The 72,089-nt window shown below is 42.1% G+C and overlaps 1 protein-coding gene and 1 non-coding gene across 4 annotated transcripts; one reads left to right on the forward strand and one right to left on the reverse strand.

Moving 5' to 3' along the window:
- The first annotated feature begins 26,369 nt into the window (after positions 1-26,369).
- LOC133257900 (small nucleolar RNA U13) lies at positions 26,370-26,488 on the forward strand. The gene has a single exon (XR_009739758.1). It is a non-coding gene; the product is annotated as a small nucleolar RNA U13 (small nucleolar RNA).
- Positions 26,489-27,179: 691 nt separating this feature from the next.
- Positions 27,180-41,919, reverse strand: YPEL5 (yippee like 5). 3 transcript variants are annotated; one of them, XM_061432935.1, is made up of 3 exons: positions 41,747-41,919; positions 30,598-30,762; positions 27,180-29,123 (listed from the first exon to the last, which is right to left on the reverse strand). In XM_061432935.1, exons 2-3 carry the CDS (start codon positions 30,736-30,738, stop codon positions 28,899-28,901), a joined length of 366 nt encoding a protein of 121 aa, XP_061288919.1. In that variant the 5' UTR covers positions 30,739-30,762; positions 41,747-41,919; the 3' UTR covers positions 27,180-28,898. The 3 variants fall into 3 exon arrangements, with proteins under 3 accessions (XP_061288919.1, XP_061288921.1, XP_061288920.1); XM_061432937.1 differs by lacking the exon at positions 41,747-41,919 and adding an exon at positions 40,725-41,205; XM_061432936.1 differs by lacking the exon at positions 41,747-41,919 and adding an exon at positions 40,688-40,755.
- Positions 41,920-72,089: the final 30,170 nt, after the last annotated feature.

Raw genomic sequence — 72,089 nt, forward strand, 5'->3', positions numbered from 1 at the left:
ATGCTCATAAAGGAGGCAAAACTGAGGGAAGTCAGTGCAGACAGAGGGAGAGGGAGGCAGAGACAAGACTACATGCAACAGCCACCGGGGGAAAAAAGAGGTGTATTTTTTTACTGAATATCTTTCAATGATGTCCTGTTGTTGTTGTTTTAACAAAAAGCTCTATTTTGATTTTCCGTCCCAGCAGACTGTCATTTGACATTCAAAACTGCATCAGCACCATAAAAATTAATCTGTGGATGCTTGTTAGTAAACAGTTTGGGGGAGCTGTAAAAATATTTTCCACTGGTGAACATTTTTTTGTAAGCTTAGTCTAAATAAGGTAATCCACAAGAATACAACATTTGTGATGTTCTCTTGGTTTTAAATGTCAAGTTAAAAAAATAGTTCTCTTTTGTTAAGCCTCTATATTTACAAAGCACTGTTTTCCTTGTGTTGTTTACAAATGCCTTGTTATGTGATTCTTGTGTCAGCGCTGTGAGTTAAGGATCAGGGCGCTAATGGCCCCCAGTGCCTGCAGTCCTGTGGATGCTTATCCTAGAAAGTGCACTCCAGCTTGGCTTTAGGTTCAAGTTTTGGGACTTAACCTATCTGCCCTTGGTGTCTTAATCTGTGAAATGGGAACAGCTTAATCTCACATATGCTATCATTGGGCACTATGCTAGATGGGTGTGTGTTGGAACCGTGGTGTGATGGCTGTTCAAATGGCAGCTCTCCACTAAGTTCTTTACATTCTCCCCTAAATCCTATGCAGGAGGTATGATTATCTCTGTGAGTGCAAGGAGAGGAAGGGACCTGGGGAGCAGAACATCAAGAGCTGCCCCACTCAAAGCCTGAGTTGCCTCCACTACTCCACACCCTCAGTAACCCTGGCAGGTGCTAATGTCCCCACTTCAGACGTGGGAACTGAGCTGCAGAGGGTGTAAGTGATAGGCTCAGGGGCCCTATCACTTATGCATACAGGGAAAGGGGTCATCTTTAGACTCTGCCAGAGACTAAGAAATGCATGTGAAGCAGACATTGAGAACAGACTTGTGGTTGTCAAGGGGGAGAGGGAAGGATGGATTGGGAGTTTAGGGTTAGCAGATACAAACTATTATATATAGAATGGATAAACAAGGTCCTATTGTAGAACACAGAGAACTATATTTACTATCCTGTCATAAATCACAATGGAAAATAATATGAAAAAGAATGGTATACAAATGTATTTATATATATATGCTATATATACACACACGCATATGTATTCACTATATAGATAACTGAATTAGTTTGCTGTACAATAGAAATTAACATAACATTGTAGATCAAGTAAAAGAAAGTAGCAAGACACAAAAAAGAAATGCATGTGAAATGCTTAGCACAGCTCCAAAATGATAAGGAGGAGGCAGGAAAGGTGGGCGGAGGGGAGTAGGCAACACCCCTCTGCCACAGCTGCCTCCCTCCCTCTGGTTTCACCACCTTTAAGACACAGGCTATCATTGGTGGAGAGGGACACTGTGACATTTCCCCTCCCTCAACTTTGGGTCATGCTTTGTCATCCAGTCCCACGGCCACAGCCCTGGAATGACTGACCCCTTAACCCCCAGCAGGATGTTCTGCCACCATCCAGGCACTTTCGCTTCAGGGTGAAGGTGACACACAGCTCTGCTAAAAATAAGATCATGCTCCTATTTCAGTGGGTGTGCTCCTGCTAAAGAGCACCCCCTGCTGGCCCCTCATCAAACAACACACAGAGAAAGCACATTTCCTGTTCTTTCTTTCTTAAAATATGTATTTATTTGACTGTGCCAGGACTTAGCAAGTGAGATCTTTAATTAAGGCATGCTAACTCTTTGATATGGCATGTGGGATCTAGTTCCCTGACCAGGGGTCAAACCCCAGCCCCCTGCATTGGGAGCGTGGAGTCTTAGCCACTGGACAACCAGGGAAGTCCCTCACCTTTGTGTTTTCAAGCTAACAAGTGAGGAAGGCAGCCAGCATGTTTCTTTTCCTATACCTGGACTCAGCGTTATCCCACCCACTGGCCACTGCTAACAGGAAACACTTTAGTGACTAGAGACAGGAGAACTGGGAGAGGCATTTTTCAATTTGGCAAGAGATGAGCACTGGCTTCTCCCTCTCTCTCTTTTTTCAAATAGACTATATGTTTTAGAGCAGTTTTAGGCTCACGGCAAAATTGAGTGAAAAGTACAGTGAGTTCCCATATCCCCTATGGCCCCCATATGCTCAAAATTCCCCCACATCAGCCTACCTGCCCCCACCCCCAGTGTGATATGTTTGTTACAATCAATGAACCTACATAGACACCTCATGTTCACTCAGAGTCCATAGTTTGCATTAGGGATCACTCTTGATTCTGTATACTCTGTAGGTTTGGAAAAATGTATAATGACATGTAACCATCATTATGATATCACACAGCATTTTCACTGCCTTAAAAGTCCTCTATACTCAGATTATTCAGCCTTCCCTCCCCTCTAACCCCTGGCAACCACTGATCTTTTTACTGTCTTCATCATTTTGCCTTTTCCAGAATGTCATACAGTATGTAGCCTTTCCAGATTGACTTCTTTTACTCAGTAATGGCAATAGGTCTCCTTTATGTCTTCTCCCTCTACTTATAAGGATACCAATCACTTTGGACTTAGGGACCACCCTAATCCTGTATGACCTCACTTTAACTTGATTACATCTGCAAAGATTCTGTTTCCCAATAAGGTCACATTCATAGGTTTCCGAGGTTAAGACTTGAACATACCTTTTGAGGGAACAGAATCCAACCTGTAGCACCATGTTGTCCCCACTGTATCAGCTGAAACGTGACTAAAATGTCAAATGCTTCACTCGGGAGTTATTTGTTCTCAGTTCTGTTTGAAGATTTCACACTACGGCAGAAAGAAGAGTGTTATAGGCGTACTGTAATTTATTCAGCCATTCCCTGGCAAATGGGCTCTATTTGATTTATTGATCACTTGTTCTTGAGGAAAAGTGGCTGAGAATTCTCTGCCCTTACTGACAAATTATGCTGCCCTCATTTCCCACCCTCCCCGTCTCTGCCCCTCAGGTGTCCACACGAACTGGCTGGTACTCGGAGTTCTTACTTCTCCTATTGAATTGGAATCCACGTGGTTCTCAATATGTCATCTTAACAGGATCCAAGGCTTTTAAACATGGAATCCAGACTTTCTGGGTTGTTTCCAGAGGAGATGACTTTTTACTTAATGACATCAACCCCACTAATCCTGTCTGAAATCTAATCAATACATCAGACAACGGAAGAAAATGCTGTTCCATGAATGAAACAGAACAAATTTTCCACAGTGAGATGTGCCTCCTCTTGATCAGGAGCCCTGAAATGTGGGAGGACCAATCTCCAGGGGCCTTAATGAGCTGATGAAGGAGGTGAAGGAGGTGGTCCTTGCCGGGAGGGGCAGGAGAGCCTGTCCTGGGAGCTGGCCCTCCCTCCGAACTAATGTCACTCTGCCTGGGGATGGTTCCTCCCAGTGCCCCTAAGTCTTTAGCTGCATTAAGAGAGCAGCTTCTGAGTTGACTGTTGAAAAAAAATTTTTTTAAATATCCAACAAATTAGAGCTGGTTTTTCTTCTATTTGCAAGGAAAGTAGTCTAGAGAAAGGGTTGCAGACTACAAAAACATCATCTGTTTTTGTAAATAGTTTTTTTTTTTTTTTGGAACACAGGTATATCCATTGTTTACTTCTTTTTATTTATTTATTTATTTATGGCTGTGCTGGGTCTTCGTAGCTTCACACAGGCTTTCTCTAGTTGGGGCAAGCGGTGGCTCCTCTTCACTGCAGTGTGTGGGTAGCTTATTTACAAAAACAAACACCTAACTTAAATAGATCCAGAAAGTGATATATGCCCTTATTAAAGAAAAATTTATGGAACTAAAGAGTACAAAATAACAACCTCTCCTTCAGCCCAAAGGAAACTACCGTTCATAGTGGCTTGTGTTTCCTCCAGAAGTTTTCTACGCAAAAGCATACGCAAATGGAATCAAGCTATACCAACAGTTCTGAGCCTTAGTTTTAGTTAAAAATTTGTAACACACACTAAACTGTTTCCACATGGTCCAGATTCTGAGCAGTGTCCTGATCAAAAAAATATCCCCAACAACCAAAAGTTAATTAAAAATGAACTCCAGTTCATAATTGTATTTTTTGAACCACGTGAAAGATTTGTCTTAGAAAATCCTGCCTTTTTTTTTTCTCTTCTCCTATCACATTCCTAAACTATCCTGAATTTCATTCCTCAAAATTCCATGAAAAACTTCTCCCTCAGTGTGAGTCCTGGTTCCTAGTCTCTTTTTCATGGTCCTTCTTTTCTCTTACAAAGGAAAAGCTCATAGAAACCTCCCTGGCCAGACCAGACTCCTGAGAGCTTCAGAAAGGGGAAGAAACTAAGTCTTCCTTAGAGGGGGGAGGGCCCAGCCTGGTGAGAGGACAGCAACAACCACAGTGAGGCGTCAGGCACTGTGGGTTCCCTGCGTTTCATTCTCATACAAACCCTATGAGCTGGGTGATACTCTCATTCACATTTTACCGCTGAGGAAAACAAAGCTCCTAAAAGCTAAGCAGCCAGCTTAAAGCACTTGTAATTTAAATAGCTAGTGTGTTGCAAAGACTAATAGAGTTTTGCAAAAAGAATGCACTGGTCATAGCAAACACCCTCTTCCAACAACACAAGAGAAGACTCTACACATGGACATCACCAGATGGTCAACACTGAAATCAGATTGATTATATTCTTTGCAGCCAAAGATGGAGAAGCTCTATACGGTCAACAAAAACAAGACCAGGAGCTGACTGTGGCTCAGTCCTTATTGCCAAATTCAGACTGAAATTGAAGAAAGTAGGGAAAACCACTAGACCATTCAGGTATGACCTAAATCAAATCCCTTATGATTATACAGTGGAAGTGAGAAATAGATTTAAGGGACTAGATCTGATAGAGTGCCTGATGAACTATAGTCAGAGGTTTGTGACATTGTACAGGAGACAAGGATAAAGACCATCCCCATGGAAAAGAAATGCAAAAAAGCAAAATGGCTGTCTGGGGAGGCCTTACAAATAGCTGTGAAAAGAAGAGAAGTGAAAAGCAAAGGAGAAAAGGAAAGACATAAGCATCTGAGTGCAGAGTTCCAAAGAATAGCAAGAAGAGATAGGAAAGCCTTCCTCAGCGATCAGTGCAAAGAAATAGAGGAAAACAACAGAATGGGAAAGACTAGAGATCTCTTCAAGAAAATTAGAGATACCAAGGGAACATTTCATGCAAAGATGGGCTCGATAAAGGACAGAAATTGTATGGACCTAACAGAAGCAGAAGATATTAAGAAGAGGTGGCAAGAATACACAGAAGAACTATACAAAAAAGATCTTCATGACCAAGATAATCATGATGGTGTGATCACTCACCTAGAGCCAGATATCCTGGAATGTGAAGTTAAGTGGGCCTTAGGAAGCATCACTACCAGCAAAGCTAGTGGAGCTGATGGAATTCCAGTTGAGCTATTTCAAATCTTAAAAGATGATGCTGTGAAAGTGCTGCACTCAATATGCCAGCAGATTTGGAAAACTCAGCAGTGGCCACAGGACTGGAAAAGGTCAGTGTTCATTCCAATCCCAAAGAAAGACAATGCCAAAGAATGCTCAAACTACCACACAATTGCACTCATCTCGCATGCTAATAAAGTAATGCTCAAAATTCTCCAAGCCAGGCTTCAGCAATATGTGAACTGTGAACTTCCAGATGTTCAAGCTGGTTTTAGAAAAGGCAGAGAAACCAGAGATCAAATTGCCAACATCTGCTGGATCATGGAAAAAGCAAGAGAGTTCCAGAAAAACATATATTTCTGCTTTATTGACTATGCCAAAGCCTTTGACTGTGTGGATCACAATAAACTGTGGAAAATTCTGAAAGAGATGGGAATCTCAGACCACCTGACCTGCCTCTTGAGAAACCTATATGCAGGTCAGGAAGCAACAGTTAGAACTGGACATGGAACAACAGACTGGTTCCAAATACGAAAAGGAGTACGTCAAGGCTGTATATTGTCACCCTGCTTATTTAACTTCTATGCAGAGTACATCATGAGAAACGCTGGGGTGGAAGAAACACAAGCTGGAATCAAGATTGCTGGGAGAAATATCAATAACCTCAGATATGCAGATGACACCACCCTTATGGCAGAAAGTGAAGAGGAACTCAAAAGCCTCTTGATGAAAGTGAAAGTGGAGAGTGAAAAAGTTGGCTTAAAGCTCAACATTCAGAAAACAAAGATCATGGCATCTGGTCCCATCACTTCATGGGAAATAAATGGAGAAACAGTGGAAACAGTGGCAGACTTTATTTTGGGGGGCTCCAAAATCACTGCAGATGGTGACTGCAGCCATGAAATTAAAAGACGCTTACTCCTTGGAAGGAAAGTTATGACCAACCTAGATAGCATATTGAAAAGCAGAGACATTACTTTGCCAACAAAGGTCCGTCCAGTCAAGGCTATGGTTTTTCCTGTGGTCATGTATGGATGTGAGAGTTGGACTGTGAAGAAAGCTGAGTGCTGAAGAATTGATGCTTTTGAACTGTGGTGTTGGAGAAGACTCTTGAGAGTCCCTTGGACTGCAAGGAGATCCAACCAGTCCATTCTGAAGGAGATCAGCCCTGGGATTTCTTTGGAAGGAATGATGTTAAAGCTGAAACTCCAGTACTTTGGCCACCTCATGCGAAGAGTTGATTCATTGGAAAAGACCCTGATGCTGGGAGGGATTGAGGGCATGAGGAGAAGGGGATGACAGAGGATGAGATGGCTGGATGGCATCACTGATTTGATGGATGTGAGTCTGAGTGAATTCTGGGAGTTGGTGATGGACAGGGAGGCCTGTTGTGCTGCGATTCATGGGGTCACAAAGAATCGGACATGACTGAGCGACTGAACTGAACTGAACTGTGTTGCAAAGGCCAGGGGTCAAACCCATAATACTAGAAAGATTCCTGCTCACATGCTAAGAGGTTTGTCCAGTTCCCCTTCCCTTCTGTTGATTCTTTGTGGACTTTCCCAAGGGGATGTCCCATGTCTAGCGATGCCTCCTATTAATGCCCCCTGTTTACAGGCTATAACCTTCCTTTCTTACATCATAACCTTCTTAGGACCATATTTAATTCTTCTCTGGAGATTCTTTGGGTACTGCTGGCTGGAGCTGAGCAAATCTATCTCACCTCCTCCTCACATACTAGGCTGGAGATGGAATGGCACCATCTCCATAGCAAAAGTCTTAATGATACCTTTCAATTCCTACTCCCTACAAGCTTCAATACCTTAGTTACGGTGAGGAAAAGGAGCTGTGGGGAGCAAGCTGCTTTTCAATGCCTATTTGTCCTAATCCGTGTAACTATGGTTTGTTTTTAAATAGATCCACAAATTCCTTGACCCACCTCTTGTCAGAAGATGGAATCTAATCCTCCCTTTAAATACAGGTGAGACTTAGTGACTCAATTCTGACCACAACAAAAATGCGGTATAAGTGATACTATGTGACTTCCAAGGGGAGGACATAAAGAGGATATGGTGTCTGCCTGGCTTTCTTGGGGCCCTTGTTCTTGGATCCCAGATGCCATATTCTGAGGAAGCCCAAGGCACGCGAAGAGGCTTCATGTTGGTTTTCTGGGCAATAGACCAGTAAAGATATCAGCCTCTAGTCAGCCTCAAGAGTCAGCTGCGTGAGTGGATGAGCCTTTCTGTCATCCCAGTCCCAGCTGTGGCTCCTTCCAGCTAAAGCCCCAGAGACAGTGGAGCTGAGGCAAGCTCTCCCCACAGTGCTCATGGAACCCATGAGAGATAATAAATCATTACTGTCTTAAGCTACTAAGTATTGGGCCACAGTGTTAGACAGCAATAGACAAATAATTACAAAGCTACTTCCAAGCTCACGGTGAAATATCTGAAGGTGAATGATGGGAGTACAGTGTTCCCACTTCTTATTCTGCCACATGGAAAGCAAATTCAAGACTTATACTCCATATTTGAGAGCACTGGTCAGGGGAACCTGCTAGTCCACACTCCTTGAGATATGGAATGTCAGGGATTGTCCTCAAAGGGTGGAGTCGTCTCAGACTGGCTCTGATGGAGGCCTGCCTGAACATCTCAGTCCTGCTTCTTGCTGGCTGCTAGAGCGGCTTCTCTTTCTTCCTCAGCTCATGGGCACTCACACTTAATGGCACCTCAGAATAACAATGAGGGCCAAAACACTGTGGTTTACTCATTTTTTGGCTGCATATCATTGCCCTAGGAACTCAGGGAGGACATACGTGAACCCCCATGCCTTGCTCCTTGGGTCCCAGGCAGAAAGCGCATTGCAATTATCTGGGGAGATGTCAACATTCCCCGAGCCCTGGCTGTTAAGTTTTGAATTTGAAGTATCCATCCCAGTTGCTATCTGTCCTGCCATATGGCCATTTCCGAGAAGCAAGGGTGACCCGCCTGCCCAGAAAGGCCCTCCTGCCAACGCTTCTCTGGCTGGGGGCCTTGGAAATGTTCCCACGGGTGGGCGGTGGCGTCTCCCTGCTCTCGTGTCTGTTTATCCTTGTCCTCTTTCTGTAGCATGTTCTAAACCCTTTCTCAAACATTTCCTTTGCTCCCCAGCACTGGGCTCCCTGTGCATCTTCCCAGTGAGAAGAAGTTAGACCCTGTGCTTCCCAGATGTTCAGTCTCCAAGGTAGTGGCTGGTGGGCGAGCAGGTTTCTGGCCTTGAACCGGCCTGACCAGCTGATGCTGATTCCACAAGGGACTCTCAGAGACTTCTTCCATTTAGTGACTCACATAATCGCTCTCCCCTTGGAACAGCCAGTTCTGAACTATGCCGTCTCCCAGAAATTGTAATTCCAGTCTCAGGCTCATCTTTACAATGTCCCTTTGGCTTTTCAATGGTGTTCCAGGAAACTTGTTCATGCCGGGTCCTGTCTTGTTCCCTTTTTGGGAGGCCAGGATGCAAATGCAATTTCGGCTCACATCCAGGGGTCTGATTTTAATTCAAGATGCAGCTGGACTACTTCTTAAATCCAAAATTCTTAACAACAACCCCCACCCACAAGTTGCAACACTCACAAAACCACCCACATGGTACAGTTTTAAAGCCATGTAACCATTAATGAAATACAGTGTATTGTTCTACTCCATTTAGTTTAATGGCTGCATCATGTACCATGGATGTACCATAATTTGTTTAACTAATTCCCTATTGAAGAACATTAAGGTAATTATTATTGTTATTAGACGAGCAGCTGAACCTTGGAAACATACTCTTAAATGCTTTCCCTCTGAGGAAAATGAAGAAGCTGACTGTTTCTTATCAACCCAGCCAAGCCCTTGGAGATTATTATACCCGAGGCTGAGATTCACCGGCAGCCTCAGAGGCTGTTATTGACAGGAGTGGGCCACTCAGGGTGTTGGGGCTGAAAAAGGTTGACAGCCAGCACAGCCTCTGAAGACTAAAATTTCAAATCAAGGAGAGTGAAGGACAGAGTTCTTAAAGATCCACCGATGAAAAAGTCACCAAACTTCCTTGTATTTTCCTCTGATTAGAATCCTCAACACCTTCCTTTACCCAGTTATGCAATATGTCTTCTCGGATATGCTTATGGCTAGATGTCACTTCCTGTTAAATGTTCAGAAAGGACTGCTTGCTGTCAAGGAGAGAAGCGGAGAGATTCATGGTGTGTGCACAGCCACAGCCCTCCTCAGGGCTGAAGATGGGCTCCTTACCTGCAGTGCGCCCTTATGTGTCCTGTAATAGCGCTTTGCAGCCAAGAGCAGCCACATTGAGGAAGACGAGAGGGAAGGCCTGTGAGAGCGCCCCATTCAGGAGAAACACTGCCCTACACTGAGACAGAGAGACCCAATCAGAGTCCAGGCTTGGCAGGGAGACCACAGATAGATGGTGTCAACTACAGGCACTTGCCAAGGGCATCTGCCTCTGCGGGGATTGAATCCTGTGCTGCTGCAGCTGTTGACCTTCAACCCGCCCTGAAGGGCGCTCTGGGTGGAGAATGAGGCACTTGGCGTGCCAGGAAAACTGGTAAACAGGTCTTTAGATAGCTGGGTATTTTCAGGAACTGATTTCATGATCCCAATCCTTGCATCTTCTCATATTGAGAAAAGCACTAAATCCCTTCATGGTGACATCAGCTCCTCATGACTAGCAGAAAACCTTTTGTAAAATAAGCATTTGATTGGGTTGAACTCCCTCTTCACCAAAACCACATATGTTGATCTTCCCTCACTATCTCTTTGGAGCAGACTCTCAGAGCCGTCTGATGTGCTGTCTCCCAGGCTGCGGTCCTTATTTTGCCCCAAATAAAACTTTACTCACAACCTTCTATCGGGCAACTTTTTAAAGTTGACAATGGTATAGAAGCAGGACGGCTGTCAACAAGGAACTGTGGGCTAGATACTCTTCTAAACACTTGACACGTTCCAACAATTGGAATGTCATACCAGCCCTATGAGGCAGGCGCTGTGATCCCCATTCTGCAGTTGAAGAGACCCAAAGCCTAGAAATGTTACATAACCAGCTCAGCGGATGTCCCCACTGGCACAGAGATCTGGGCCCCTGTCTGACTCGTGTTCCTGCCATGACATGCACTGTTTTTTACTGTAGTCGAAGCAGAAGTGGCCACAGTGACAAGACATCAAGAGTAGATAATAAAAGATACAGAGAGAACTTTGTGACTATTGGCGGGAAGTGGGGGGACTAGACTCAGGAACTAAGGGCACCCATGTCTGAGGGGAAAACAGGGTGACCAGGGCACCAGGACAGACATGGGTCCCAAAGGATGAGGAATCCTTGTTCCTGTGCTCCAGGGGTGGGTGGCACACAGCTCTGCAGTTTCTCAAACTCCCTTTCAGATCCAAGTAGGCCTCAAGAAACAGGAGCTGGTCATTGTTCCTTAGTGCTTGAAAGAGCCTAACTGACTTGCTTTATTATGTTAATTGTGCAGATAATCACTATGAGCTAAATGGTTGGAGAGAGAAAAAAAAAAAAAAAAGACTAGGGTAAATAAACCAAGAGCTCCAGGGCCCAGCTGAGCAGCAGATCAAAAGACAAAAGAACACACACTGGTCTTGGGACCTTAAAATCAGACAAAGCTCCCTCTGTAACTGCAGGAGTCTGTGCATCCACACTCCTGCCAATTTACTCTCTGTTGTTTCACAGCCTCAATAGTTTTTCACATCCTCTGTTTATTTCAATGTCACATCAACCCTATGAGGCATGCCAGATCGGTGCTACTACAGATGAAGAAGCGGAGGCCAGGGAGGGTGGGAATTGCCCAGGGGCTTTCCTGGTGGCTCAGATGGTCAAGAATCTGCCTGCAATGCAGGAGACATAAGAGATGTGGTTTCAATCCCTGGGTTGGGAAGATCCTTTGGAGAAGAAAATGGCTACCCACTCCAGTATTCTTGCCTGGAGAATTCCATGGACAAGAAGTCTGGTGGGCTTCAGTCCATGGGGTTGCAAAGAGTCGGACATGACTGAGTGACTAACACACACATGCAATTTGATTGCTGCAGGGCCAGAACTGGAACCCAGGGTTTCCCAGTGGGCCTGGAACCGGGTCACACCAGTTCTTGAGAGATGACTCTATCATCTTTTTCCCAACTCCATGTTGAGCAACATCATGTTGGTAGCTTGAGATCAGTCATGGCAGGAGTATTTATACCATGGAAATCAGGAAGCACTGCAGATCAGGGCCCCTTGACTCCCCTAGCCACCCAGAGGTGGTTAGTGAATGTTTACCAGCACACCACTGAGCTATCCCACTAATTTATCAAGTTATTGCTGAAGAAATTTTTATGACCCTTAAGACCGCAGTGTGGTAGGAAAGGCCTATATTCCCCAAACCTTCAAGTTCTCCCTCCATGGCAACAGAAATCATAAAAACTAATATTTACTTCTGGGCTTGCTAAGTGCCAGGCTCTGTGCTTTATGCATTGTCTAATGTACTCCTCATTACAATCCTTTTCTATAGATGAAGACATTTGAGAACTTAAGTAAATTGTTCAAGGTCATACAGCTAGAAAGTATTCAAATCTAGGTTTGTTGGAACTTCTTAATCATGGTACCACTATCTTAGTTCTTATTATTTCATAAGTAGAACAGATTTTTCTTAGTTCTACAGCACCCCTCCTTCTCCCATGCTGTAAACATATAATGGAATTATAACTAAAATCAATCAAGAGAACTAATTTCTAACACACAGTGAATATTTTAAGGGCTGTCTCAAATCTCAATAAAACTCCATAACCTATTAGACCATTCTAGCCATTTATAACCATGGCCTATAGAGACTGTCAGAATTAATATTCTGCTCTCTTATTATTTTAACCATCAGAGATATTTCACATGATAATTGGCTCTTAGCAGCCATAATCTAATTTAATTTATTTATGAATACCTTGTATTTATATTTCATGGATATTGTTTTAATTATTAAATCACTACATCTTAGAAAGAAATGTAATTTTGTTATAGAGCAAATGTTCTTCCTGTCAACATCTGTAATGCCATTTTAAAAGTGTATGAGGATAAAAAGACTGCCTAGGCTTCAAAGACAAAATGTGTCACACTGTGCTGGAAAAAAGTTTGTTAGAAAATAAACACTATATGTGCAGAACCAATAAGAGTTCTAAAGTAATTATCTTGATGATTAAAGGGAGAAACCCACCTGATAATGCACTTTAACCTGTAGGGTCCAGAATTAATATCTTAATTCAGAGAGATGGGCCAATTTGAATTAGACAACCAAGTCCAAGGGGCAGCATCACTGAATCAACAGAGCAATGATTTGGTGTTGGTAGCAGGGACCTGACTTCAAATCCCTGCTCTTCCATTTCCCACCTGACGTTGGGTGAGTTACTGAGCCCACTCTGAACATTTGTTTCCCTGAGATCAATAATGCCTACCAAACTGAGTTATGGTGAAGATAGAACTGGTTATAGAATTTGCAGGGTCCTGTGCTAAGGGAAAATCCCTTGCTCAAAAGTTATTAAGACTCTTGTGATGGCAACAACAGCAGAGCAGTAAACCAAGTGCAGGGGCCCTGCTAAGAGTGGGGCCCTGGGGACCATGTGGGTCATATGCCCATGAAGAGTGCCGAGGGTAAGGATTGTATTAAATGTGACATGTAAACTGCATCCCACTCGGGTGCCTGAAGATGTCAGCTATTTATCTTTTGGCTCAGTGTGTCGCTTTATTTTTATATACCATGGAAAAGAAATCTAGTAGTCACTCTATTTTTTGAAAGACAGGTGCCAGTCAAGCTCCACAGAATAGGCTTGTAGCTATCTAGCTCTGAAAAGGTTCAAAGGTTCAGGGTGTGGTGGGGCCCAGGAGAGCCATGCTGCACCCCAGGCTGGTTCCCCCACCTCCCCACTCCACCTACCCCCACCCAACCCTCTATCCCCTAACTCCACCTACCCCTAGTCTACCTCCCTTGACCCCTGCCACCTTTTTGGCATTTTTTGGAAGAGGAATAGAGAACATAGGATTCTGTTTCCAAGCAGAGGTCTTGAAACCATAAAGTTAATCTGATTGGGCTTTGTACTACATTGAATTAAACTCCTAATTCTAATGTCACCAAATAGGGTTACTGGGAGACCAGGAAGTAAAGTTCAATAACTGAGTTCCACTGTTCACAGGGAGTCAAGAGAGAACAGAAAATCAATTTCCTGACTGCACAGAAGTTCACGAAGCTGTTCCGATCTGTTGGGAGTAGCTTGTTTCTTTGTAAGGAGGCATGCATTTATGATAGACGGTTCAACTGTTCACATAGAAGGGACCCATATGGTTTTCTAAGCATTTTTCTTCAGGGATCACCTTTAGCAGAGGCTGATGGAGCCTCTGCTGATTGCCTTTGCTCTTAACCTGTTGCTGGTAGGAGTACCCTGATGAAACTAGGGATTGGAAAGGTGAGTGTCCCTGGAGTCAAGGCAGTCATTGATCTGATGTAGATAACTTCAGGAGTTCCTTTTGGGATCATTTTCCTAAAAACATGTGTTCAGCTTCTCCTCAAAGCCTACCACTCTGATTCTCACAGCTCCCCACTTTTTCCCTTGGGCCAGAAGGTGCCACCTCAACTTTTGCATGGCTTCAGGATACTATCCATTTTGCACACTACTGTGCATTTCTACTTGAATAACAACCTAGAATTGCACTGAGCTTCAGTTTCTATAGACCTCATCTAGCTGGTCGGCCCAGGTCTCCACTTCATTCTGTGTGCCTTGAAAGTGGAGATAAAGCCAAGTACTTTATGTACGTAACTGAGGGGGCTATCCGTTGTTTATTTATTCTAGGATCTTCCACTGTACTTGGCACAGTGCCTTAGGTGTAACAGCTGTTTAATCATCTATTGAATGAATATATTCCTATGGCACCATTTCTTTTTATCTATTTAGTTTATCATGCCACCATGACCATAAGCTCTTTGAGGCTTTCATTTATAAAATTATTCACATGAAAAGATGCTCAACATCACTAATTATTAGAGAAATGCAAATAAAAATTATAATGATGTATTATTACCTTATGTCAGTCAGAATGGCCAACATCAGGAAGTCTACAAACAATAAATGCTAGAGAGGGTGTGGAGAAAAGGGAGCCCTCCTACACTATTGGTGAGAATGTAAACTGGTACAGCCACTATGGAGAATAGTGTGGAGATTCCCTAAAAAACTAAAAATAGAATTACCATACGATCCAACAACCCCACTCCTGGGCATATATCCAGAGAAAACCATAATTCAAAAGAGATACATGCACCCCTATGCTTATTGCAGCAGTATGTACAAAGGCCAAGACATGAGAGCAACCTAAATGTCCACTGACTGATGGATGGATAAAGATGTGGTACATATAAACAATGGAGTATTATTCAGCCATAAAAAGAATGAAATAATGCCATTTGCAGCAACATGGATGGACATAGGGATTATTGTACTAAGTGAAGTAAGTTATAGAAAGACAAATATCATATGGTATCACTTATATGTGGAATGTAAAAAATCATACAAATTAACTTTTTACAAAACAGAAACAGATTTACAGACTTAGAAAACAAATTCATGGCTACCAAAGGAGATAGTTGTGATGGAGGGATAAATTAGGAGGTTGGGATTAACATTAACACACTCCTCCTACATGTAAAAGAGATAATGAACAAGGACCTATTGTGTAGCACAGGGAACTCTACTCAATACTCTGTAATAACCTATATGGGACAAGATTCTGAAAGAGAATGGATATAAGTATATGTATAATTGAATTACTTTGTTGTACACCTGAAACTAACACACTGTAAATCAACTATATTCCAATATAAAGTAAACATTTTTAAAAATTTACTGAGTGCCAGCTATGTGACAGGAAAATTCTGAAAAATAAAAGGAATGAACACGATTAACTCTATTAAATATTAAAACATATGCTCTTGCACAATAATACCATGGCATACCTGGAGAGGGAAAGCGACTCACTGGGCAGAGAGTGTGTTCAGTCATCTGATCACAGATCTGTCCAGGGACTGGAGTTTCTCTCACCACTGGGACTGAGATCTAGGAAGGGTGAGGGCCCCAGTGCAACATACAGGCTGGAGATCAGATTTGGGACACTTTGTGACAATACCTACAGAATCAGACTTCTTGTCAACTGTGGGCTTCCCCAGACAAGTTGGAACTTGGTGTCTTAGTCCATTTGGGCTGCTATAATAAGAATATCATAGAGTTTGTAGCTTAAACAATAAACATTTATTTCTCAGAGTTCTGGAACCTGAAAAGTCCAAAATCAAAGAGCCAGCAGAGTTGTTGTCTAAGAGAGAGCCTGCCTCTGGCTCATAGGCGGCTGTCTTCTTGCTGTGTCTTCACAAGTGGGAAGGGGCAAGGGGCAAGGGAGCTCTCCGGGGTCTCCATTATAGGACACTAATCCCATTCATGTGGGCTCCTCTCTCATGACCTGTGTTCATCCGAAAGGCCTCACCTCTTAATACCATCATATTGGGGATTAGGTTTCACATATGAATTTTGTAGGGGTGCAGCCTATAGCACCTGTTAAGTGCAACTTTGCTCTTAGAAGCACCAGGGCATGCTGTGAAAAACATGGCCTTCAGATCAAGCAGGATGATCTCTTCTATTACTTACTATCTGAGCTTCCTGGGGCAAGTCATTTTACTTCTCTGACCTGCACAATGAAGGCACCTAAATCTGTGTGTTTGTTAGCCACTTAGTCGTGTCCGACACTTTATGACCCCATGGACTGTAGCCTGCCAGGCTCCTGTCCATGGGATTCTCCAGGCAAGAATACTGGAGTGGGTTGCCATTCCCTCCTCCAGGGGATCTTCCTGACCCAGGAATCAAACCTGGGTCTTCTGCATTGCAGGCAGATTTTTAACCGTCTGAGCCACTAAGGAAGCCCCTCCATACATGTTGTTAGTGTTTAGTTGGTAAGTCATGTCTGACTCTCTTGTGACACCGTGGATTGTAGCCCACCAGGCTCCTCTGTCTATGGGATTGTCCAGGCAAGAATACTGAAGTGGGTTGCCATTTCCTTCTCCAGGGGTTCTTCCTGACCCAGGGATCGAACCTACGTCTCCCGCTTGGCAGGCGGATTGATTCTTCACCGCGGAGCCATTAGGGAAGCCCTTCTAAACCTAGTAGACACCTAATAAGGAACAGTTATGACAATGTCTTGACAACAAGGTTGATACAAGGATACACTCAAAATGTGGCTAAAGGTTAAAGTACTATCTCTACCTTTCTTTCTTTTAACATTTAAGTATCCACTTGCATTTTCTGCTCTTACCCTTATATGACTTTTTGTTGTTGTTTTATTTTTGTTTATTTATTAGGCTGCACCATGCCGGATCTTATTCCCAGACCAGGGATGGAATTTGTGGTCCTTTCATTGGAAGCATGGAGTCTTAACTACTGGGCCTCCAGGGAAGTCCCCTATCTCTACTTTTTCTAATCAGAACTTCATAAGGCTAAATGATGGCATCGTTTTGGAGCCTAAGAAATGAGTGCCTATTATAGAACCGAACTGTCAAGGGATGAGCTAAGGCAATAATTGATCCCTTTACAACAGTGCTTCTCTACACAATCATACCCATTTATAATAACTATTTTAATGCTTTGTATTGGTCAAGGTTCTCCAGAGAAGCAGAATCAATAGGATATATATAGATATACAAGAGGAGATTTATTATGGGAACTGGCTCATGTGATTATGGAGGTTGATCTGGAGAGTCAGAGCAGCTGGTGGGATAACTCAGTCCAGGTCTGGAGGCCTGAGAACCGGGAGCACTGGTGTCTGGGGACGGGAGTAGATGGATGTCCCAGCTCAAGGAGAGAGAGGAAATTGCCCTTCCTTCACCTGTTTTGTGCTATTCACACCCACAGGGGATTGCATGGTGCCTGTCTGCACTGGTGAGGGTAGATCTTCTTCAAATGCTAATCTCTTCCAGAAACACCCTCACAGACACAACCAGAAACCACCTAACTACCAGCTATCCTAGACATCCCTTAGCCCTGTCAAGTTGACACATAAACGATTATGTGCCTCTTTACAGTGCTGAAATTCATAATTATTAAAACCTATCTATGTGTATAATTTCAAAGAATTCAAAATAATACTCTGCAATAAAAAGGAGAAACAAAAAGCAACATGTAATATTACTTATATGTATGTAGTTCAATGTGTAGATGCTTAAGCACACTACATCAGAGGAAAAAATGCCTTCCTTATATTTTCATCAGCCCCCAGGAGGGTGGCTCTGCCTCCTAGCCAGTTCTAAGGGCAAGTGAAGTAGGTATCAGGGATCAGCCAACTCCTGGTACTTGAATCTTCACCCTCTCACCCCCTCAGATAGATGACTTCCCATCCCCAGCCCCTACCTTGACCCCAGCACTAACAAGGAATGAGGTGAAGCATCCAGGATATGTTCTAGCCCTTTTTACCCTCCCCCACAAAGCTCTGCCTCTCCAGGGCTGGGAAGATATAGCAGAAGATGTGGGAAGACCTTTGATACCCTGGATTTCAGCCTCAGAGGAGAAGAGGGCCGGCAGGGCTCTCTGCTCTTTCTTGAGGACAGAAGAGAGCAGGGAGGTGGGCTTAGCTGTCTCACCCACCTCGCACCTCCCAGAAGGAACTAGGGACCTGCATTCTGACCCCAGCTGTCTCCAGCTTGCTGGGTGACTCTCTTTCGGGTTAGCTGGCTGTGTGGTCCTTGGCCTCCCAGCTCTTCTATGGCTGGGGCAGACCCAGTTGACAGTTCCTTACTCCCTGAGGCTGGGCCTGGGTCTGCAAGTGTGTGATGTGGTGGTTTAGTTGCTAGTATGTGCTGAGGGGTCCCAAAGCCTCCGGCACAAGGACAGTGTCAACTGCCTTCCTGCAGCAGGACTCTCTCACTGGCTGACCATGAGGCCACCACAAGGGTGCTCACTGGCAGGGTGGGGCGCTGGGGTGCACCAGCACAGTAGAGGGAGAGAGGCCTATCACTTAGGGCAGGCTCTCTTTGGTCCTTTCTTCTCAGGAGCAAATGAATCACTTGGATAAGACTACAAACATTTCCCCAAAAGAGGCCTCATGGTCAGAGCAACCCTGATCAGGGTCTTTGTTCAAGTCCAAGAGCCGGAGCTTCTCTGGCCACTGGGGAGCTGTATTAAAGCCTGCCCAGGACTTGCTTTAAAGCTAGGGAGCAGGATTCTGAGCTCTTCTCTGGGGTTCCGAGCTACAGGGGCAGGGGGCCTGCTCTGAACTGATTCTTGGGACTGGCTGTTCCCCAGAGACCACCATCAGCTCCATCCCACAAGCAGGGGCCTGAGATGGCTGGCATGCTTCCTGGGAGGTCTGGCATTTCCTCTGGCCCAACTTTGGTGTGCCCACTGCTTGAGGGGGGCGGAAAAAATGCCCACATAGCCAGATAAGAAGATGGTCTAATGGTGCCCCCTGCTGGTCCTATGGTAGACTGCATGGATTTGCAGCCAGAAACACCAACGTGTTTCTCACTTGGGAGAGCACTGACTTTTTTTTTCTTTAAAGCACTGTATTAGGTAACTATTGCTGCAGAACTAACGAGTGGTTTAAAACAACAATGCTATTTCTATGAGTCAGGAATTTTGTTTGGCTGGGCACTTCCAGCTCTGGGTCTCCCAAGAGGCTGTCATGAGATGTCAGCAAGCAACTCAGGGACTCACTTCTGAGGTGGTACATTCACATGCCTGGCAAGTTAGTGCTGGTTGTTGGCAGGGGGCCTCAGCACCTCTCCATGGGGACCTCTCCACAGCTGCTTGCCTGATCTCACAAGGAGACTGACTTATCCCAGAGCGAGTGATTCAAGAAGCTGAAGAGGAAGCTCAGATGACTTTTATGACTTGGCCCTGGAAGTCAAACACTGCCACGTGCACAATATTCACATGAACTCGCTGTGATTCAGTGTGGGAGTAAACTACATGAGGGTATCAATTCCAGAAGGTGAGGATCCCTGGTGCCATCTTGGAGGCTGGCTACAACAAAAACCCACCATGTGCTAGGGTGTATGCAAATAATACACAACAACCAGAGCATATGCATTGCAATTACTGCATGGACCTTTTAACTTCTTTTAATTTCATGGCTGCACTCACCATCTGCAATGATTTTGGAGCCTCAAAAAACAATCTTTCACTGTTTCCATCGTTTCCCCATCTATTTGCCATGAAGTAATGGAACCAGATGCCATGATCTTCGTTTTCTGAATGTTGAGCTTTAAGCCAACTTTTTCACCCTCCTCTTTCATTTTTATCAAGAGGCTCTTTAGTTCTTCTTCACTTTCTGCCATAAAGGTGGTGCCATCTGCATATCTCAGATTATTGATATTTCTCCCGGCAATCTTGATTCCGCTTGTGCTTCATCCAGCCTGGCATTTCACATGATGTACTCTGTGTATAAGTTAAATAAGCAGGGTGACAATATACAGCCTTGATGTACTCCTTTCCCAATTTGGAACTAGTCCATTGCTGCATGTCCGGTTCTGTTGCTTCTTGACCTGCTTACAGATTTCTCAGGAGGCAGGTCAGGTGGTCTGGTATTCCTATCTCTTTAAGAATTTTCCACAGTTTGTTGTGATCCACACAGTCAAATGCTTTGGCTTTTGAAGTAGATGTTTTTCTGTAACGCTCTTGCTTTTTCTATGATCCAGTGGATGTTGGCAGTTGATCTCTGGTTCCTCTGCCTTGTCTAAATCCAGCTTGAACATCTGGAAGTTCATGATTCATGTACTGTTGAAGTCTGGCTTGGAGAATTTTGAGCATTACTTCGCTAGCATGTGAGATGAGTGCAGTTGTGCAGTAGTTTGAGCATTCTTTGGCATTGCCTTTCTTTGGGATTGGAATTAACACTGACATTTTCCAGTCCTGTGGCCACTGCTGAGTTTTCCAAATTTGCTGGCATGTTGAGTGCAGCACTTTCACAGCATCATCTTTTAAGATTTGAAATAGCTCAACTGGAATTACATCACCTCCACTAGCTTTGTTCATAGTGAGTCTTCCTAAGGCCCACTTGACTTCACATTTCAGGGTATCTGGCTCTAGGTGAGTAATCACACGATCATGGTTATCTGGGTCATGAAGATCTTTTCTGTATAGTTCTGTGTTTTCTTGCCACCTCTTCTTAATATCTTCTGCTTCTGTCAGGTCCATACCATTTTTGTCATTTATTGTGCCCATCTTTGCATAAAATGTTCCCTTGGTTCCTCTAATTTTCTTGAAGAGATCTCTAGTCTTTCCCATTCTATTGTTTTCCTCTATTTCTTTGCATTGATCATTGAAGAAGACTTTATTATCTATTTTTGCATTTCTTTTTCTTGAAAATGGTCTTGATCCCTGCCTCCTGTACAATGTCACGAACCCTCTGTCCATAGTTCTTCAGGCACTCTATCAGATCTAATCCCTTGAATCTATTTATCACTTCCACTGTATAATTGTAAGTGATTTGATTTAGGTCATACCTGAACGATCTAGTGGTTTTCCCTGCTGCTGCTGCTGCTAAGTTGCTTCAGTCGTGTCCAACTCTGTGCGACCCCATAGACGGCAGCCCACCAGGCTCTCCCATCCCTGGGATTCTCCAGGCAAGAACACTGGAGTGGGTTGCCATTTTCTTCTCCAATGCATGGAAGTGAAAAGTGAAAGTGAAGTCACTCAGTCGTGTTGGACTCTTCGCAACCCCATAGATGGCAGCCTATCAGGCTCCTCCATCCATGGGATTTTCCAGGCAAGAGTACTGGAGTGGGTTGCTATTTCCTTCTCCAAGTGGTTTTCCCTACTTTCTTCAATTTAAGTCTGAATTTGGCAATAAGTTCATGATCTGAGCCACAGTACAGCTCTGCATCTTGTTTTTGCTGATTGTATAGAGCTTCTCCATCTTTGGCTGCAAAGAACATAATCAATCTGATTTCTGTATTGACCATCTGGTGATGTCCATGTGTAGAATCTTCTCTTGTGTTGTTGGAAGAGGGTGTTTGCTATGACCAGTGCATTCTTTTTGCAAAACTCTGTTTGCCTTTGCCCTGCTTCATTTTGTACTCCAAGGCCAAACTTGCCTGTTCCTCCAGGTAGCTCTTGACGTCCTACTTTTGCATTCCAGTCCGCTATAATGAAAAGGACATCTTTTTTGGATGTTAGTTCTAGAAGGTCTTATAGATCTTCATAGAACCATTCAACTTCAGCTTCTTCAGCATTACTGGGAACTTGTTAGAAATGCAAATTCTTGGGCCCCATCCCAGACCTGCTGACTCAGAAACTCTTTGCACAATGTCAGAGCTCTGCGTCTTCACATACCCTGCAGTTAGTTCTAATATTAACATGTGCTGAAGTCTGAGAAACACTGATGTATGTTAACTGCATCATCCCTGTGCTTGCTTTTCTGGAAGCCTACATTACTCCTGAAAATAGAACAATCCAACTGGCCACTGAGCTCTGGCCTCTGCTCTTGCCCCACCTTTTGCTCTCATTCTCGTTGGTCATTGCAGATGTGAGGCTCAGGAGGTCAGGTTCTGAAATCAGTATGCCTGAGAGGGAGATCCATGCCAGTTTCATGTGTGTGTGTGTGTATGCCCATTTGTGTGCATGCAGATATTTGACCTCTAGTCAAGCTGTGTGACCTTGACCTGTTAGCAGGTGTTTCCTTACCTGCAAGTGGAGGTGATGATACACCAGTCACAGGTGTAAGCACTTTCCACATATTACCTCACTTTATCCTCAGCACAGCCCTATGGAATCAGTACCATTATTATCCCCTTTTTAGAGACAAAGAAGCCAGGCACAAAAAGGTTAAGAAACTTGCTCAGGGCACACAGTTCTTAAGTGTTAGAACTGGGATTCTAGCACAGGCCCTCTGGCCATGTTCTGGCTCTTAGGCAGTCTGCCTCCCAAGGCTCCTCCTGTGAATAATACACCCGACCTCTAGCTCATTCTGTGGTGCTCTGTTGTGCTGACATGCCTCACCTTAAACGTAACCTGCTACTCACAATGAGCACGTGCCTTAGTCACACCACCTCTCCTGGTCCTAGTTTCCAAATGTTTAAAATGAGAGGATGGACTAGGTGAGGTAAGCAGAAGCTCTGAAGGTACAAAGGATAAGCTGTGTTTGGCCAGCTGCTCTAAGGTGACTTAAACCAAACATCTGTCTGTAAGTGGGGTATGCGCCCACGCTTCACTCCCTTCAGTAGTACCACCGCCTTCAGTAGTCTTATACCCAGCCCACTTATTTTAATGAGCTATCTGGGATCCAGAGGCATCTGAGTTTGAGCTCACTAATCAGATAACGCCTAAATCGGAGTTCCTATGAGTTTACAATTTTTTCACCTTCACCTTTCTTCTACCTCAATCCAATGTAAAGAGTATACCTATGGTTTCTTGTGCAAAGGCTCTGAGCCTTGGTCCTGCCTTTCACTGTGATGGAAGTCCTCTACTTGGCATAGAGGTTGTCAGAGGTAAGCTGGTGTTCCTTCTTTTCTCCATGTGCCCTGAAAATGATGATTCACATTTGCTTCTGGAAGGGAGACAGATGAAGCTTTAGAATGTAAGGTTAATCCAATTTCAGAATCCATTGCACATAGAAGGATGATTTCTGTGATTCACATTTAATATGGGAGGTTTCCTCTTTTCAAACTTAGAACTTAATCAATTGGAAGAACGAAGGCCTTCCAGTTGATTTATTCTGCTTTATGAGCTTGTGTGTCCCTATGTTGAATGCCTTCATTTCCTGCAGCAGAACACATCCTGTACTGATAGAGTGGCTTTGAGGCTTTTTACTGGGCTTTGCAAACATCCTTCATAAGGCTTCTGGCAAGTGGGTGCCAGGTGTTGCTGACTAACAACTAGCATACTGCCTGACACATGTAACAGGCAAATACTGCTGAATATGGAAAAATGAATGAGCAAATACTTTCTAGCAACTGGAGCCTACACTAGTTAAATAACCCATTGAACCTCACTCAGTTTATAGGAATATATTTTATTTTTAGAATACTGCATGGCTTACAGTTCTCACACATGTTCTCTGGAAATTAGTTTCCATATTTTAAAGTTGAAGAAATGAAGCTTCAAGAAGTTAACGAACTTCAAAGTCGCACTGTGACGTTCCTATGACCTCAGGTTATCAACACCAAAATAAAAGCCCTTATAAAGAAAATTGTTGGAAAAAGTTTGAAGTTGTGTAAGCTAAAACTTTAGATACTAAAAGAAACACAGCAGAAAAAAAAATCACTTATCAACACAAAAACAGGAAACAATATTATTTTGTATAGTAATTCATAGTTTCTAGGGTATTTTCTCACAAATAATTTGATTTGACCCTCCCCACAATAATTCAGCTCCACCAAAGTAAAATCTCTTCTTGCTTCAGTTCAGCTGATTATTAACAACAGTAACAAGACTGCTTCCTGTTACTCTTCTCCAAGGCAGGTAAGGCTGGCACCTAAGTACTGAATATCCTGTGTACTCCTGCCACCTACTGGTGCTTTTCTGGTAGCATGGATTTCAGCTGATTTTATATTAACGTTTTTTATTCAGTGGGCCCACTGGACTATTTTACACCTTATTACTCAAGTCCTTAAATATACCCCACCCCACCCCCCATCTTTGAAACTCATTTTCTAAGGAGCCTACTCTGAAACAGGACCTAAGACTTTCTTAGGAAAGGAATGGAAATACTTGTGACTCCTTTTGGCATACTGACAGCTCTCAGAAATGCCTCTGAGCCCCTTACAGTTGGCTTGGAAGCTGGGGAAGGGAGGGGGTTTCGTTAGGGACAGAGAACACTCATGGATTTTCACTAGTGTTTCACACTTTCCTAGTGTTGCCTCCACTTGCCTGGCATTTTCTGGGATGGCTATTAGCTGAGAAGGTGGTGTGTGTCAGTTGACAGCTTACTCCATGGCGCCTCAACAGTTAGTGGAAGAGGAATGAAATTCTGGGGACAGCTGAAGCCAACTTCCTGACTCACGGGCACACCAGTGGGGTTTCTCAAACTGCACCAATCCCTAAAAACCTCTGGTCAATACCTTTTTCAAAGCCGGGCTTTGCTCTGGATACAAGTTTTTAAAATTAGACAAAATTTGTCTTTGCATTTTGCTAGAAATCTGGGGATGAAAGACAACTTGTTCATCTTTAGGGCATATTGCCAGAGTAGGATTGAAACAAGATGATTTGGTATATAAACGATTTCTCACAGTCTTATTAATAGCAGTAGGGAGAGGCTGAGGCAAACACTGGAGAAAGAAAGTTGGATTTGAAAAGTAACTAGTGGAATTTTAGTGAATATTCTTGTAGTACTCTTTTCAAAAGCAATGTTGTCTGACTGGGGTTGGGGGTGGAAGTGGTAGATGAAGGTTTTAAAATTTTTATCATTGAGGTTATACTTAATGAACTTTTTACCTTTTATTCCTTCTGTTCCACGGTAGGAGAAAAATAGCTTTGATGATTTTTGAAAGTGTCTATTGTAGCAGATTATAAAAGATTTCTTATGGTGAAAGATCAAGACAGTAACATTTGATAGATAGATTTCATGCCCTAATTTGCTTAAAGGTTTAGCAGTACATATCAAGACCAGGAAGGAGTTATAAAGCTTTGAAAGCATTCCAGTCATTCATTAATTTAGGGTAAAGGTTGGGAAGTGTTCAGGATTATTGAAAACAAACAAATAGCAGTTATTCCAAACATTTGCATGATACTTTACAGGTTTTTAGGCCATATATTTCACTATTTTCTAACCAGAATCACTTAAGATAGGGCTTGTTTTCATAATCCATACTTGAGAAAACTAAGGTTCAGAGGTTAAGTCACCTACTTCCCAACGTCACACAGCTGATAAATCACAGCAGTGATGGCCGGTCCTTAAAGTCCAGTGATCTTTCTAGAAACTCTTTCCCAAAGACTTTTCCTCTTCTTATACATCAGTTTATCTGACTATTGTACTTAACCATTTTAAAAAGCCACTATTTTCAAAAAGCAGGTGGAAACTGTAATAATCTGTTTTTTCTTCGTCATACTTCTAAGTCTGTGGGCCCCCTGTGATAAACACCTACTTTTACCAGGTGGTAACACAACTATACACTATTTTGTTTGGATAACCCTTTGAGATTAGTGATTCTCATGTAATAGGAGATAGGTTATCTTTGTGGTTTGGTAAAATATCTGATTTTTTGGCTCCAGCTCAGAGACCAATCCAGTTTCATGGGAAGGAATGAAGACATAATTCACTGTTAACAAGCCCCCAAGAGGTCAAAATGCAGATGATTTTAAAAAACAAATGTGTAAAGCAATGCCCAGGATTACAGAATCTTTAATAGTGCTTTGAAATGTATATATTTTTCCCCTTAATATGGAAGTTTCAATTTGGGAATACCAATATTTTAAAATATAGAAGCCATACAATTCGTATCCAATTTACAATAAGTATCCATGCTAACTTCTCCTCTTAGTTCTGCTTCTAACAGATACCTTCATATCATTGTAATGTGCTACCCTAACAGGAGTCTTTCAGTTTAATCTTGCTCTATTCTCAATTCACACCTTTCCAAGATTAGAAGAGTTTTGGTTTTATATGGCTCCTGGAAAGCCAGTGTTAAAAACAGACATGCAATTAATTACTAGATCTGTTTCAACTGTGAGGTATTTTTAACTGTTCTAAAAATGAACCCCATAATGTCTCTGAATATTTTACAACTGGTAGCTTTTATATCCTGCCTGATCAAAAATTACCTGTGAACTGATACAGGCCTAGGCCAGGCCCCAGACTCTGCATTTAAACTCCCCATATGACCTTTATGAATATGTAATTTAGAAAAGTTAACGGTAGAGCATGATGATTGGGTGTTCATGCGGCTGCGTGACATGTGCCTCCCTGCAAACCTTGTTACGACACCGGCACATTACCCGTCTGACGTAAAAAAAAAAAAAAAAAAAAAAAAAAAAAGAAAAGTTAACGGTATAGCTATTTTTTCCTCCAGTATCAAAATAGCCACTCACAATTGTAACTTAAATTATTACATAATTACTAAAAATTTTAAACCTGGAATACTCACTTTAGGATGTATTCACACTTCAGTAAGCCACTCATTATATAGTATACTCACCTGTATCTGGTTAACCTTTCCCTTCCCACAGCAAAATCATTCCCAATAGCGGTTTCCCATCTCAAGGCAACAGTGTGCTTACTTTTCTGTACACAATCCAATCTGACTGGATCCTCCACGTTGCTCTTTGTTTTTGCTTTTTTTTTTTTTCCCCGCCAAAGGAAGTTTTTAAAAGGAAGGGCAGAGAGAATCGGGCTAGGGTACCTGGTGCAGTCACCTAAAGTTAACCTGGTGCTATGACACTTTTGTTTGTTCATATACACTAAAACTATAGTTGTTAGTGTCTGAGGCAAAAATCATCTCAGAGAAGTTAATGTTGGTAAATTCAATATTTCCAGTTGTAGATTAGGTAGAATTAACTAAACCATAATGTCACCTTATCACTGCCTACTGAAAAAAGCAATAGCTACTCAAAGGTATGATGTACGTGTTCATAGATTAAAATTAAGATGATCACTAGAAAAAAAGATCAGTGGAAAATAAGTAGCAGTTTTGCACCAATGCAAGACAAAATATCCTTTATTGTGACAGCAAATGCACATAGTGCTATAGGTAAGGCATGCTACTAGCAGTCTGCATATAATCAAAGGCCAGTATGGAAATGAATGGGAATCAATGCTGTTTCTTAATGCTTGAAGATGTAGTCCATGGTGAAGGAAAGAGAAGAATTTGTGTCCACATATCTCAAATGCACTATTATACACCTACCAAATCAAGAGACATATGCCTCTAACCAAGAGCCCAAAGGCAAATGAGAGAAAATCCTAACTGTACTCAGAAGTCACTTCTAGTATCAAATGACAGGATGATTTTGCCAATTAATTTAGGACAAATTGCATCTTCAGACAGAGACTATATTTTTAATCATAACATTCACCACTATAGAACCTAGAAATTGAGCAAATAGCCATTCATTCATTCATTGAAGTATTTAGTCAATTTTAATGCCATTTAACAAATACTAAAATACCTAGAAATGGTTTGGATAAAGAAACATTTACACTTTAATACTTCTTAATGCTGTAAATTTTGGGCTCAAATAACGCCCTGAGTCAAATTTGATCCCTATCAACTTGAAGGGACCAAGTACAGTTTTGATTTCAACACCTAAACTTCTGAGGGAAGATCTGAGAAAATAAGGCTAGGAGATCTAAATCCTTTGATGTAACTATCAGGCTCTACAGACTTGTCAAAATCAATGCAAAACTGAAAAGGATATGCTGAAATGCTTATTATTATTAAAAAGATAGGCTGCTTCCCTTCCCTCCGTTTAAAACACATGCAGAAGAAATGCTTTCTGCATGAATGCACATGGACATTCTGTTCAGTTGTTTTCTAAATGCAATACTGTGGATTTAAACAGTATGCTTTAATTTAAACAAAGAAGTATCTTATATACAGTCAATTTAGTTTAAGAGATGAAAAGAAACACTACTATGACAATTACTTATCAAACACTCTGCTCTTTTGAAAGGTGATTTTAAAAGCAACACAGGACCAAAAACATCCAACTATTACTTTATTTATATTACTATGCTTAAGTTACATGGAAAAGACAACCAAGCAGTTCTGCCCCATATCAGGAAAAGTTTCCAATCAACACCAATTATGTGGTGACAAATAACTAGGAATGGTGACATCTTTGGGTCAAGACTGACAAGGAAGAATGGGCTCTGATGCTACGGTTCATCTCCAACAAGAATATGGCACAATGGCCAGCACAAGCAATACTAACACTGAACCTTTAGCGCTGGTCACAAATTCGGATCTCTTCTCTGAAGCTAGCAAATCAAGTGAAATAACTGGGTTTTTTTAAAAAGTCTTAAAATGAAGCCCAAATAAATTTAAAAATCATGCTCTTGACACACTTTCCTTTCAAAATTTACATAAAATACTTTTCACTCTTAATAGCCCAGATTTTTTTCCTCACATAGCCCACCATGTAGCTGCAGATAGACTATTCTGCCTCAAGATGTAAACACAGGGGGAAAAAAAAAAAAAAACGGCATCTGCATAATATTCTCTCTACACACTGCTGTTGGATGGAAAATAGAAAATTAAAAAAAAAAGGAAAGAAAGGAAGGTTCCATCATAGATTCTCACAACCTCTTGTTCCGCAGTTCATGAATCCGACTCTGATGCTAAGGTGACAGTGTATGTAAGTAGATTTTTGTTTTCAGTGAAGGAGACCTGGGAAAAGATGGATTTCTCTCTTTTTCTTCAAGAGTTATCAGATGGTACATGCTCCTCAAAGCCCTCACTTTCTCGAACTAGAGCGCGTTCCAGGATCACACGACCTTCCTTATAACGCTGGCTGTCTTCAGTGGCAAACTCATAGATCCATCCCAGTTTGCTATTGCAGTTTTTGCAGCTCACATCTCGAACCATGTGGCGGCCAGTGAGCATGACCCGATCTTGAACTTCACTATACTGTAGGTTAACTACCTAAGAAACACATGAAAACAAAATTGCAAAGGCATGTAAGTTATCTGCCAAAAATGGTACACTATTTTTGTTGGTGAAAGAACAGCAACGTCAGAAAAGCAAACAGCAGTTGTCTGTCAAACCTGCAACACACTTTCCAAGAGCTATTTTGACAAACTGCTGGGACAGGTAAATACCTGAACTGAACTGGATATGTAATGCAATCATGTATTATTCTAAGTCACCCTATTTATACACATTAGTTACACTTCTGTGTTATAGTGAAGAGTCCTTAACTTGGAGTCATAAAATGTAGGTCTTGGTCCAACTGTTATAATTAACCATTCAATGATGAGTGTAGACAAGGCTACCAATACAGAAGAACCTAGTATACAACAGGTATTCCATAAAGAGAAGTTTGTAAAAATCTGTTTCTGAAACAATTTTATCTACTAACGGACTGGGGGTAGGTTTTAATATATGGTTTTCAAGTGGGTTCAAAGAATCTATGGAAGAATTTCCAATGACTCTGAACATGGAGGATTCCAATAATCCTCCATGCTTAATTTTTCTGTAAAGAGCCAGATATTTTTGGCTTTGAAAAGGGCTATCTGGTCTTTGTTATAGCTATTAAGTTCTGCTGTGGTAGCACAAAAGCAGCCATAGATAATACACAGATGAGTAAACATGGTTGTGGTTCATTAAATTTTACTTACAAAAACAGCCAGCCTGCCATGGTGTGCCAATCCCTGCTCTATACCTAAATAAAAACCAAGATGTATATACACTATCATTTCTTTCAGAGAAAATACTTGTTTCTAAATGGTACAGAGGGGTGTCCCCTGGGGAAGTTTAGGTTGAATATCTAAGAACAGTACCTTGGACTAGTTCTGTAGTTCAAGGATATTTGGAATATCTAGAAATTCAACTTTGCTAGTACCCATTAGACTCCAGGAGGCAGAATCACATCAACCAATTTGAAAGCAAGCCAGAAATGAGAGAAAAAGGCAGACTATACATTAATCTGTAAGTCAGGAAACACTTCGGTTAGCAAACCTATTAGCCAAATCATAATCAGAAAGATGATTGGTAAATTAGAGCAGGAAGTTAGTTAGATGATCCTTATTCACTTGCACTGTCAAACTACAACAGCTTAATGCAGCTATCTCCCTGTAAGGGTAAATTAGTGCTATGGGGGTGTTTCAGCCTCTTGATGGTCTGTGAAGTCACTACCACATTCTTACCCTGAGTGTCTCCTGAAGCAATGGAGACTACCCTTATCATAACATAATCCTTAAAACTCTCCAGCCTAAAAATCACAGCCTAGTAATGCTTTCCTGAAGTCCCAAAGACAAACTAGCAGGCAATTTCTATGGAGTGCAGCTCTCATTCGGAATCTTCTTGGCATCTCCATGCTCTGAGGGGTATTCTGGTATTGCTATCAAATATATCCACTGAACCCAGTGAGGAAATGAAATCAGTTTTCCCCACAAACCTTGTTAAAAAGAAATGCTCTGCCAGTGGCGCCTGTGAACCGAGTAGAGATGAGTTCTGAACGGTTGGTCAGGATCGTATCACAGTTTGCACAGGAAAACAGACGGGTACCACCGATATGATCAAGGAAAATCCTGCCCATTTTTATAGCTGAAGCTCTAAAAACCTGGGAACAGATAAAAAAGGACAAGAAATACATTATGATTTTTTAACTTGTTAGGATCTACTTGGTGGTGTCACAGAGAACCATTTATATACACATATATGATCTCTTCATACAATACACGAAATCATTTCAATACATGAAATAGCTGACTCTGAATGAAAGGATCCAAAGTTCACACATGGACCAAATAGGCAAACTCAAGCTAAGAACACTTCAGAAGCAACGAGTCAAGGAAGTAAATATTCTCACTAGGAAGGCCAAAGAATATCCCTTCTCTTTTGATATGAAAAAGACAAGAAGACAGTGTGCAATATCAAACCAAATGATGAGAAACACCAGCAGAGAGGTGAGGAAAAAGGTTTAGCACAGAGTTAAGTATACATTCTGGAGAAGGAAATGGCAACCCACTCCAGTTATTCTTGCCTGGAGAATCCCATGGACAGAGGAGCCTGGTGGGCTATAGTCCATGGGACCTCGAAGAGTTGGACACAACTGAGCAACTAACAAGTATATATTCTGAGTATCTGTAATTTGAGAAAAGACTTATGGGACAAGAGTGTGTAACCTGGTTTGAGAGCATGGGGTGCCTGTTTCCCTGGTCATCAGGTGCATCAACAACCATGTAGGGTGATGGCACTAAATTGGTAAGTTTGAGTCTGTGGAGCACTATACTAGGTGCTCTGTTGTTGCTGTTCAGTCGTTAAGTCGTGTCCGACTCTTTTGTAACCCCATGGGCTGTAGGCCACCAGGCTCCTCTGTTCATGGGATCTCCCAGGCAAGAACACTGGAGTGGGTTGTCATTTCCTTCTCCAGAGGATCTTCCTGATCCAGGGATTGAACCTGCATCTCCTGCATTGGCGCACTCTTTATCACCAAGCCACCAGAGAAGCTTTACTTATTTCAAAATCCACAACAACTCTGTGAGGTTGTTGCCTCCAGTTCATAGATTATTCAAGGTTACTAACTGGTCAAAGGTCACACAGCTTTCAAGTTCAGAAAATCATAATCAGAATATGGCTCACTCAAGTCAAAGCCAAATTTTTTCCATTACTCTAACACTGACTCCTCTAAGAAGAGGACATACAAGATGGTCTAGGCTGGCATAAGGCTAGGAAAATAAGAACAGAGAGGAGCAAGATGAACTGTTACTATGTAACTTACTATATTTAAGAAAGTCTTTTGATTCAATAAATCACAGAAGTGCTGAAACATTGGGAAAAAAGCTCTGAATCCAATTTCTGAAACAAGGATAATCACACTCCAGTATTTTAAAGTGAAGTCACTCAGTTGTGTCCGACTCTTTTGTAACCCCATGGACTGTAGCCTACCAGGCTCCTCCGTCCATGGGATTTTCCAGGCAATAGTACTGGAGTAGACTGCCATTTCCTTCTCCAGGGGATCTTCCCTACCCAGGGATCGAACCTGGGTCTCCCACATTGTAGACAGACACTTTACCATCTGAGCCACCTGGGAAGTAAAGTTGATTCACTGCAGTTATCTCCCAAAACAGCACATTTTTAGAGATCTAGGAGAAGGCAATGGCACCCCACTCCAGTACTCTTGCCTGGAAAATCCCATGGATGGAGGAGCCTGGTAGGCTGCAGTCCATGGGGTCGCTAAGAGTCGGACACGACTGAGCGACTTCCCTTTCACTTTTCACTTTCATGCTTTGGAGAAGGAAATGGCAACCCACTCCAGTGTTCTTGCCTGGAGAATCCCAGGGATGGGGGAGCCTGGTGGGCTTCTGTCTATGGGGTCGCACAGAGTCGGACATGACTGAAGCGACTTAGCAGCAGCAGGTATAATCAAGAATACACTGTAGCTTTTCATTTTAAAAAGAATTTATTCCTTTGTGTAGTGATCAGCTTCTGTGTTTCAAATATTTAATATTATTTGTCTTTAAAACGCCATGCAGAGCTGATACAGCTGCTGCTACAGAAAAGAAAAATGTAGAATCCATGTGCAATCCAGTGTCATCTTAAACTTGGGGAAATTCCATTACAAATTAAAAAGAAAATTCCATTCCTTCTAACATCTGTCAACTTCAGCCATAAGGCAGTTTTAATGTCATCAGAAATGTGACATTTCTGTCACCAAGATAATTATGACTCCCACTAAATACTATATGAAAGTTTAATAAGTAGTGAAAAACAAATAGTAAATATACTACAATTTATAGCTAGTAAACAAGAGTGTCAACGAATAAACCCTGGGTAAAAACATAAGACTTAAAATGACAAGAAAAGACTTGCTGCCTATTGTTTTAGTCTTTAGGATAGCATTAATTTTCCCAGATGCCTAAGAACACAGTATTTGTTACACAAAGCTCAAAGGGTCCAAATCTGAGGCCTGCTGGCTGAATTCATTTGATGGCATAGGAACACTGCAGTGAACAAAACAACCCTTCCCACACCAAAACATTAGTGTTCAATTTGGCCCAGGGTTTTTAATTTTTAATAAAAAACAGTTGAGAATCATTTAAAATTTGAGAGATTTCATTAACAGCCTGTTTTGAGCCTTTCTTTTTAAACAATGGGGAGAGCTGGCAACACAGGACACATATTCTTATATGGCAACAACTGGCTAGAGTTGAGAGGTGCCTTCAACACTTCCCACAAGGCCATTTCATTTGCTTTTTATCTATTTTGTGCCACATAATTACTTCACCTGTGAGACATATGAGTTTATGACTCCTAATCCAAATTAAGCATCCAATGACCCTGTGAGTAGCTGATCTGGGTCATGTTTCTTACTACCAGTCATTTACAGAAAGGAATCACCAGCAGGGTTTTATGGTAACACCTCTGAAGACATACTCCTCAGTCTTTATTTCTCTAAAAATTAGTATTTGTGCGGTCATTTATCCTCCAGCTTGGGCTTCTGAGAACTGTTATTTTCAAGCCAATGTTTCTTCAAACTTTTAAATATAATATTCATCTAAGTTACTTCAACAATAATTCAGGAATAACCAGATATTTTTGACTTGACTGATAGCAGATGCAATACTACTGAGGAAAACATTCTGAACTTCGAAACAAACTCTCCCTATACCTTCTGCCTGTATCATTCTATCTTTGGTTCAGTATTAACAGCTGTGACCATTTGCTCACTACTGGATACAGGAAAACGATTTCTAAATGGGGTAAATAGATTTAACATCATGCTTTCTCTTTCTTGCTTCAAATTCAGACTATTTTTAACTTTTACCCAACTATTTTTACTGAATTCAGTTACATGATTCATTACAAGACCAAAAATATCTATACAGACTCACTATTCCTCGTTGTGGTTGCCATGTATAGAGTTCTATATATGTACATAGAACTGTAAAATGCAGTTCTCATTTGCCAAAAGAGAAAAGCTACAATGCCAGAGAATCTATCAGAAGTGAGCAAAACACCGCTTGCTGTCAAAGGTCTCTGGAACACAGAAAAACCTTCGCAGGCCATTGAATTTCATGTGCTAGGCCTTCACCTCACCAGGCTAGGAGTGCAACCTACCGTTCATTTCCCCCGTGCATACTCAGGAGACTGACGGCAAGCACACTGGCACTGCTCCACAGAAGGGGAAGGTCATTTAAAAGCTATGGCAAAACACCTGAATTAGGTTTCTCTGCTGCTGCTAAGTCGCTTCAGTTGTGTCCGACTCTGTGCAACCCCATAGACGGAAGCCCACCAGGCTCCCCCGTCCCTGGGATTCTCCAGGCAAGAACACTGGAGTGGGTTGACATTTCCTTCTCCAATTTATGGAAGTGAAAAGTTAAGTCACTCAATTGTGTCCGGCTCTCAGCGACCCCATGGACTGCAGCCTACCAGGCTCCTCCGTCCATGGGATTTTCCAGGTAAGAGTACTGGAGTGGGGTGCCATTGCCTTCTCCGAGGTTTCTCTGGACCTAGGCAATATATTGAACTCTGTCTGAGACTTGATATTTAGTATCAACATCATATGGGACACTGCATTCAGTACTTCACGTATCACATTCAACCTTAACAATTTCTTAGTAAGTATGTAGTATCCTACTTTTGTAGAGGAAGACAAAGGCTGTAACTTTATGAAACTGGCCAAACTAGGATCTGAACTAAATTCTGCTCCAGTTCTTTTAGCCCCACTTACTCTCTAGTGACCAGAAGAGACAGCCAAATTCAGTCTTTCTTCCTCAGATTTCTCACACACCTCTCCTGCCTCCATGCTGAGCCGCCTACATTCCCTAACTTTGCTGGTGGCAACTCTAATCCCTCTCCTAAACTAGAAACCCTGGCAACTTCTTTAAGAAACTGCAAAATTGAGAAGTCCTCCTAAATCACTTTTCAAGGTCTTTCTTCCTCATTCTTCATCAATAACTTAGTTCACATTCTCATCACTTCTAGAGCTATGAAAGTAAGGTACTTCAGCCTTATGTACTTATAAAAGGCATGTACTTCAGACACCCCTTTCTAAGAGCTTATACACAGCTTATCCTGTCAGAAACTTTTTACCTGACAGGATAGTATATAGCTCATTCTTTAAAAACAATTTTCTTAAAGGAATAATTGACATAAAATTTGGCCACTGTTGTGTACAAATGAATGATTTTTAGTAAATTACAAAATTGTGCTACCATCACCACAAACCAGCTTTTTAGAATATTTTCATCATCTCCCCAAATCCCCACAAACCCTTCCACAATCAATCTCCTTCTAATTGTTTTTACATCCAAATTATTTCCCAGGTCATGTACACATTGCTATGTTTAAAATGGATAACAAAGACTTGTTATATAGCACATGGAACTCTGCTCAGTGTTATGTGCCAGCCTGAATCGAAGGTGGGTTTGGGGGAGAATAGATACGTGTATATGTATTGCTGAGTTCCTTCACTGTATACCTGAAATGATCACAGCATTGTTAAATGGCTATACCCCAATATAAAATGTTTAAAAATAAATAATTAATTTTAAAAAACCCAAATTACTTCCCAGGATCACCTAGCTTGGACTTAGAAGAGTAACAGTATTTTCAGTCACACATTTGTAAAATATCTTAAGAGTGAGCTGCTTTCACAGATGACTAATGTTCTCTGTTGATTCTGAGAGCACTTACTGTGCTTAAGTAATGTGTGTTTTGTAATCAGTGTTGAAGTTCAAGTTTATAACCAAAATTCTGACAAACCTTTGGTTCTCTGTTAAAGATCAGTTGACCATATATATGTGGGCCTGTTTCTGGGCTCTCTATTCTGTTCCATTGATCTATTTGTCTATTCCTTCACCAACACCATACTGTCTTGATTACTGTAGATATATACTAAGTCTTGAAGTTGGGCTTCCCTTGTGGCTCAGCTGCTAAAGAATCCGCATGTGAAGCGAGAGACCTTGGTTCCATCCCTGGGTTGGGAAGATCCCCTGGAGAAGGGAAAGACTCCCACTCCAGTATTCTGGCCTGGATAATTCCATGGACCGTATAATCCTTGGGATCGCAAAGAGTAAGACACAACTGAGTGGCTTTCACTTTCTTTCTATACTAAGTCTTTCTATACTAAGTTGGGTAGTGTCAGTCTTCTGACTTAATTCTTCTCCTTCCATATTGTGTTGCCTCTCCTGGGTCTTCTGTTCTCTATGGAAACTTTAGAATCAATTTGTTGAGATATTCACAAAGTAACTTGCTTGAATTTTGACTGTACCAAATCTACAGAGCAAGTTGGAAGAAAGGACATCTTGACAACATTGAGTCTTCCTATCCATGAACACACAAATTCTTTCCATTTATTTAGTTGTTCTTGAGTTCATTCATTAGTTTTATATTCTTCCTCACATAGATCTTGTACACATTGTTAGATTTATATCTAAATATTTCATCTTGGGGGAATGCTAATGTAAATGGTACTGCATTAATTTCAAATTTCACTTCTTCACCACTGGTGCTGATTTACACATCACACACACATATACACACTAACAAATATGATACCTTGTTCATTAGTCTGGCTTACTGCTGAATATTTTCTTTAAAAGCAAGGGTCAGAAAACTAAGGCCTATAGGCAATAATCAGCTCACCACCTGTTTTTATATGGCTCGCAACATAAGAATGCTTTTTATATCTTAAGATGGTTGGGGAAGAAACACCAAAAGAATATTTTTGTGACACATGAAAATTACATGAAATTCACATTTCAGTGACCATACATAAAATTTTATTGGAACACAGCCAGACCCATTTGTTGATACCTGGCTGCTCTTTCAGTATAATGGCAGAGTTTGAGTAGTTGCTACTGAAACCTTACAGCCCACAAAGTTCACAATATTCACCATCTGGCCCTTGAAAGAAAATGCACTGACCCTTGTTGAAAAACCTGTTCAGACAGCAAAAGAGCTCTTCATTTAGAAAGCAGGCAATCTTAGAAAAAAAGGAAACTTGGTTGGCATTCAGGTTTAAGGATCAACAGGAATATTTGACACAATCAATTTAATCACACTCCCATTTTCCTCATGGGTTTTCTAACTAAGGTCTTCAACTTTCTGTAGCAAGTTCAGCATGTTGAAGATCAATAATACATAGATTATAAAAACAGATAGTATAACCAGCTGCTGCCTCCTCCTCTCTCCACCCCCAGGATTTAAACAATGTATCCCAAATACTGGAACTCTGGGTTCAAATCTTAGCTCCACTGCTTAAAGTTGTGTAAACTTTGGATAAGGTATCTTCACCTCAGTTTCTTCATCAATAAACCGGTGGTATCAGTATTCATCTCTGAGTTGTGGAAATTAAATGGCACTACACTGAGAACAGTGCCTGGCACACAATAAATGCTAAATAAAGGTAAATTTAGTAAAACTAGATTATCTTTTTCAACATTCTCCACCCTAACCTCCCTCTATTACAGATGAAGAAAGCAAGGTTCAAAAAGAAAATAAAATCAACAATTAACTAGCTTCATTTCTTGTTAACCATGGCAAAGCTAAGTGACCAAGTGACAGAAATGACATGCAGAAGGAAAGCTAGAAACTTCTGAAGCATCTCAAATTCTTAGTATCATAATTCTAGGTCTTAAAATAGGCACTTGCCCTCCCTGTAACTAATAATCCAGTTCAGATTCAATCCTGGCAAGCAGAATTCACAGGAGGAGGAATCACACTTCCCAGCCCTAAAAATACCAGGGAGGGATCTCTAAGAACCCTCTGGGGTTCTTAGAGGAGGGTTCTTAGAGAAAACACCCAGTTCACAGACTTTGTGTTTGGTTTTTTTTTTTTTTAATTATTTCCTCAGGGCATTGCCACAGGCAACAGAACACACACTCCACCCAACTCTATCACTAAACAGGTAAGAGGGGCTTTTCCACTACCCTAGGAGTTGGTGGGCAAATGCAAGATGCAAAGACTCTGTCCTCCAGGGACCTGAGTGTGCAGGAGCCTAGAGCAGAAAGGGTTAAGGAATCTGCCCTTCCAGGAGAGGCTGTATGTTGCAAAAGTCTGGCTAAAATGGAAATCTGCGAAAACAAGCTGGTATATCTAGTTTTCAGTCTCCTTGCTCTCCAAAACAAACGGAACAAAACCCAAAGACAGCCCTTGGCTGATTACCATAATTAACACTTATTCTACTGTAATCTCATCAATTATTTCATACTGATTTATGATAAGTTCTACTGAAAACCTACAAGAGAAAATAATAAATTGATCCATAAAACCAATTCTCCAATTTTTGTACAAAATATCCACCAAGCCAAGGTTTTGGTGAAACAAGCTGTGCTTTCCTCTAGTTCTCTTATAAAACGTGACCAGTTTACTTTGCTGTTTCAAATGACATTCTAGTTGTGGCATCAGGTCTTCATTTGACAGTAACACATATATATTTTTTGCTCTCTAAATAATGCCTTGTTGTTAAACGTTTTCCAAGTTTATTATGTTTCTACAATTCTGTTTAGTCATCACTTAAAAATAAGACTAGTCATGTAACTCGGTGAGTCAGCTAAACAATCTGAGTTAGTAATCTCCCCAAAACAGTTTTTGGCAAGACAAACTTAGGATCTCTCTAGTCTGTTGTGATGCAATACCATGAGTCAAAAAAGTCTCTAACTGGATGGACTGGAGTATAATTCAACTGTCTGGTTTCCAGATTCACGTGTGAAGTAGCAAGTTTCATGTCACAGCTAACTTTCAGTTCCTACACCACCACCATTACTACACAGGATTACCAGAGAAACTGATACTGGTTTATACAACCATTTAGGCACTATGAAACCTAAAATGATACTCTCCGCAGGATTATACTTAGTAGGACTATCTTCACATCTCAATATTTAGGACTAGCTTCCCATCTCATGGACTGTTTTTTGGAGGGTAGTAGCTAGTTTAATCTCACATTTAGACTTAATTTTGGCCTTATTTCCCTTCCTTTTTTATTTTCTAAACCTTTTTTTATCCTCTCCTACCACTTAAATAAAGCAAAGGCAACTAAACCTAGGCAAAGGTCCTCAAGGATCCAACCAGATATTTCAGATGTAGCAACATGTATTTTGTATGTTGTTAAAATCCAATTTAGGTTCCTGTATAGAGTTAAATAACTTACTTGAGCATATTTCATCAACATGCTCTCCTATAGATAAGATGGCTGCCAGATATAAACTTAAAACATGCTCCCCCCCACCCCCCACAAAGCAGCAGGCCTGTATTGGGCCTTGAGCTGGGCAAGAATGTGCTAAAGGAAGACACTGGTCACTTCCAAAGAGCATGACATTTGCTTGGTATTCTAGTACAAAAGTCAAAGTCGCTTAGTTGTGTACCACTCTTTGCAACCCCATGGACTATACAGTCCATGAAATTCTCCAGGTCAGAATACTGGAGTGGGTAGCCTTTCCCTTCTCCAGAGGGCTTCCCTGATAGCTCCGTTGATAAGGAATCCACCTACAATGCAGGAGACCCCAGTTCGAATCCTGGGTTGGGAAGATCCCTTGGAGAAGGGATAGGCTCCAGTATTCTCTGGATTCCCTTGTAGCTCTGCTGGTAAAGAATCCGCTGGCAATGAGGGAGATGTGGGTTCTATTCCCGAGTTGGGAAGATCCCCTGGAGAAGGGAAAGGCTACATTTCTGAGTTGGGAAGATTCCCTGGAGAAGGAAAAGGCTACCCGCTCTACTATTCTGGCCTGGAGAATTCCAAATACAGTCCAAGGGCTCGCAAAGAGCCAGACACTTCTAAGCGACTTTCCCTTTCTAGTACAAAGTACAAAATTCTTTTAGCTCCACTTTCTATTTGTAAAGCCTCCAGGCCTTTTTTTCTCGCCTAAGCCTCTGTTTGCCCAAAAGCAATCCAAAGCCTCATTTTCTAGGTCTAATCAATACCAATCCACTTTATAGAACCCTTCCTATTTCAGTCTCATTGTCCCATTTTTGAATTCTCATAACACTCATTTCATAAATCACTAATATTTAACTGTTACCCTTCATTTCCCTATGCCTTTTTACTAAAAATCATTAGTTTCTAGAGAAAAGTTGGCAATTTCTTTGCAATTTCCTTCTCATCTAACACATAAGTATGCAACAAACTTCTAGAAAAAGATTACACCAAGACACTTCGCATCTGGCAAATATGTACCCTGGATACACTGCATACATTTTGGGTCATCTTTGTTGGAACACAGCAGCTACACTGTATGTGCGACTGCGCAAAGTTAGCTAATACTCTATTATCCTCAGTTATTTCACTAGCAAGTCTAACTTTCCGAAAACACAAGGCCAGCCTGAAGATTACTTTGTTTTCCATCTGTCAAGGAGATCTGCAATAAAAATCCTCAGACTACCAACAGGGCTCTGTAAACAGAAAAAATTTAAAAATAAATGAGCTGTTCACCTTCCCAGACCCTCCCTGAAACAGAAGACTAGTAAATGTCGGGATAAAACAGATCTTTGTAGTAGTTCAGTTTTCCAGCTTCCGCTGTCCTCAACATTCATTGTCCTACCTACAAGTGCAGAATAAACGAGCCAGAGCGTGCCTACCGCCCTACCAACGAGGAGAGGAAGGATGCAGCTCGCCGTGGGGACCGCAGGCGATCCCGGCGCCGGGTGTGAACAGCCGCAGCCGCCCAGGCCCCGAAGCCCCGGCTGGCCCCAGCTGATTGCCGGCACGTGACGCCGCGGGCCAATCGGGAGGAGACGGGGCCCGAGCGCGGCGCGGCCCGGCCCAGCCTCCTCCCGCACAACAAACAGGGGCCGGAAACAGCTGAGCGGGCCGCCCCGCGGCCCGGGTCGCCCGACGGCCGCCCAACAGTCGCGCCACGCCCTCCAGTCCAGCGGGCGGGGACCCCTCCCTCGGTCCGGGGTCTCCTGGGGCGCAGGAGGGCAGGGGGGCGGGCATCCAGCCTTTGCGGGACAGCAAACAAAAGCCACCACAGCCACCCCGCCGGTGGCAAGTGCCAGCCGACTGAGGATGTGGCCCTTTTGAAGGACGGCCCACGCCGTGGCGTTATTACGGCCGCATATTTCAGAGTTTAGACATCACTTCGTGGCCCCCGCGGCGACCTCCGCGCTGCGGAGTCCGGGGCGCGCCCCCGACGCTGCGGCGGGGACGCGGACCGTGGGGGCGGGGCAGCCGGGGCTGTGGGGTCGCCAGCCAAACTGCCGGCGGACCGGGGGCCTGAGGCTCCGGCCGCGACGTGCAGGGCCTCCGAGGCTGCGCCGGGGCTGGAGGGCGCGGGAGCCGAGCTGAGGGTCGCGGCTGTTGCGATCGCGCCAGTCGCCCGGGTTGCGCGGCGGGGGCGGGCCGACGGCGGCCGCCGCGCCTGGGCCTCACAAAGAGGAAACAGGCCAGCTCGTCAGTCCGCAGCCCCGGCACCAGGGCCCGCCCTGAGGGGCGAGGGTCGGCCGCGCTAGGACCCCCAAGGGAGCGCGGCGAGGAAGAGGCACTTCCTGCCTGGGCCCCCAGCCCTGGGCCGATCCCAGAGTGTTTCGAAGCCTCCGATCCGGAGGGGAGCCTCAGCCCCTACCCGGCCCCGAACCCAGTCCCCGCCCGCCATACTCACCTCGAGCGGCTGTGAAGTCGGCGGCCGCCTGCGGCTCTTCGCTTCTCTGCTGGGATGAAGCCCCTTAGCCACCCGAGTCTTCAGGTTTAGTCAGGCCCTGGCCTTGGCCCCGCCTCTCCCTGGTTTGGCCTCAACGTCAATCAGCCGGTGTAGCTCCGCCCTTCGAACTGTCGGCTCTCCGGGTTGGCCCAGAACGCCTTTCATTTCTAGGCCCCGCCCTCCCCCGGGTATCCTGCCCCTTCCGCTAGGCCCCGCCCCTTCTCTGGCGCACCCTCCCCCACTCCCGCTCCAGTCTGCGTCGAGGCCCACCCCTCTCAGAAGCCGCAAGACCCGGGGCAATCTCCCTGCAGCTCGCCCCGCCCCTGATCCAACACCCAGGACCCGGACAGCCAATCAAAGAGGCTAACTCTGCCCACTCTCCCGAGGCAGCCAATGTGGAGAGACCTAAGATCCACCCCTCTTCCCAGCTGAGAGCACACAACATAGCGTCCACGTGAGTCAGCTTCTTAAAGGAGACTGCCCAGTCTTTCTAACAGAGGCAGCTGTGCGACATCCCGCGTCATCAGCGTCACCAGGTGGTGGCTAGGGCCTAGTTTCCTGAAGCCTAGTGATGACAAATGAAAACAGACTGTTTTTCTAGGCCAAGCAGGTACCCAGATAGCTTAAATGCACCATGTAATTAATTTTTATGAGATTGTTTACTCTTTCTTGCCCTTATAGTAGGCCACGTTTTACTTATAAACCCCAAACCTTTAAGTGTGGGCATACAGGAACTCCTGAAGAAAGGATTTTTCCAAGTGTGGCTGAACTTTATTTACAACTACCTTAGTTCTTTCTTCGAGAAGGCAATGGCACCCGACTCCAGTACTCTTGCCTGGAAAATCCCATGGACGGAGGAGCCTGGTGGGCTGCAGTCCATGGGGTCGCAGAGTCGGACACGACTGAGCGACTTCATTTTCACTTTTCACTTTCATGCATTGGAGAAGGAAATGGCAACCCACTCAGTGCTCTTGCCTGGAGAATCCCAGGGACGGGGGAGCCTGGTGGGCTGCCGTCTATGGGGTCGCACAGAGTCGGACACGACTGAAGTGACTTAGCAGCAGCAGCAGAGTTCTTTCTTGGTGGTGGAAGCGATTATGCAAAAGATGAGAAAATTCAGACTCTTCTACTTGAAGAGTTTCCCCCTCAGAGAGTTTGGAGATTTGTTTGTTGAAAGGGATTGAATTCCCTTAATCCTCATCAATGCTTAAGATGGAAAGTTTTGTCTCGCATTAAATTAGAATTTCCGAGGTAAGTATTTTAATGGTCTTTGGATGACCTTCAGGATAAAGTAGAAATGTTTGACGATGCCTCTTTCTTAGGTAACAAGCAGTAACATCTGAGACTAATCTCCGAGGTGCTTAAAGCTATCTATAGTGGGACAGAGGTTTTAGTAAATCCTAGCATTTGATTCCTCACCAAGCCCCAAAACTCACCAGTATTTTCCTTCAGTTCAGATAAAAACCTGAAAATTAAAGGCAAAAGGTGTTTTGATAAGTGAGCTTTTCATGAGATGAGGAAAATTTAAACTTCTAAAGTTTTTTCTCATTAATTTGTTTTTACTTAGTATTAATTACAAAATCAACACATGTTCTTTGTAAGAAGGTCATACTATCTCATTTCATAACAGAGACTTCTGTCCTCTGCTTAAAGCTTCATATGTAGCTGTGTATTCTTCCTGAAAAGAATGTGCAGGAAAGTACATTGCATCTCTTATTCCTTAACTTGCCTTTTTCACTCAGTGTGTTATGGCCATCCTTCCATGTCAAATGTATCTTTCATCTACAAATTTGTCTCCATAGTTTTTCATAGTAGGACTTCATTTTTTATTAAACATTACTTTTTCTACTTATAGACAAGTAGGTTCCTTCCCATCTTTTGCTATTAAAAATATTTTTTAGAACCTGAATTCATTGATAAAGTATTGCTCAAATATTTCTGAATAGAATCATTTGAAAAGGACATACGTACAATGCTTAAACCCCAAGGAATGAATTTTTCTCAAAGTGAGCAATGTAAGTGCCAGGTAAAACAATGGGAAAGGTAATTATTAATTTAACAAATACATATAAAGCACTTCCTATTCCAAGTATTTAAAATTAGCTCATTGTTCATAACAACCCAAAGAGGTAGGTACTGCTATCATCCCCATTTTACAGCTAAATAAACTGAGGCATATTAACCAACTTATCCAAGGTCCCCAAATAGACATATTGGATACAATATTTATAAACTTGTGAAAGAATGATTAAAACCAATTTTAGAAAGATTAGGTGTTGGTGATGTGCAGAGTTAGAATCCAAATATGACGAAAGGAGAGCAGATAGGAATAGAACTGAAGGAGCAGGTTTTAACTTTAATAAGAATGGCTACACAGAATGAAATGATTGTATGTAGGCATTCTAAGGATAGTATTTTCAAAGATAAACCAGAAGTTTTATTCTAGGTGGTTGGTAGGGTGATGATTTTCTATTGCTAGGTATAGGGTGGTTGAGATTTAGTATTTATTTATTTGATTGCATATGGTCTTAGTTATGGCACACAGGATCTAGGTTGCATCATTCAGGATTTTTGTTGCAGTGTGCAGACCTTCTAGTTGTGGTGCACAGGCTCTAGAGTGTGGGCTCAGCGTGGGCTCAGTTGCCCTGTAGTGTGTGTGATCTTAGTTTCCCGACTAGGGATTGAAATTGCATCCTCTGCATTGCAAGGCAGATTCTTAACCGCTAGACCACCAGGGAAATCCCCAGGTTTAGAAGTTGATTTAGGGTAAAACCTGATGGGTCTGAGCTGATGGTGGCCTGCCCTTTAGAAATAAAGAATTTACCATTGAAGATAATATAACAAATATGGAAGAGAAATAAAAAGAAAATTTGAGAGATTTGATATTTCTTTGTTTGATTTGTGTTATATCTATTAACTTGAATAAACTGACAGTTTATAATATTGAAACTTTCCCACCAAGAACATGGTATGTCTCCCCATTTATTCAAGTGTTCTTTTAGGTCTTCCAGTGAAGCGTCATGATATAGCTGTCTTCCTTTAGCTTGTTCTTCTTAGATTTAAATTTAGATATTGTATATATTTCTGGGGATATTATGGACTGAATTATGCTCCCCTGATTCTTATGTTATAGCCCTAATCCCTAGTATCTCAGAATATGACTGGATATTGAGATAAGGCCTTGGCCTTTAAAGAGTTGATTAAAGTCAAATAAGGTGGTTAGATTAGGCCCGAGAACAGTCTGACTGGTATCCATGTGAAAAAAGAGATTGGGATATACAAAGAGACACCAGGGTGTGTGGGCACAGAGAGAAGATGGCCACTTGCAAACAAAGGAGAGAGGTTTCCACTAGAAACCAAACCTGCTGGCTCCTTGATCTTGGACTTCCGGTCCAAGATCCGTGAGAAATCGATTTCTGTTATTTAAGCTACCAATCTGTGGTATTTTGTTGTGGCAGCTCTAGCAATCTAACACAGGAGGTTACTGTGAATAGAAACTTCTCCTATTAGCTATTATAACTCTAATGGGTCATTTGTTATTTTTATAGTAAAGATAATGATTTTGTAGTTTATTTTTCCTGAATTTTCTGTATAGAAATTTGAATATTTCTGTCAAACAAATTCCTAGAAGTTATTGCTATTTTGTAAAGTTTCTTATTTTAAATGAAGGATGGGTATTTAATTTTATCAAATACCTTTTTACTGTATTTTGGGATAAACATTTCCCCCTTTATTATATTTCTTTATATGATATATTACAGTTACCAGCGTTGTAACCCAACGTTACACCAAATGTACATTTCTTGAAGAAAATTCATCACTTGACTTATGCTAACTCTGACATTCTTTGAGTCCAGAAAACAAGAAACAGGAATAATCCAACATACACCAACATACCATGGTGCTTTATTCTGGTTGCTGATTATACGTTCTGGCCTAAACTGTCTGATATTCTCCCAAATGGGTGAGTCAATACAACTGCAAACCCTAGGTCAGGCTTTCAGAATGCCCTTCTGTTGCTGTTTCCTTGGACTTCTCCTTTGCCCTATATGACAATGGCAACCCACTCCAGTACTCCGGAAAATCCCATGGACAGAGGAGCATGGTAGGCTTCAGTCCGTGGGGTTGCTAGGAGTCAGACACAACTGAGTGGCTTCACTTTCACTTTTCACTTTCATGCATTGGAGGAGGAAATGGCAACCCACTCCAGTATTCTTGCCTCAGAATCCCAGGGATTGGGGAGCCTGGTGGGCTGCCATCTACGGGGTCGCACAGAGTCGGACATGACTGAAGCGACTTAGCAGCAGCAGCAGCAGCAGCCTTCCCTTACTGTGACTTCCCTGGCTATCACACTGGAGCTGCTGCTTTATAGGTATGACCACTTTTCAAGTATGTGCTACATGCGCAGTCTTCTGTTGCCTCCTCACACTTCCCATGGCCTAGTAAACCTCCTTGCTCCGCAAGCCTGAAATGGTGGGCCTCCACCCACCTGTCTTATTCTCTGCAGATAGTTATGCTTCATAATAAGTCAAGATGAAGACTTGGAAGTGAACTACTTCAAAGTTTCTCCACTCAATGTTTCTTCCTACATCACCTATTTTCTTGGTGCTTTCTCCTGTGTTGGATGAAAACAGTTTTTCTTCTTTTCCAAAGTCTGATGGAAATCTATACCTGGATAAAAGTCTGAAGCTTGAAATCTCAGCTTGTCCTAAATAGAATCCATATTTCCTCAAGAGCAAGACAAAAAACAATTTGCTTGGGACTAGGATGGTCACTCCCTTCTCATGTCTGTTAATGGACCACAGTCCACAACAACCCCCAACACGCACAACTTCTTCAATTGCTCTAAGTATTCATTGGACTCATATACATACATACAAGTGCCTTGTCCTCACATCTAACACTATAGTTTAGAAATACGTAGCTTCTTATAATAAGCTCTTTATCTTTTCCCTTGCTTTATATTGATATCTGAGAGCTGAAGAATTGATGCTTTTGAACTGTGGTGTTGGAGAAGACTCTTGAGAGTCGCTTGGACCGCAAGGAGATCCAACCAGTCCATTCTAAAGGAAATACTTTGGCCGCCTGATGCTAAGAACCGACTCATTTGAAAAGACCCTGATGCTGGGAAAGATTGAAAGCAGGAAGAGAAGGGGACGACAGAGAATGAGATGGTTGGATGGCATCACCGACACGATGGACATCAGTTTGAGTAGGCTCCAGGAGTTGATGATAGACGGAGTCCTGGCATGCTGCAGTCCATGGGGTTGCAAAGAGTCCGACATGACTGAGTGACTGAATTGAACTGAACTGATACTGACATCACATTCATTTCCCCCCATCCGTCCTGCTTCCCACAAAGTGAATGTTGCCTAGACCATAAGGACCAGGACTCCATCCTAAGGAAATGAACTCAGATCCTGAATGCTGCATAGAGTAGAGCTGCCAGACTAGCCTGGGACTACAGAGTTTTTACTTTAACCTAAACTTATGAGAACTCTGGGTAATTTAAGCAGAATAGCTCCTTTGGGAAGAAACATATATATATATATATATATATATATATATATATATATATAAAATTTCAGATTAATAGTTAACATAAAAATATTAATAACTTATTTTGAGTTACAATCCTGCCACTTTACTAAAAGCTCTGTCAAAGGCCACTGATCATAAAATTCTTCTTTTTTTGTACCTGAAATCATCAGCCCATCCTTCTTCAGACTTCTTATTCTCTTGGCTTTGGCAGTAGAATGATGACACCTTCTGCCCCACAAAGTTGTCTATGTTCTAATCTCTTGGATCTGTGTATGTTACCTTACATAGCAAATGGGATTTTGCAGGTGGGATTATGGTAAGGATCTTAAAATGGGGAGATTATTCTGGATTATCCTGGTGAGCCCAATATAATGACAAGGGTCTTTATAAAAGGGAGGTAGGATGACCAACAAGCATATGAAAAGACACTCAACATCACTAATCATTAGAGAAATATAAATCAAAACAACAATGAGATGTCACTTCACACCCATCAGGATTGCTATTCCTAAAAATAAAACAGAAAACAAAAAGTGTTGCCAAGAATGTGGAGAAATTGGAAGCCTGGTGCTCTGTTTTAGGGAATGCAAAATGGTACAGCTGCTATGGAGAAAAGTATGGAGTTTCCTCAAAAAATAAAAAAATAGAAGTACCATATGGTCCAACAGTTCTCCTTCTGGGTGTATTCCCCAAGGAATTGAAAGCAACGTCTTGAAGAGGTGTTTGTATACCTGTGTTCACAGCAGCATTATTCACAATAGCCAAAAGGTAGAAGTAACCTGAGTGTCCAACAACTGAATTTCTAAACAAAACGTGACCTATCCATACAGTGGAATATTGAGTTTGAACAAGGAAAGACATTCTGACATACACTATGACATGAGTGAATCTTCAAGACATTATGCTAAGTGAAATAAAGCAGACACAGAAGGACAAACATTTATGAGTCCATTTATATGCGGTATCTAGAGTAGTCAAATTCATAGAAACAGAAAGTAGCATTGTGGTTGCCAAGGTTACGAGGTGGGGATATGAGGAGTTGTTGAAGTGGAGTAGAGTTTCAGTTTTGCAAGATGAAAAAGTTCTGGAAATCGGCTGTACAACAATGTGAATGTATTTAATAATACTCAACTGTACTTTTAAAAATGGTTAAGATGATAAATTTTATGTTGTGTGCTTTTCACCATCGTTAAAAAAATAAAGTTTTCTAACAAGAGAAAGAAAGAGGAGGTAGGAGAGTCAGAGAAGGGGATGCGAGGATGAAAGCAAAGATTGGAGTGAAGGTGGACCGTGAATCATGCTCTAGAAACAAGAAAAGGCAGAGGAAAGATTCTCCCTTAGAGCCTCCCAAAGGAACACAACTCTGCCGACACTTTGATTTTAGCCGTGTCAGACCTGTTTTGGATTTGTATTTTTCAAAACACGAGATAATTGGACGTCCCTGGTGGTCCAGTGGTTAAGAATCTGCCTGCCAATGCAGGGGACACGGGTTCAATCCCTGGTCTGGGAAGATTCCACATGCCACAGGACAACTAAGCCTGTGTGTTACACTGTGTGTTAACAACTGCGGAGCCTGTGTGCTCCAACTACTGAAGCCTGTGCACTCTAGAGCCCACACTCAGCAACAAGAGAAGTCACCACAAAGAGAAAGTTGAACACCACAACTAGGGAAAGCTGGTGCACAGCAACAAAGACCCAGTGCAGCCCAAAAGTAATTAATTAATTAACTTTTTAAAAATGAGATGATACATGTGTGTTGTTTTAAGCCACTGTACATGCTAAGTTGCTTCAGTTGTGTCTGACTCTTTGCAACCCTATGGACCGTAAACCACCAGGCTCCTCTGTCTATGGGATTTCCCAAGGAAGACTACTGGAGTGGGTTGCCATTTCCTTCCCCAGGGGATCTTCCCGACCCAGGGAATGAACCTGTGTCTCTTCCATCTCCTGCACTGGCATTGGCAGGCATGTTCTTTACCACTAGCACCACCTGGGAAGCCCCTTTAAGCCACTAGGTCTGTGATCACTTGTTACAGCAGCCATAGGAAACTAATACTTCATCTGGTTTTCCTAAAGTTATATTTTATATTGATTTCCTTATGAATTACCTGGTGCTATTCATAATTGGTTTTAATTGTCTTACTTTAGATATTATTTCCAGAAATCTGACTTAGCAAAGGTTTAAGTGGTCAGGGAACAGAAGCTCAACCAATAAACCTCCAACCCTTGTTTGCATCAGGTTGTGTCAACCAAGAGGATATTGTAATATCCTCCTCTAAATTTATCTTAAAATCAGCACAAAAGTGTTAGTAAAATTTCCACAAACTTTCCTAACAATAAAAATGTTTACATTTCAAAATCTGAGTTTTGAGGTAACAATAGGTAAACGTCCCAAGTCAGGTGCTGTTGGGGAGCAAATTGGAGAGCAGAATAACTGGTGATGAGGAACACAGGCTTTATGGTTATTTAGCTCAAGGTCAAATACCAGTGCTGACAATTCCGATCTGTCTGACTATAGGCAAGAGCTTCAAATTAATTACTGAAAATAGTGATAATTTTCAGAGAAGGCAATGGCAACCCACTCCAGTACTCTTGCCTGGAAAATCCCATGGACAGAGGAGCCCGGTAGGCTGCAGTCCATGGGGTTGTGAAGAGTTGGACTCAACTGAGTGACTTCACTTTCACTTTTCACTTTCATGCATTGGAGAAGGAAATGGCAACCCACTCCAGTGTTCTTGCCTGGAGAATCCCAGGGATGAGGGAGCCTCATGGGCTGCCGTCTATGGGGTCGCACAGAGTCAGACACAACTGAAGCAACTTAGCAGCAGCAGCAGCAGTGATAATTTTAGAGTTACTGTGAGCATTAAATAATACATCGGATGTCAAGTGCTTAGCCAGTGTCCCTGGTCCCCATTAAGTGCTTGATAAAAGTTGCTGTTGTGTTAGTTGTTATTATTTTCATAACTCCTGATTATGAATGTGAGTCCAGAGTGAGCATGTTTTGTTTTCCCTGTACTGTTCACATTATATGATTACCTTGCAAATTGCTAGGCAGATGTCTTATAGCTTTGTCCCATGATTCAACCCTGAATCAAAAGAGTACTTGAAATACTGCCAACAGCCTGACATGGAAGTGAGAAATCAACCATTCGATTTCTTGCAAAACCTGTCTGCACACAAAAGGTCAATTGCAAAGGTCTCCTGGCTCTAATCTAGAATTCCATCAGTGAAATAGCACATACCCTTAGTGACCACCATTACCAATGATAGTCATTTAGGAGGACACATTTCAAACATAAACATTTAAAATACCACCAAGTAGATCTATGTAAACTAATGTATCATGATATCCAAAATACATTATTAGGTGGAAGACATAAGCTATAGGATTGATGCAAAGTCTGATCTAATTTTTGGGAAGAGAATTATTATATGTATTTATATACATACAGACAAAAATCTGAAATAGTCACTTTGAACACTGTCTAGTTTTCATAAACTTATTTTATAATATGTATGTTTAGCAACCAGAAAACTGATAAAGATAAATTTTATTGCCACAAGCACTTTTAAGTTTAGTGTGCCCTCAACTTTTACTGAGGATTGATTTTTGTATCATGTGAAGAATTTAAATGATCATATGAAGAATTTACATCTTCTGCAAAACTGTCAGTACCAGGTCATACCAGTAATCCATGAATCCAACCTGAAGTAACTTAAGCATACAAAGGGAATGCCCACATCACCAGTGAACAGAACAGGAAGGGTGGTCTGATCTGGCCTGAGAGAACTTAGATGTGGCCAAGAATGATTAATTCTGTCTCTACTTCCATTTCTCTTTTCCCTTTCCTGACATGGCCTCATGGCACTCCATGCCTACATTATTATGGCTTCCTGACAGGAGAGGAAAGTCTTTTCCTTGCAATCTCCATTTAGGAAAGTCCTAGAGAGGATTCTGATTAGCCTGCCGGGATTGGGGACCAGTCACTGTAGCCAAATATGTGAGGTCTTATGATTGGCAATTCCTATACCTCCCTCAGAGAAGGTGATGGCACCCCACTCCAGTACTCTTGCCTGGAAAATCCCATGGACGGAGGAGCCTGGTAGGCTGCAGTCCATGGGATCGTGAAGAGTCAGACACGACTGAGTGACTTCACTTTCACTTTTCACTTTCATGCATTGGAGAAGGAAATGGCAACCCACTCCAGTGTTCTTGCCTGGAGAATCCCAGGGATGGGGGAGCCTGGTGGGCTGCCGTTTGTGGGGTTGCACAGAGTCGGACACGCCTGAAGCGACTTAGCACTCTGCATAGAAGCAGCAGCAGCAGCATACCTCCTTGGTTCCATGGGGTTGTAGTTGGGGAAACGGCTGTTCTAGTACATAACAAAGTCCCATAGACTAGATGGCTTATAAACAACAGAAAGTTGTTCCTCACAGTCCTGGAGGCTGGAAGTCCTGTATTAGGGTGCTGGCACATGGTCAGGTTCTGGTGACAGCACTCTTCCAGGTTGCAGACTGCCAACATCTGGTATCCCCACATGATAGAAGGACAGTGAGCTAGCTCTGTGGCCTCTTTTTTAAGGGCATGAATCTCATTCATAAGGACCCACCCTCATGACCTAATTATCATCCAAAGGTCTCATATCCAAATATCATCACATTGGGATTAGGGCTTCAACATATGAATTTTCATAGGAGGACACAAACATTCAGTCCATAATAATGGCATTTCCCTAAAGAAGGGTGGTCCTGTTCTGGGCAGATGGAGCCACATATTTTTATTGCTGAAGACATTGCCAGGTTGCATTCTAGCATCTGTTGTAAAAGTTCCTTGGTGATCAATTTGCCCTTAAACTATGGCTCAGAGACAGGAAGTGTCAGTATTCTTGGGGAAAATGGAAGACTGAGGGACTGTTTTACAGAATAGCATCTGTAATGAGCAGTAGCCAAGTATAAGGTTGGAGACCTAAACTGACCATAAGGGCCAGCGTAAAAAATTTGTCTGGACCAATACATTTATTTTAGAGTATAATTAGAGGTACATTTGTTTTTAATCCCAAGGTCTTTAACGTCTTAAAGACCTTTTGATATCCTCAATTTCAAAATTTTCAAAACCTAGGTTTTTAGGAACAGAAACCACACTATTTGAAAGGGAATGTGTGTGTGTGTGCTAAGTCACTTCAGTTGTGTCTGACTCTTTGTGACCCCATGGACTGTAGCCCGCCAGGCTTTTCTGTCCATGGGATTCTCCAGGCAAGAATACTAGAGTGCGTTGCCAGGCCCTCCTCCAGGGGATCTTCCCAACCCAGGGATCGAACCCAGGTCTCTTACGTCTCCTACATTGGCAGATGGGTTCTTTACCAATAGTGCCACCTGGGAAGTCCATTGGAAAGGGAATAGTATATGCAAATTTGAAAATGAGTAAACATGTATTGGTGACCAGACTATTCTGTCAAAGAGTTCTATTAAGAAGCCTGCATTAGTCCAGAGAATCAGAACCAATAGAATGTAGGTAGATAGACAGATTAATTTATCATAAGGTATTAGCTCATGTAATTATGGAGGCTGAGAAGTACCACGTTTGCAATCTGCAAGTGGATGTCTAGGAATGTGGTGTAGTTCAAAGGTCTGAAAGCCAGATTGCTGATGATATAGATTACAGCCTGAGTCTGAAGGCCTGAGATCCAGAAATGCCAAGAGCAGAAGATTGATATCCCAGCTCAAAGGTTGAATCCAGTCTTCTTCTGCCTTTTTATTCTATTCAGGCGCTCGGTGAACTGGATGAGGCTCAGCCACTTTGGGAAGGACAATCTGCTTTACTCAGTCTACAGGTTCAAATGCTAATCTCTTTCAGAAACACCTCAGATCAGATCAGATCAGTCGCTCAGTCATGTCCGACTCTTTGCGACCCCATGAATTGCAGCACGCCAAGCCTCCCTGTCCATCACCAACTCCCGGAGTTTACTCAGACTCACATCCATCGAGTCAGTGATGCCATCCAGCCATCTCATCCTCTGTCGTCCCCTTCTCCTCCTGCCCCCAATCCCTCCCAGCATCAGAGTCTTTTCCAATGACTCAACTCTTGTCATGAGGTGGCCAAAGTACTGGAGTTTCAGCTTTAGCATCATTCCTTCCAAAGAAATCCCAGGGCTGATCTCCTTCAGAATGGACTGGTTGGATCTCCGTGCAGTCCAAGGGACTCTCAAGAGTCTTCTCCAACACCACAGTTCAAAAGCATCAATTCTTCAGTGCTCAGCCTTCTTCACAGTCCAACTCTCACATCCATACATGACCACAGGAAAAACCATAGCCTTGACTAGACAAACCTTTGTTGGCAAAATAATGTCTGTGCTTTTCAATATGCTATCTAGGTTGGTCACAACTTTTCTTCCAAGAGGTAATCGTCTTTTAATTTCATGGCTGCAATCACCATCTGCAGTGATTTTGGAGCCCCCCAAAATAAAGTCTGATACTGTTTCCACTGTTTCCCCATCTATTTCCCATGAAGTGATGGGACCAGATGCTATGATCTTCGTTTTCTGAATGTTGAGCTTTAAGCCAACTTTTTCACTCTCCACTTTCACTTTCATCAAGAGGCTTTTTAGTTCCTCTTCACTTTCTGCCATAAGAGTGGTGTCATCTGCATATCTGAGGTGATTGATATTTCTCCCGGCAATCTTGATTCTAGCTTGTGTTTCTTCCAGTCCAGCGTTTCTCATGATGTACTCTGCATGTAAGTTAAATAAACAGGGTGACAATATACAGCCTTGACGAACTCCTTTTCCTATTTGGAACCAGTCTGTTGTTCCATGTCCAGTTCTGACTGTTGCTTCCTGACCTGCATATAGGTTTCTCAAGAGGCAGATCAGGTGGTCTGGTATTCCCATCTCTTTCAGAATTTTCCACAGTTTATTGTGATCCACACAGTCAAAGGCTTTGGCATAGTCAATAAAACAGAAATAGATGCTTTTCTGGAACTCTCTTGCTTTTTCCATGATCCAGCGGATGTTGGCAATTTGATCTCTCGTTCCTCTGCCTTTTCTAAAACCAGACACCTCAGACACATCCAGAAATGATGTATAGCCAGATGTCTGGACATCCCATGATCTAGTCAAATGGACACATAAATTAATGATCATGATACCTTTACATCCTTACTAAAATTCTGAACTTTAACCTGTGCCAGCTGAATAAGCTTTAACTGGAAAATATTTCATCCTACAGAGTTCAGAGAAGTTCTTTTGTTTTGACAAAGGTTGTAATTTTATCAGTAATCTTGGAAGTGGCTTATGGCTAGCACACTTTTGACCTCTGCAGAAATGTTCCCTGGCTCCAAAATGGACTTTGGAGAATGGGCAAACTTATCACTTCTTGGAAAAACAAAAGGAAAGGAAAGAGAGGCATGCACTGGAGAGAAAGATTTCAAAGATAAAAAGATAATGACCACATAGTAGATAGAAACATAAATCAGTGCTTGTTTATCAGATTATAAATAGTCTTGTCTTTCCCCAGTGTCATGGCCATTGTGTTCCTGGGAAACCTCATGTCATTTAACATGTTCCAGGCAAATAGGGTTAACAGTACCTACGGTGACGCCCTGTTTCACTACTGCAGCTGAGCTCAGTGGGAATTCTGCAGAAAGACTTCAAGCAGGGCTGAGCTTTGTCTTTCATGGATGTGCCATCTGTATTTCAAGAAGAACACACCGTGAATAATAATCAGTGCCTTTTGGTGATGGTAGATGGCAACACAATACACTGGCAGATTTTTAAAAAATTTTTTCTCAAGCAGCACTAAGTTATGTCATTGTAGTTTTTTCCCCTATAAATCATTGAGAAGTATTAGCGTTTTCCTTTTTTTAACCCTGTTTTTGAGTTAAATATGTAGAATGTAGGTCATATGTAGTATTCTATACGACACATGAACAAGTTGAAAAGGACAATAAATTTAATAAAGGGTGAGAAAACTCAAGTAAGGGGAAGGAGATGGTGAGAGAGATTTTCATAATTTAAGATGTGAGGACTTCTTTTAAACCAAAAGAAGTATCAAGAAGTATTTGATTGGCTCTGCTCTTCATGAGGAGTAGGCAATGGCACCCCACTCCAGCACTCTTGCCTGCAAAGTCCCATGGGCGGAGAAGGCCGGTGGGCTGCAGTCCATGGGGTGGTGAAGAATCGGACATGACTGAGTGACTTCACTTTCACTTTTCACTTTCATGCATTGGAGAAGGAAATGCAACCCACTCCAGTGTTCTTGCCTGGAGAATCCCAGGGACGGGGAAGCCTGGTGGGCTGCCGTCTATGGGGTCGCACAGAGTCGGACACGACTTAAGCGACTTAGCAGCAGCAGCTCTTCATGAAGTGATGCTTTGTATGGTCTCCAATAAATCACAGTAATAATAAGAATGATAGTCTTTAAATTGTTCTTCAGTTCAGTTCAGTTCACTTGCTCAGTCGTGTCCGACTCTTTGTGACCCCATGAATTGCAGCACGCCAGGCCTCCTTGTCCATCACCAACTCTCAGAGTTCACTCAAATTCACGTCCATCGAGTCAGTGATGCCATCCAACCATCTCATCCTCTGTCGTCCCCTTCTCCTCCTGCCCCCAATCCTTCCCAGCATCAGGGTCTTTTCCAATGAGTCAGCTCTTCACATGAGGTGGCCAAAGTATTGGACCTTCAGCTTCAGCATCAGTCTTTCCAAAGAACACCCAGGACTGATCTCCTTTAGAATGGACTGGTTGGATCTCCTTGCAGTCCAAGGGACTCTCAAGAGTCTTCTCCAACACAACAGTTCAAAAGCATCAGTTTTTCGGTGCTCAGCCTTCTTCACAGTTCAACTCTCACATCCATACATGACCACTGGAAAAACCATAGCCTTGACTAGATGGACCCCTGTTGGCAAAGTAATGTCTCTGCTTTTCAATATGCTATCTAGGTTGGTCATAACTTTCCTTCCAAGGAATAAGCGTCTGTTAATTTCATGGCTGCAATCACCATCTGCAGTGATTTTGGAGCCCCCCAAAATAAAGTCTGCCACTGTTTCCACTGTTTCCCCATCTATTTGCCATGAAGTGATGGGACCAGATGCCATAATCTTCGTTTTCTGAATGTTGAACTTTAAGCCAACTTTTTCACTCTCCTCTTTCACTTTCATCAAGAGGCTTTTTAGTTCCTCTTCACTTTCTGCCATAAGGGTGGTGTCATCTGCATATCTGAGGTTATTGATATTTCTCCCAGCAATCTTGATTCCAGCTTGTGTTTCTTCCAGCCCAGCGTTTCTCATGATGTACTCTGCATATAAGTTAAATAAGCAGGGTGACAATATATAGCCTTGACATACTCCTTTTCCTATTTGGAAGCAGTCTGTTGTTCCATGTCCAGTTCTAACTGTTGCTTCCTGACCTGCATATAGGTTTCTCAAGAGGCAGATCAGGTGGTCTGGTATTCCCATCTCTTTCAGAATTTTCCACAGTTTATTGTGATCCACACAGTCAAAGGCTTTGGCATAGTCAATAAAGCAGAAATAGATGTTTTTCTGGAATTCGCTTCCTTTTCCCATGATCCAGCAGATGTTGGCAATTTGATCTCTGGTTCCTCTGCCTTTTCTAAAACCAGCTTGAACATCTGAAAGTTCATGGTTCATGTACTGCCTCTTACTATGAGTTATTCAATATTCTAGATATTTTACCCATATTTTAATTTTCTTAATATTCATATCAACTCTGTGGGATGGCTACTATTGTTATCCCCATCTTATAAAAATGTGACAGTACTGAGGCATAGCAAGGTTAAGGTATCTTCCCAGGGTGTACAGTAAACAGTGGGCTTACATGAACACTCAGGCAGTATGGCTCCAGATCCTGTGCTCTTAACTATGCCGTGTTCTGTACCGTGCATAGTCACTCAGTCGTGTCTGACTCTTTGCGACCCATGAACTGTAGCCCGCCAGGCTCCTTTGTCTATTGGGATTCTCCAGGCAAGAATACTGGAGTGGGTTGCTATGCTGTTCTCTAGGGGATGTTCCCAACCCAGGTCTCCTGCATTGCGGGTGGATTCTTATCCATTTGAGCCGCCAGGGAAGCCCGAGAATACTGGCATGTGTAGTTTACCCTTCTCTAGGGGACTTGTCAACCTAGGAATTGAAACGGGGTCTCCTGCTTTGCAGGCGGATTCTTTGCCAGCTGAGCTACCAGGGAAACCCTGCTATGCCATACAACCTGATGAGTAATTTTTCCATTTGTACAGAATTTTGTATGCTAGAAGATATTTACACTCTCATTATCTCTTATGTATAAACCCCCAAGGTCACAGAGTGCTAGGCACATGGCAAAGGCTGGATTCAAATACAGACCTTCTGAGATGAAGTCTATGCTCATCCTCCCAGCCCACAATTCTTTCTTTAATTTAGGTAAGACTCTAAATCAACAATTCCACTTTTGGAACTTAGTCTGTGAAAACACTTATCCAAGGATGTAAGAATATATGTAAAAGAGAGTTCTTTCAAGCACTATTTGTAGTACCAAAAAAAGAAAAAGAAAAAAAAAAAAAACCCACCCAGGAAAAGATCTAAATGTCTGTTAGTAGGGAAATGGTTCAATAAATTATGGTACAAATATGATATGCTATCTTGTGTTAGGATATAGGTTTATAATTTAAAATTTCACATAGTTGATTTCAGCATATAGTTTGGTAATATGTTTAACTTCCTTTGTCAATCTCCATTTTTAAATTGGTGTATTTAGATCATTTGCATTTAGTGTAATCATTGGTATGTTAGGACTTAAGTCTGTGTTTTACCTTTTGTTCTCTCTGTATTTGTTTTTTGTGTTTTTTTTTCCCTCCTTCATTCCTGTGGGTTGCATGAATGTTTCTTTTAGAATTCATTTTCTTCTATAGCACTTTTGAGTATTTGTCCTGGTTAGCTTTTTAAGTGGTTTCTCTAGGTAGTACATTATATATACCCAACTCATTACAATCTATTATTGTCAACATTTTACCCTTTCAAATGAAATACAGAAATTTAAATTCTTTGCCCTCCCCACTCGTAATACAAATGTCTTAAACATTTCCTGTATATAAATAGCCATATCAGATGGTGTTATAATTTTTGCTTTAGTAACCAAACAATTTAGAAAACTCAAGAGAGGGAAAAACTACTATATTCATATTTTTGCTTATGTGCTCTTGTTTTCTTTCCTAATATTCCAAGATTCCTTTAAAAAACATTTTCTTACTGTTAGAAAATTTTCTTAGCCATTCTTTTAGTGTAGTTCTGTCTATGAGCAAAACATTCTCTTAGTTTTCTTTCATCTGAGAAATCAAATAACTTGATTTCTCCTTCATTGCTGAAGGACATTTTCTCTGGGAGGACAAGTCTTTTCTTTTAGCACTTGAACAATGTTGTTACTTTCCTTTTGGATTCCATGTATTATCTTCTGAAATCTGCTGTCATTTTAAATTGTTTTCTCCTATAAAGGGATGCCATTGCATATTAGGATTTTCTCTTTGTCTTTAGTTTTTCAGAAGTTTGATCATGACATGCCTTAGTGTAAATTTCTTTTTAACTGTTTAGGGTTTCTCACCTTTTAAAATCTGTAGGTTTATGTCTTTTACTAACTTGGGGCAACTTTTCAGTCAATATATATTAGGAGACTCTTTTAGTTCAGTCCTCTTTCTCCTTTTCTTCCAGAACACTAACGTTAGATATTCTGTTTTTGTCCCATAAATATCTAACACTCTGATTATTTTTATTTTTCAATATATTATCTCTGAGTTGTTCAGGTTGAATAATTTCTATTGTCCTATCTTCAGGTTCACTGACTTTTTTTTTATTGTCTCCTATATTCTGCTGTAATCCCATCATTAGAATTTATTTCAGTTCAGTTACTATGATTTTCAGTTCTAAAATTTCCATTGTTTCCTCTCTGTAGCTTCTATTTCTTTGCTTTTCTCAGGCCTTTATACCCTTATATTGTCAGTCACAGGATGAGACTCATTCCAAAAAGATTTCGCAAGATAGTTTTCTTCATTGAGGTCACCCCTGGAGAGGGCTGACAGCTAAGGATGATCTGCTAATAGCATTCCAGCAGCTGGGAAACTAGTCCTGTATCCCAAAGGGAACTCTGGGTGACACATGGCAGCTGTTGCTACATGTTCTTTTCTGCACTGGGCCAGTGAGTGATAGAGAGCTCTGATCACTATCCTTAAGTTTGTGGCTGGACATAGGGTTTGTTGGCTCTCGTTGATTTTCTCTTTTTTAGCCCAATGTATTCAAGGGTAAGATTGAATATGGGAAGTCTTCTCTGGACACACAAGGCTAGATTCCACCAAGAAGCACAGAGTTCTCACCCTATCCTATCCCACTGTGTCTGGCTCCAGCCAACTTGCTCAATTTAAACTCTCTTGCTTTAAGACTGAGCTGCCACCAGTAAAGACATTATTGCTGATAGTACTAATGACATGACTATAATTTATTGAGCATCACCGCTTTTCTGTTATTTTACATATTTTATTTTATTGAATGCTCACAACAACTCAATGTGGTAAGAATTATTATATTGCTAAATAACTTTCCCCAAATCTACAAGCTACCAGAAAGCAAAGTCAGAATCGAAATCTTGTGCTTTTTCCACCATTCTGTGCCATCCGCTTCCTGTTCACTAGAGTCTCATTCAGCTCGACAGAGCTGTTATTATGTAGCACATTCACTCTATATGCTCTGTACAAAACGAGACTGTCAAGTGCAATTTTAAAAGTATCAATTTAAAAAAATAATTTAAAGGAGAATATTTAGAGATATTTACTTTGGTTATCTCCAGAACGCTAGGGGTATAGATGATTTTGTTTTCTTCTATACTTTTCAGCATTTTCTAAAAAATTTTGCAAAAACATACAGGCATAACTAGGAGAAAGCCTTTTAAAAAGAGAAAATAAACAAGAGAAAAAGATTGTTCAAAAGTGAAGCCAGCTGTCAGTGGGCAAAGTGTTAAAGAAAAACAACAGGGTCCAAGAATAGACACAATTTATATACTCTACCCTCTTTTGTAGAAATGATTTCACTTATGTACTAGATGAGTTTCTGAAATGTTGATTCTAAATCAGTGTTTTTCAAGCTGAAGACTATTTTAAGTGGTTTAGGGAAAGTACTTATATAAGTAAATATTGTAGTAATTCCTTTTGTAAAGTGTGGATGCAAAGTGGTACCTGCCAAATCAGTAACTGAGGGTGTTGCAGTCATCAAGCCATCAGCCACTGGTGCCCTACTCCCATCTGCAAATGTGTATCCTGAGTGGATTCAGGATTCAGAAAAGCAGGATACTGGCCCTAGGTAGTTAAGGTGCATATCAAAGGGACGATTTCTGAGTCCAGACTCTTGCATCTTCCAATACATAGAAAAGCACTAAATTCATTAACTTGAGATGTCTGGTTTTTCTTTAATTAACAGTAATCTTTTTTTTGGAAGATTTTTTTGATGTGAACCATTTTTAAAGTCTTTATTGAATTTGTTACAATATTGCTTCTGTTTTATGTTTTGGTTTTCTGGCAGCAAGACATGTGGGATCTCAGTGCTCCAACCAGGTCTCAAACCCATGCCCTCTGCAATGGAAGTCTGGTGTCTTAACCACTGAACTGCCACAGAAGGCCCAGGAAGCGATTTATTAGAATAGGAAGTTTGTGAGGTTTACAAGCAGGTAGGCAAGAGGATGCCACCCCAAGAACTTAGTGGGCTATATTTATAATCAAAAGGAGAGTGGAGAAGGGGAGAAGACCACTTGCTTCCTCATTCTTGAGTAGACGTCAAGCTTCTGTCATCAGTTCCTCTTCCTTGTCAAGCGGGGTAGTTTTCTTGTCCCTACTTGGTCAAACTAGGATTGTCATGACAAAATGGAAATGAGTAAAAAGGTGGTAACATATACTAAAGAATGATAAATCATCTCAGGTTTCAGTATAATGTCACCTTTTCCTTATATATATTTTTTAGTGTGTGCAGAGTAGCATGTCCTAGGAATCATTAACTTACTGACCCCACTGGGCAAGGTGTGGGTCTCATTCCACTATTGCCTGGGGTGTGTCCCATGTTTCTGTGGCACAGTTTTGTTGCTAAGCAAGCCTGCCTGCTTTTGTGGTTAAGCAAACCTGCTTTCTTGAGTGACCATTAACTTTAAGGAATCTCCCATACATTTTCTTTACTTATGATCCCTTAGTGGGATTAACTGTTTATTTATTTTTTTTTGAAGATTATGTCTTTATTTTAATCAACATAGAAAATTAATTCCTTAGCTGTAATACATCATCTGGATTCAGTTATAGTCTATTTTCTTTCTACATGAAATACCTAATTTTCCTGCAGTTCATTATGTATAATTTCTTCTCTTTTTAATTAAATTTGAATATATGTCAATTATTATTTTTCACATTAAGTACTATTCTTGACTCCAGTCAAGATATATAACCTTATATTCTATCTCATAATCATGTCAGTACATGGTATCAGTACAATTTTTCATACTTCTAAAAATCCTTATAAATTCTACCTTTATTATTTGCAAAAGCAAAATAAATCTATTTCTTTAATTATCTATGTCAAAACTAAGGCAGTGTGTATATATTTATTTCAAGATGAGGAAATCAGTATAGGTTGGGCTTATCCTTCTAATTTTTTTTAATATAAATTTATTTATTTTAATTGGAGGTTAATTACTTTACAATATTGTATTGGTTTTGCCATACATCAACATGAATCCACCACAGGTAGGATTAACTGTTTAATCACCTACTTTTTCCCTATCATCACTGTTCTACTCTCCTATTGAATTCAGCCCCCTCTGCCCCAAAACAAGATTGTAAGTTCTGTGAAGACTGAAAAGAGGTCTCTCTCTCTCTCTCTTTTTTTATATACAACTTCTCTATACTCCCAACCCATCCATCCACCCACATTCAAAAGCACTGAGGCTATTTTTGTTAAATCATGACAGATCAACTGATACAGAAGGTAGGGGTTTCAGAAACACATAGGGGTTAGAATAAGCTGGGTTTGTCAACTAACTGTAAAAACTAGCAGTAAGATTAGCTATAAAAGGAAAAAGGAAGCATGTGTAGGTCCTGCAGCTGGCTCACTGATACCTCCCCACCAGCCCTCACCATCTGGGGCCTGGGGGCAGAGCTCCACATTGGTGCTCTTGCTCGCTTGCATGAGTTGCTGGGAAGAAATGTACAACCTTGCCTAATAGGCTCTATGAGAGTCTGGTTTCCTAGTCTGGAAGTCTTCTGGGATGAGATTTATTTGTCTGAATGGCCTGCATTTCTTACCAATGGCCCCACCCTAACTATATGTCTCTGAAAAATTTAGTGAACAGAAGCGGTAGATGATGTTTGCTCAGTTTTATCCTTAGGAATAAAAGCAAATGTCCCAAACTAAAAGCTGATCATTTACGTCCAGCTCTTCTGGGGCTCCCCATCACCCTCAGAAGGAAGTCTAATGTCTTTTTGAAGGTCCGGTGCCTTCTAGCTCCTACCTCTTCCCTCTGCAGTGTCACCCCACACCACCCTATTCTGTCTTCTCCCCTTCTCTGAGTCCTGGTATCGGCCGTCCTAACTTCTCTCTCGAGGCTGGGAATTCTTTTCACCTTTCCCACTGCCCTTTTCTCATTCTTATCCTCATCTTTCATGTGTCAGTTTGAGTATGACTGCCATAGGAGATCCTACCTGGGACACAGGTTCTTGTGCTTCAAGTTCTTTCCAAGTCCCCCTGTCTCTTGCATCACATAGTAATTTGCCTTTAATGACCAGCCTTCATGAAGGCAGGGGCTGTGTTTATCCTGTGGTCCTCCTGCCTCGCCCATTGTCTGGCACAGGGGACACAAATCTTTGCTGAATTAAATGGATGAACAGCTGAACCAGGAAGGCCTTTGAAGCTGAAACTTAGGGGATCTCTAAGAAAACTTTGTTTTCTTTATTTCTGGCAATTGCTGAAATGAACAGGGCCTGTGGCTGGGAAGGGGAAAGGCCAGATACAGTAACAATGACAGGAGTATTTTTAAGCTCTTAACCTTAGGCTCTGCTCTAGGCTCTTTCTATGAATTATCTCATTTAATCCCCACAATCACTATTATTATCTCCACTCTGCAGCCAGTCATGGGGTGGGGGTGGGGGATAGATACTATTTGGGAAGGAAATCAAGATGTAAATAAGGTGCTAAAAACTTGAAATAGAAAGAAATGCAGGCTTAATCTAATGTTTGCTGGAAAAAAGGGTAAAAAAACCTCAGACTCTGGCTTCAGGTCTGGGAAATGACTCTGGGATGCTGGGTCGACAATAGGGTTTACTCAGTGCTGACCAAGTGCTGGCTGAGTACTGTATGCATATGCTTCATCCAATCCACACAGCAGCCCATTGAGGAGGGGAGCTTCAGAATGGTTATGTCACCTGCTCAGTGTCATACTGCTGGTTAATGGCAGAACCATAGTTTGAGCCCAGATTGACTTCTGTCTCCGTCACCTCTGGCTGGTATAACAAAATACCATAGGCTGGGTGGCTTAAACAACAGACATTTGTTTCTCACAGTTCTGGCAGCTGGAAAGTTTGAGGTCAGGATGCTAGCTAGTATGGTCAGGTTCTGGTGACAGTTCTTTTTCCTGGCTTGCGTTCTTGTTTTCTTGCTGTGTCCTCACATGGCCTGGGAGGTGGGGTGGATAGAGAGAGCTCTTCCTTTGGGGTGGAAAAGAATCTCTTTCTTTTCTTTAAGGACACTAATCCCAGCAAGGGGACTCTATTTTCATAATCTCATTGAGACAATCATCTTCTAAAGGCCTCACCTCCAAATACCATCCCACTTAGAATGAATCCACATATGGATATTGGGAGGACATTTGGTCCATGACTATCCTGAAGTCTATGTGCTTACTGGGGGATTCCCAAATGGTCAATAAAGCACCAGTTCTGCTTTACTTCTTTAATTACTTGAATGCATTTACTTGATTCATTAAAGCTATATTAGGAGTTTATGGGCTTCTAAGGTGGCGCAGTGGTAAAGAATCTGCCTGCCAATGCAGGAGATGTGGGAGATGCAGGTTCAATCCCTGGATCAGAAAGATCCCCTGGAGGAGGAAATGGCAAACCACTCCAGTATTCTTGGCTGGAAAATTCCCTGAACAGAGGAGCCTGGGGGGCTACAGTCCATGGGGTCACAAAAGAGTCAGACACAACTGAGCATACACACACACACACACCCACACCCACATATAGGGATTTATACAAACAATATACAGCTCAGATCAGCAAGTCCAAGTGTGTAAGGGCAATATAGGACCCACCTTTGTCCAGGTTTCCCTTGTAGATCAGTTGGTAAAGAATCTGCCTGCAATGCAGGAGACCCAGGTTCGATTCCTAGGTTGGGAAGATACCCTGGAGAAGGAAATGGCAACCCACTCCAGTATTCTTGCCTGGAGAATCCCATGGACAGAGGAATCTGGCAGGCTACTGTCCATGGGGTCGCAAGGGTAAGACATGACTTAGCGACTAAACCACCACCATTTATCCAGGTTGGGGACTGACGATTTTAACTGAGAGTCTTCAGTCTAGAGGACCCCAGAGAATCCCCTGAGTTCAGTCTAGTCTCCTGATCCCAGATATTTCTCACTAGTGGTCAGGTAATTTTTCTGCTCTCTGGTTGAACCTCTCCCCTGTGACATCCACAGTCTCTTCTATAAAAGCAAAAATTCTCTTTCTCAAGCTGAGTCTTCTCTTCTTAGTCAAACACCCAAGGTCTCTTCTTTTTTCCAGTTTCTGACTCAAGAGCCATTTCATCTCTCCAGATAGGGTGACCAGATTTCATTTGCCCAGGACTTTCCTGATTTTAGCACGGAAAGTCCTGTGTCTTAGGTCTCTGAGTAAACTGAGATGTTTGGTAACTCTGTAACAGGAGAGGGCAGAAGTATGTTTTTTCTCAAATACATACCATTTCTTTAGCTCTTAATGAATACAGCCTGTCTCTGTGACAAACTTTTATCCTTGTTCCCAGAAATTGGCAGAGCAATGTACTTTTGCAAAAGAAGTTGGCTAACTTCTTTCACGTCCTCATGTCCCTTTTTGGACACTAGATGGCAGCCTGTTCTCCTTGTCCAAAGAAAGACTGTGACTATCACTTAATAGGCCTTTGTGAAGTGTGGGGGAGAAGTGTGGGGGAAAACCATGCGGGAAAACTAAGGGCCAGAGGATTAAGAGAGAGAGAGAAGTGGAATATATTTGTTTGTAAGACAGACTGGAAAAAAACAGATCAATGTGAAACGGCAAGTGGTAAAAAAGTAAAAATAATCAGGTTCAGCTCAAAATCCTTCAAGCATTTAGAATTCAGAATGGGAAGAAAGGCTTGCTATTCTACTGCAGAGTGGGTCTACTTTTACCATCTCATCTGAATAATATGCCCATTGTGAACAGACTGTATAAAAAGAAGGAAAAAAGCTAACTGGAGTTAGAGAAAATAAATGCAGGGAACAGAACATCTGGGTCGATTTAACTATAGTTACTGGTTCTCTGAGTGAGAGAGAGCCACATGATACAGGAGACATCCCTTCCTGTATGTGTAAGCAGGCCCTGGTGACTGGCTGAAGACAGGCTGGCAAGCTGGGGGAGAGAGGCCCCTCTGGAGGCTGGATGACTCATCCCACCTGCAGAGATCACACTTGCCATGAGCCTTGCTCATCCTCCTCCAAGCTCAATTTGAATTCTGAGAAAAGAACACAGTAGTGCTGAAGCTGGCAGGGGGGAGCCGGGGAAGTGATGGGAGGGGAGAATGGCATCATCTTGGGGTGGGTTACGACTGAATTTAAGTGGATTCACAACATAAAAGTGAGAAATGGAATCTTCCTTGCCAATCCTTCCTGTAACACGGATGTTACAGTTATCAGTGATTGCAGCCCTCCAATATGAGCTGGTGAGCCCTAAGGGCACTCAGGAAGGAGAAGAACACCTGTGATCTAGCAGCTATCAGACTGCAGCCACTCCCTATGGTGAGCTCCAAAGGAGCCCATGATGAGAAAAACACAGGATACTGGCCCCAGATAACTGAGATGCATGTGAAAGGAATGATTTCAGTGAGCCCAGACTCTTGCATCTTCTCATTCATACAAAAGCACTAAATTCCTTAACTTGAGATGTCTGGTTTTCTTAAACTAAGAATAATTTTTTGATGTTCAGATTACCTGCCCTTTGTTGCAAACTTCTGTATAAACTGGCTACTTGCCCCTCCACCCCTTCCTTGGAGCAGTTCTCTCAGGGTTATTTGAGATGCTGTCTCCTGGGCTTGAAGTCCTAAAAATTCCCACCAAATGAAACATAACTCTCAACTTTTAGGTTGTAAATATTTTTTTTTAAGTTGACAAGGGTTTTGTGAGTCCAAGGAATTTTTTTTTTTTTTTCATGGAGAAAGTAGTATATTAGCAACTCTGGTTTTCTCTTTAAGCATCTGCCCCTCCCCTTAAATCTCAGTAAATATTAATAATGAATGCATGAGGCCCATAAATTATGCTACTGACACTGCCCATCCCCCTTGCCTTCAAAACCTTATTTGAGTTAAGCATTAACACACTGCTCTTCACAAGTCATACTCATTAACCCAGAGGATGGTAGTGCTGGGCAGGTGCCCAGTGGCCCAGTGATCTAGTGGCTTTTCAAACTGTTGGAGAGCCCTAGCTCTCCAGTTTTCCTAAAAAGTGATACATTTGATTCTGCACATGGAATAACTTTAAACTGTCTAAAGAAACTGTTACCACTTTTATCTCTTTTATTATGGGCTCTGGAAAAATTTGGCTCAGAAAAAAATCCTATTAAAAATAAAAATTTGAGGAGTGTGGATCAATTTTTCAGACCCAGAGTGATGAATTCAAACAGCAGCCTTTCCCTAGAGTTGATCATGCAGGGGGATTAAACCCAAGTGGACAGGTTTGCTCCTGGAAGAGCCCAATTGGAAGACACTCTTTTCCCGTACTGGATCCCAAATCCTTTGAACTCAGGGGAGCAAGTCAAAAGAAGTCTCCAGAGTGTGAGCCTGGATTGGGGTTAGAGGAGTTGGAGATGAGACGGTTGTGAGGAGAAAGCTCTGGAGAGGCATCAGGGAAGGTGCCTCAGCTCAGATGCCAGAGCTGCTCTCTGTCCTGTAAAGATTGGGAATTTGACACCTGAAGAAGTTGTATCTGATTTTTCTTAGACTCCTTGTAGCTGGAGGAAGGTCTTTGCTCTTGTGCTTTGGAGGTAGGAGTCTGGTAGGGCATAAGTTGGGGACAGCCCAGAATTGTAGGGCTGAAGAATTGATGCTTTTGAAATGTGGTGTTGGAGAAGATTCTTGAGAGTCCCTTGGCCTGCAAGGAGATCCAACCAGTCCATCCTAAAGGAAATCAGTCCTGAATATTCACTGGAAGGACTGATGCTAAAGCTGAAACTCCAATACTTTGGCTACCTGATGCAAAGAACTGACTCACTGGAAAAGACCCTGATGCTGGGAAAGATTGAAGGCAGGAGGAGAAGGGGATGACAGAGGATGAGATGGTTGGATGGCATCACCGACTCAATGGACATGAGTTTGAGCAAGCTCTGGGAGTTAGTGATGGACAGGGAAGCCTGGCATGCTGCCGTCCATGGGGTCACAAAGAGTTGGATGTGACTGAACAACTGAACTGAACTGAACTGAGATTGTTCCAGACTGGATGGAGTGTGACATAAGTGAGGGAGTAGCAGAGCACAAAGAGGGATGAACAGGAGGAGACGCCTGGGCTCCTTCACACCCCTAAGCCTCAGTTTCTTCACCTGTAACATTAAGGATAATAATGGGGGTTCTATACCCCAAAGGTTGTTTTGAGAAACAAACAAATCAAATGATATATATGACCAGATGTTTTAAAACATAATGTTGAATACTGAAAGTAGCTGATAGTTTTTGAGCATTTACTATATTAAATACTTGACACAGCCAGTTCTCATAGAAAGTCTTGTAAGAAGCAATGCCACTTTGATACAATGAATGTGGATGTCCTCCACTGTATCATACTAGCTGAGAGCAGGGATTTTGGTATCATACCAAGGCCTGGGTTTGTTTTGGTTCCCACATATATGTAAGGCTGAATTTCAGTTTCCTCAAGGTAATGCCCAGCTTATAGGATTGTGGTTATATGGATCAAATGAGATAATGCATATAAAACATTTAGCAACATGTTTATCAAGTACCTACAAATACAGGCTTAAAAATGCTACTTTTATTTGAGCTTCTGTCCTAGTCACTAGGGGTATGTTAACATTGATAGGGCATTGTGCCTGCATCTGCCTTGAAGTGTTTACAACCTAATTGGGGAGTAAGACATAAATATGAGCAGATCACCAACATGAAAGACAACTGGTAAAATATAACAAACAAGTGACCCAAACTGTATGTATTTAGAGGAACGTAGAGTAAGGGAGTAGTAACTTTAAGGAGTCAGGGTAGGAAGACTTTTTGCAAAGCCAATTATATGTCCATATATTTAACTTCTTGTCACCCTCAAAGCAACCATATAAGGTAAGTCATAGGTAATCCAAAACATCTCGTCCTTGTTTAATCAGGTTTCCTGCAGGTCTCTCGTGTTGTGGATACAGTTGACATGGGTGGACCCAGGCTATTTGGAGTAAACAGTGGGTATAAGATGGAGTAGAGCAAAGCCTTTTCATACTATTCATGGGGTTCTCAAGGCAAGGATACTGAAGTGGTTTGCCATTCCCTTCTCCAGTGGACCATGTTTTGTCAGAACTCTCTGCCATGATCTGTCCATCTTGGGTGGCCCTACACAGCATGGCTCATAGTTTCATTGAGCTAGACAAGGCAGTGGTCCATGTGATCAGTTTGGTTAGTTTTCTGTGATTGTGGTTTTCATTCTGTCTGCCCTCTGATGGAGAAGGATAAGAGACTTATGGAAGCTTCCTGATGGGAGAGACTGACTGAGGGAGAAACTGGGTCTTGTTCTGATGGGCAGGGCCATGTTCAGTAAATCTTTAATCCAATTTTCTGTTGATGGGTGGGGCTCTGTTCCCTCCCTGTTATATGACCTGAGGCCAAACTATGGTGGAAGTAATGAAGATAATGGCGACCTCCTTCAGAAGGTCCCATGCATGCACTGCTGCATTCAGTGCCTCCAACCCTGAAGCAGGCCACTGCTGATCCACATCTCTGCTGGAGACTCCTGGACACTCACAGGCATGTCTGGGTCAGTTTCTTGTGGGGTCACTGCTCCTTTCTCCTGGGTCCTGGTGTGCACAAGGTTTTATTTGTGCCCTCAAAGAATCTGTTTCCCCAGTCCTGTGTAAATTCTGGTGGTTCTATGGTGGGGTTAATGGCGACCTCCTCCAAGAGGGCTTATGCCATACCTAGGTCTGCTGCACCCAGAGCCCCTGCAGCAGGCTGCTGCTGACCCGTACCTCCACGGGAGACAATCAGACACAGTTCTGGTTCCATCTCTGTGGGTTGGGTGTGCATTTTGTGCCTTTCCTAGGTCAGAGCAGCTCAGGCAACCAGGTGCTTGGCGAGCACACTGTCCAAGGCGGGCCGTGCATCTTAATCACCTCCCTGGTCCCTGCCACTGGGTTTCCCAAGTGTGCTGTGAGAGCACCGTCTCAAGTGTGCCGTATGTCTCCTCTGGAGAGCTGGTATCAGGCTGCAACCCTCCTGGTGGATGTCAACCATCCAGGATCTCAGGAAGATGTGGTTAGCAGCTGGGAGCCTGCTCACAATTTGATGGAAGATGCAGTCTCTGGGCTGAGATTGTAGCAGCCCCTTGCCTTCAGGCTCTGGCTGTCACAAGCCTGCCTCTCTGCCTCTGGTTGGGGAGGGGCCAGTGTGCCCCTAGTTAGCCAGTAAGCAGCCAGCTGGCTCTCCACTGGTATTTACGCAATCCTTTGTTCTTTGAGCAGGCCAGGTTGCGCATTAGGTTGTTAGGTTAGAGGCTTTTGCAGGAAAGTTCTCTTTTCCGCAGTTGCGGTTAGGCGTGTATTCTATGGGTATTTTTTTCTCCCAGTTATGTTGCCTTCTGAGATTCCAAAACTCCTCACAGACCTGCCTGTGAGAGGGTTTCCTACTGTGTGGAAACTCCTCCTCCTTCACGGCTCCCTTTCCAGGACAGGTCTCCGTCCCTAACTCTTTTGTCTCTCTTTTTGCCTCTTATATTTTGTCCTACCTATTTCAAAGAGGATGGACTGTCTTTCTGGGTTCCTGGTGTCCTCCACCAGTGTTTGGAAGTTGTTTTGTGGAAGATGCTCAGCATTCAAATGATCTTTTGATGAATTTGTGGGGGAGAAAGTGGTCTCCCTGTTCTATTCCTCCACCATCTTGAAGCTTCCAGAAAGAATGAAAAGATGGAGCCAAAGCAAAACCAACACCCAGTTGTGGATGTGACTGCTGATGGAAGTAAAAGTCTGATACTGTAAAGAGCAATATTGCTTAGGAACCTGGAATGTTAGGTCCATGAATCAAGACAAATTGGAAGTGGTCAAACAGGAGATGGTAAGAGTGAACATCGACATTTTAGGAATCAGAGAACTAAAATGAACTGGAATGGGTGAATTTAACTCAGATGACCATTATATCTACTACTGTGGGCAAGAATCGCTTAGAAGAAATGGAGTAGCCATTATAGTTAACAAAAGAGTCTGAAATGCAGTACTTGGATGCAATCTAAAAACTGACAGAATGACCTTGGTTTATTCCAAGGCAAACCATTCAATATCACAGTAATCCAAGTCTATGCCCTGACCAGTAATGCTGAAGAAGCTGAAGTTGAACGGTTCTATGAAGACCTACAAGACCTTCTAAAACCAATACCCCAAAGAGATGTCCTCTTCATTATAGGGAACTGGAATGCAAAAGTAGGAAGTCAAGAGATACCTGCAATAACATGCAAATTTTGCCTTGTAGTACAAAATGAAGCAGGTCAAAGGCTAACAGGGTTTTTCCAAGAGAACACAGTGGTCATGAAAGGTTGTTGCTGAACCATGAAAGATGCCAGGGTTCTTGGCCTCTGAAGGAGAAGAATTCAATCCGGGGCCAGAAACAAGGCTTGATTGCTCAGAGCTTTTGTGTAATATAGTTTTTATTAAAGTATAAAAGAGATAGAGAAAGCTTCTGTCATAGACGTCAGAAAGGGGCAGAAAGAGTGCCCCCTCATTAGTGTTAGCAATGGAGTTATATACTTTTTAGTTAGCTATTGCAGTGAATCAAAAGAATGTCTGGAGGTTGTAAAGACCTTACTAGACCCACTCCGATAATTTACATTTTAAGATTACAGGATTAGCCAGAAGGTTTTTTTCCAGAAATTGTCCTCAAGCAGGATACATTATTGTTATATAATCTTAAAGAATGTAGGGGGAAAAAAGTTTGTTCTTTCCTTCTCCTTGAGAATTCCAGACCCCTATCTCCTCCTCGAGAACCCCAGACCCCTCTCTCCTTGGGGACTCCCAGACTTCTTATCAACCTGCTTAGGAATTGACTCTCTCAGTCACAGCAAACACACTCTTCCAACAACACAAGAGAAGACTCTACACCTGGACATCACAGATGGTCAATACCAAAATCAGATTGATTATATTCTTTGCAGCCAAAGATGAAGAAGCTCTATACAGTCAGCAAAAACAAGACCGGGAGCTGACTGTGGCTCAGATCATTAACTCCTTATTGACAAATTCAGACAAATTGAAGAAAGTAGGAAAAAGCACTAGACCATACAGGTATGACCTAAATAAAATCCTTTACAA

Source organism: Bos javanicus, chromosome 11, assembly GCF_032452875.1.
Source record: "Bos javanicus breed banteng chromosome 11, ARS-OSU_banteng_1.0, whole genome shotgun sequence".
In the NCBI taxonomy this organism is placed as follows: Eukaryota; Metazoa; Chordata; class Mammalia; order Artiodactyla; family Bovidae; genus Bos; species Bos javanicus.

Excerpts from the sequence above, each read along its gene's own strand:
- YPEL5 (XM_061432935.1), bottom strand. The coding sequence starts at position 30,738 with ATGGGCAGGATTTTCCTTGATCATATCGGTGGTACCCGTCTGTTTTCC. Across the intron at positions 29,124-30,597 it reads GAGCATTTCTTTTTAACAAG|GTAGTTAACCTACAGTATAG; the intron begins GTTTGTGGGGAA and ends TGTGTTTCTTAG.